We start from the raw sequence: 72,089 nt of genomic DNA on the forward strand, positions 1-72,089 counted from the left end.
TCATTTTTTTAAATGCGGGATTAATGACTTGGAAAGCCTGTACTGGGAGAATTCCAGTCGCATCGCAGCAGACATGTCCACGTCAAAATTTAGCAGTAATACATTTAATAATAATGCATATATTTGTGGAGACTGGGGTTAAGTTGTATTATAAAATTTTAATAATGTGCACAATTTCATAAGTTACTTCATGTTAAAGATTCAATAGCTCTTAATATGAAAATAAAAATGCACTGAGCTGTCATCAACGTCTTACAAATGCAATGATGCCATCTAGCGGCAGAAAAATAACTTCAACACAGATCAATATTGCACTCGTTTTTTACAGTACAGTACATCTTTTTAACTTTAACACAATTTCATGAGTTGCTATGAAATTAAGGTATAAATTACTAAAAGATGCAGCCATATTTTCTTAGTTTAAATTTTTTTCCCACTTTTATTTTAACAAGAGTATGAAAACTTGGAAACAAATATTTAATTGTACATTTAGAACAGATATAAACTGTGATTAATCTGAGTTAACTATTGATGTCATGCAATTAATTACAATTGAACATTTTTAATCACCTGACACCCCTAAAAAAAGCTTCACTGTTTTGTTTTTTTAAACAACTTGAGTTATGTGTGTGAGTGACGTGTCTTTTGTTTGATGATCTTAAACATTAAAGTTGCAAAAAACAAGAATATTAGAAGGAGGTAAATACTTTTCCATGGCGCATGTGCAGTATTTTTAAAACATGACTGGGAAAGATTCGTTGTTGTTTTTTCAGGGCCGGCGTCCTGTTCACATCCAAACTTCATGGAGACTGGTCAATCGAGGGCGGGGTCAAATGACACGTATGACGCAAAGCGTCCTTGACGTGGATGATATGGAGACCATCGATTTCGGAAAGTACTCCTGCAAGGCCAAGAACCAGCATGGCGAGACTCTGGTGATGACCAGCATCATGTCCAAATAGCACCTGTTCTGCTTACGTTGCTTGATTGGTAACACACAATTAAGCAAAATCATTCTGTTCCTTTTTTTAAGACTCACTATTAAAATGCTAAAAAGCTAAATGATTGAGTACATTATGAGTCAAATTAACAAGACAACACAGCTCCCCATCTCCTCCAACACTACAATGCACTTATAGTTATCTGCAGCGCTTCTTCATGCTAAAAGCTTGACACTGGAAAAGACGACGGCAGCATTAAGAGCTTTGCTGTGGCCTTGTAGCCAGTCACGAGCAGAAGAATCTGCTTCAAGTTGAAAACTTCGCCAGGCTGACATTCTAACGCGCTCCATATGTGGAATGTGTTACACATGCCCAGAACGTGTTTTGTTTTAGTGCTGCTTCCACCCTGACTTTCTCAACAGTGACTTTCTACAGAAAGCTCAAGACTCATTAGCAAGTAAAACAAAAACGAGTGTTTTAAAAAATGGAAATAGAAATAATAGAAGTAACCTGCTTCAACTACCAATAAACAGCAAGATATTCATGCCAAATTAAGAACAAGCATTTTTTCCCCCTATTGCTATTGCTGCTCTTTAACAAGAAACTGAATAGAAACATTTTAAAATATAATTTTTCTTTTTCTTTTCCAAGGATGTCCACCAGGGTCGAGTCTAAGGTCAGAAGCTCAATTCCATTACCACATTTATGAAAGAGAAGTTTTGGGGTCATAGGCACTCAATCAGTTAGCTAGTCAGTGGGTGGGTTTCCATCCACCTATTTTTATCCGAATTTTCAAGAATTGCGAAAAAGAAACTGAATGGAAATGCCAGAAATGCAAAAAAAGGCCCAACATTCGCAAAAAAAAAAGTTTTTACGCTTGGAGGGGGTTGTTTTTGAACCGTATTGAAAAAAGGAACGAATAAGCGACTACAAAATCGGATATACGTTGCACGTTTTGACCGATACTACGTCACACGCACGTTTGTAGTCACAATAAATGGCGGATGATAAAGTAAGATATGTTTGGGGAGACGAAGAAACACGATTCTTTTTATAATTAAAGGAAAAAAACAATGCGATTTTAGATGGCTTCATTAACATCAGCTCTCAATGTAACGACACACTTCACTTACATGCGGGAGGGAAGCCAACAGGACAAACTACTTCTGTTCAGTCCGTCAAAAACAAGATTCCCACCTGGAACTCCCCATTGTCCCAAAGTTCTGTCACTGCAACGTCATCTCGCCGCGCATAATCGCAAAAGAAGAGCGGATAGAAACGGGCATAAATCGCATGTCTGTTTTGCGCATTTTCACAAAATTCGCATAACAATTTCGAAACATTTGGATGGAAACCTGATGAGTAGCACCTTGGCTTGACAGAGGAGCCCACCTGAAATATTCCTTGCTAAAAGAAAAAATAATCAGCTAACTCCTAACAACATAAACACTCAGCTAAAATTCTATTTATTGGGGGGCTTGAGCCCATGATGTCCACCTCGTTGCTTTTGTTACCGGTTGTCTTCCCGTCTCTGTGTAACAACCCGTTGATGCAGTGGAGGTTTGTGGCATCATCTTCTTTGATGTTTTGCAATGGTGAAGTATTGTTGATCAATTCTTAAAATGTGAAACGCACGATGAAGGGAAACTGTTTAAATACCAATTTTAACTGAACCCCAAAATGTATAGGATGCATTTTGTAATACAACTTGTTAGAGGACAAGTTGCGCAAAAAGTACTGAAACATTGAACAAATAGCCAATAATAAAACCAAGTGAGTAGTATATCAGAAGAAGAAAAAATGCATTTCATATAGCAGGTTTAAAATAAAGTTTATTAATTGCATATTTCAAAGAACGTCAACACACCAATAATAGAATTTACACTCAAATTCTGTATAGGAGACATTTCCAAGACAATGTGCGGAAACAAAGCCACCTACTGCCAACAGACCCCAATTTTAAAGATGTGTTACGATTCCTCAAGGGGGCGAAGTTGGGCCCGACATACAGAACACACAGAATTGGGATTGGTCCCGTGATCAAAAAACAAAAAGAGTAAGGGTAACATATTTGAGAGGGATGCAGTACCTGCCATAGTATCAAGCTGGTGCCTTGCTAAACGGTTAGGTTTAATTTTACACTAAGACAGTTGGGGGGGGGGGGGGGGTCACACCTTAACGTAATCGTGACTAAAAGGTGCAGGAATCCACAGCCTGAATACGGCAGGGCTGTATCTGAATATGTGTTATCAAGGAACATGCAGTGTGAGTGCTGAGCTTCCAGTGGCTACAAGAACAAAAAACAAACCATAAAAAATACAAAATAAATCACAGTTCATGACATACAAGTCCTGAGATTATTTATCCCCTCCATCCCTCTATAGCCAAAGAACAACATGGCCTTGCTTATTAAGTGCTTGTGCGCATCATTTTTACAGTCTGCATCTCTGTCTATCTGAAAAATATGATAATACCCCCACAGGCTGATGATAACGTTACCACGCCAATAGCTCAACAGGGTGACCTTTAAGATAGACGACGCCAGTGAGTCTGTTTGCTTCCTGGAAGCAAGGGGCCGTCGTTATCTGGGCGAGAGCGGGAAGGCCGGGCAGGCTGCAGGGCTGAAGTGGGATGGAGACAGAGAGCTGGGGGACATCTTCTGCGGGCTGCTCGGTTCTCCGTTCTGGAGTTTCCAGAGCAGCTCTTCATTCTCCATCGACAAACGCTTGTTCACATTGGACTCCTTCTGGAGGGATTCTTGCAGCGCAGTCTGCTCTGTAGACAGTTGCCTGCGAGAGACAAACCCATCAGCTTAGACAACCAACAACACATTTCCGTTAATAAAAATAGGAAATGTATGTTTATAGACGACCATAGTGCATGTTCTGGACTTCTTCATCATGCATTAGCAAGCAGATGAAGTTCAAGTGTAGCTATTTTATCTTGGGCAGATATTAGCCTTATTATACACATTCACAAATGAGTCAACATTAAAGATGGCCTTTTTGAGCAATTTTGAAATCTTGGGTAATAATAACACTAAACAAGAACAAGTACCTAATAAAGGTGTGATCAAAAACCTTTGTGATGCTGCATTGATGAAATTAAATCCAATATATCCCATCGGGAACAATTATTCGTACCGTATACAGTACAGCCAATAATCCATATCAAACGACAGCATTGATATTTGAGTTAACAGGAGTCAACTCCTAAAGCACATCATGTGGCTGTAAACTCACTCACCTTGAGAGAGCAGCATATCTCTCCATGCGAGCTTTGAGGTCCTCGTTCTCCTGCTGGACCTTCTTAAGGCTCTCGTCTAACTTCACATTTTTCTCAAGCTGGCAGACAAAAAAAGGAAGGGAGCGAACAATGCTATATTTGACACCAGCACGCAGTCCCCTCGTCTCGGCTCTCGAGCTTACCAGTTCGTCAATTTCAATCATCATCTTCTTCTGTTGGTGAAGTTGTTTGTTTTTTATATCCAGCACCACCTTCAGGCTTTCCAGCTCTTGCTCCAGGTAAACCGTGTGAGAGTCCTTCTACAGGGAAAGAACAAGAACATTTTGGGACTCCTTAGATCATAGAAAAACGGCAACAACACTCCAGCAACAATTAATTTTTATAAATAATAGAACAACTTGAGTGCACTAATCTCAACCCCATCACATAATTAGTGATAAACTAGAATATTTGTTTTAGCTTTAACAGGGAGAGCATTTTTGAAATGTTGACTTTTTTTTTCTCCTGCTACTGTCAGCAATCCTATGGTGGGCGGGGTTTAATGAAGATCCCTTAATTACGTGGCAGAATGCTGAGTGGGTTTTGAATCAATACTGATGCAGACTCGCTTTAACACTGCACTCAGAAGAGATGAAAAATTGGAAAGGGCAGTGTTTTTAGTGAGTTGGCAAGCAGATCATGATGTCAGTCATTCAAGATGGGGTTTTTCTTGTGGATGGTTTGGTTTATGATTTTCCCACCCGTACAACAACATCGAGATACAGAGACCAGCACCTGACTTTCCGCCAGCTCTCTCCGCTTGTTCTCCTCTGCTTTAAACTTTTCGATCAGGTCAGCGTTTTCCTGAGTCAGCATTTGAATCTGTGCCTGCAGAAAAAAGGCAGACTTTAATGCATGACATGGTGACAGGTTGTTTGTCTTGGAAAAAAAACAAAAACAGTCCAACTTACAGAGAGTGCTGCTTCTGAATCCTTCAAACTTGCATCCAAACACTCCAGCTGCTGAGTGTAAATTTTCCTGAGCTCTGAAAAAGATAAGAAAGAAAAACATTCCGTTAAAATGATTGAATACATTGAGCAAGCTGAATATTTAGCATCAAGTTGTATATAGTGGAAATCCAAAATGACATGAAATGTAGCTCTCCATCACTCACCTTCCAGTGACTGTTCATGTTGTTGTTCAACACATTGCAGCTGTTCTACATGGCTGTGCTCCAATTCCAGCTTCATGGAATCATGACTGACTTCAAGTTGTTCCATCTTTTGGAGAAACATTTCAATTACTAGCTCATCCCAGAGTTGATGTGCATTCACTATTTTTATAATGAGAGCAGCAAACCTGCTTTTCCAGCAGAGCTTTGCACTTGACCGCCTCCTCCTGGTAGCTGAGGTGGACTTTGTCCCACTCGGCCTGGTAGAAGGCCTGCAGCCTCTGCTCCATCTCTTCCAGGTCCTTCTGGTGCTGCTCCTGCAGTCTCCGCATTGCACACTCCAGAGCATCCTGCAAGTCCTGCTTTTCCTTTTCCAGTCGTTCCGATGAATTGGCTGAGCACTCTGCAGAATGTAAATGTCTATTGAGCACACTTACTCTTGATATCCACGATGCCTGGGTGAGGTTATGTGGCTTTGAAATGTAAGGCATTTGCCCAAACTTGGCAAAGTTACATTTTTTTCACATTGCAAAAACTGGACCATGGGTAAAAGATTTCAGACGAGGCCCTTCGACCTTGTAATTGTTGCTCTTATGAACATTGTGAAAGCACAGACATTTGTTCTGCTTCTGTCTACTAGTCTCAATGTCTCAGCTGTTTATATTCAACATGAGCTGCTCAACCGTAGTTGCTGAGTGACTAAATCCTTAATGCAGCTTTCATTGAATTGGACCAATGATGGATCCATCCATCCCATCCATCCATATATAATTCACAATAATGTCTGAGAGTCTAATAGTTTAAACTGGTGGGTTACAGAGGAATACAAAATGACTGTGGGAGTGTGAAGCACCACCCTCGGCAGACTGGAATAATCGTAGCAGATCCAGGAGCAGAAGCAAAGCCAATACTGGGACCAGCTACCAGGCTGTGGCATGTAGAGGCCAAGAAAGTGCATTCCGCAACCATGTGCAACTGTGATCTGGTCATATGAGCCTTTAGTCCAATTCCGCCCCTTGAAACAAACACCATTTGGCTCGTATGGTGAATGTGGATCTATTTGATACCATCACTAAAGTTAGATGTTCTGGCCCACAGTTTCACATGGGATGGACCTTTGGGATTAACAGATAGAGATAGATGCAATGTCTGGCATAATTTTAAGGCAGCGTGGCACTGACTGGATAACAGTGATGGCTGAGGACATCAATGGATTTTTTTTAGGATGAATGTAAGGCCTGGAAAGGAAAGTGAACACGAACACTTTCAAACAGTTGTTGCTAGAGTACATGCAACAAGGTCAACTTGAGGTCAGGGTAGCTGACGGACCACTCGACAAAAGAATGCGTTAGATCAGTGCTCAGTATTTAATAGCGGTCATGTGTAAGTCCCGAGGGACTTGAAACAAGGTGTGTGTGTGTGTCTGCATAACAAGCTGAAAATAAGATTAATGGAAATAAATCATTTGGAAGGACTGGTTTTATCAAAAGGGTCAAGTAAGTGGACAGAAAACGGTTTGCAAATATTTGCTTTTTTTAAGGCACATAAATCTTCAAAACATTGATGGCAAAATATTAGACAAATATCAAATTAAATAATTGATTTTCAACTTTACAATGTGTATTTTGGGGGGAATATTTTATTTTACAAAATGTAAAACGGATTCCTTTTTTTTTATTATATATAGTGATAGCATTGCATCAGCCCCGAAAGACACCAGTCTAATGGGCATCTGCCCTGTACGCCAGATGGCCAGTCCAGCCCTAGGCTTCACTTATTGCCCTTTTCAAAGTACTCACAATGATTAATGGAACATGCTCCTATGGTGGGAAGTAAAAGCTTAATCAAGTATCACTTCAAAACAGTTCCTTGACCCTATGCTATGAGTCAGGGCGTTGGCACCATCTTGAAACTTTAAAAAAAGAGCACCAAACCTGTGACTGAGTTGTTTTTTTCAGTGAACCTTAGCTGAACACGGGTTCCACAGGGGGGGAAAAAATGCAAATATGCGACTTCGTGAATTGCAAAATGCAAATAAGATGGCGTTCACATCAATTTGTAAATTAACACGGCTACTGTTAACATTTTGAGACTTTTTTTTGGATAAAACAAACTAAGTGAACAAAAAGCTTACTTAATGGTTGTTGTGAGATAATTGTTTGATGCTTTGCTTGCACACATACCGCATGTTTTGCTTAAAATTGAAAACGAAGAGTGCTCAAAGCAAACAAAGCAAAAAAATTCATTGGAACAAAATAAATGGCTGACTGCTTTTAGGATGACATCGTGGCCTTACTATTAACTGTGTAACAAAAATGGATTTGAATTGGAAAATCTGTTTTGATTTAACTGAACCGACCGAATACACTATGTATCGAGATACATATTGAACCGTCTTATGAGAGATGGACAACAGGTAATCAGGGTTAATGTTGCTGATGATTTGTTTCTTTGAATTGAACTAGAATAGTTTGGGCTACGCAGAGCTCATAACATATCAACATCGAAGCTACAGCTGTACCTTATTGAATCGTAATCCCACTGAATCAAATGCTTCCGCTTGACATGTACTGTTCTTGACTTGTATCGTACCCCATGTATTGGGATAAGCATCAAGAGATGCACACCCCCCCGCTTACTCCCCATTGTTGGGTTGACAGTTATGAAACTTTTAAGCGTAAGACAAGTGCCATGTGTGTACAATCACCAAGTGCAAGTCCAGGGTCATCTTACCGAGCTCTCCTTGGAGTTTGACCAACTGCTGAGAGAGTTCTCTGCATTGACCCGTGGCTTCATCACGCTGCACACAAGTTAAAACACATCCAACACATGAAATCAAAGAGACAACGAAATTAAATCTGACACAAACATTTAACAGAGTTTAGATGGCTAAATTATTGTAACATTAAAAAAAAAAGACAATAATGCCACATATTATTAAAAAACAATATGACGAAGTCACGGATGTTCATTGGAATGTTTAATGAATTCAGTTAGCCAGGATATTAGCAAATACAAATACATGACTACAGTTGCTGACAAAAGTAAACATCATGAATAAGGGAGGAGAATAAAAGTAAAACTTGATAGACAACTCGTGTTCAGAGTTATCTAATTATTTGTGCTGGCACGGTTCCTTGATATAAAGACCAAGTCTGTGAAGCAGCACTTGCTGCGGTGCTTTTTAAGAAGATAAGAGACACGTAACCGTTGAGACACTTAATCTACTCTTCTACTGTGCCAATCCCTAATTGTGATCACAACATGCCACATAATGAATGGCCATAAATCTAAATGTTAAAAAAATAAAAGCAAACATCACTCTCCAATACAAAACATACACCAAAGCCTTTCATCTGCCATTTACAACAATGCCTATAAATGAAGCATCTATGGAAGTTACCTGCTTTGCAGCACAGGGAGCATTAAGGCACACTCTGCTGCCTGAACAGCCCATGACATCAGCCTTCGATCCCTGGATACCCCTGCCCCCCACTGGGGTTTGGACACACCAAGTAAGCCAGGACAAACAGCGGTCCAGGTGGACGCACCACCTCCATTTACATCCTCCTAGATTACAAGCTGTTGCTCCAGCTGAGCTAACTGACTGCTAAGTGTACTGCTGTATTAAAACAAATACACACACACACACACACACGAAGGGGCAGGCTTCCAAGGGAAGAACAGGCTCCACCCTACTGAGGTGAGGTCACTTTAAGACAGCACATGCAAGCAGTCCAAATGGAGCAACCAGATCATTTGTAGACATGATGGAGCAGACCTTAAGATGGGAAGTGACCTTCCCAGGGGGACATGAGGACAGCTTTCATTACTACCATCCCCCATTCTCATCCAACACAGCATTAAATCATCCGCTAAAGCTCTGCACCACTCCCTCTGTGGACCTCATGCTCACAATTCCACCGTTACACGCCCTTTTTTGTACAGTGACACATCAGATGTCCAGTTTCACTTTTTAGCAACTAATCTCAGGCAATAATGATCTGCAGCTGGTTGACCAAGGAATTAGAAGCCAGTTCTCAACTATCGCACTGGATGAGAAAATTGTTCTGTACTGTGAGAAATGCTGACAAAATTTCAAATTGCCAAATTCTGTCTGCCAAGAGTTGATTTCAGTGCATCAAGTTACACTATCTGGGACATATTTTGAATGTCAAAGTCAGTAAGAGTCAAGTTATTTGCGTGTTGCCTGCTACTTTCACAGCCAGTTGTCCACAACATTATCACACCATTCAAACAGATGATAAGAAACAATGTGCAGAGCTGGCTAAGTGGTACGGCCACAAGCTCATTTTACCATATCAAGCCAACAGCTGGGGCATTCTCACACTGTGATGGGAAGAGCCATCTATTCTTGGGCCTTTGAATGACCAGTAGTTTCCACTGTGCACTGCCGGCACACAATAACCGTCTCATTTATAAGCATCCTTAGCGTTACAATACTGCGTATAGAATTTTAATTAATTATACCATCTTATATTTTGCTAATGGAGCTGATGCATACTATGTGCTTTGTGTGCTGTAAAAGGGAGTGAGTGAGGGCTGAGGGAAATGACACTGTCTTGCGTTTGTTGATGCAATCAGTTTCACAATCCTGCCAAGCAAAAGAGGAAAATGGTGCAGGGATCAGTGATTGGGTCAAAAGTATCAGCAGGATATATGTTGACCGTTTCAACACAGGGAGCTTCAACAACCATATTGTCACATGTGCTTCAAGTGAACTCTTTGTTGAAAACCAATTTGAAGCTCCCTCGTTTTAAGGCTTAAATTGTGCATATTGTTGGCATCTGGTGGAATCCTTGTGCTTTTAGCAAAACGGCATGTTTGTTCAACCTTTACATCGAAGACCACAGCCATTTTCAACCCTTTCGAATGGTCCCAAAAAAAAAGCATGCATGTGAACTAACCAAAAGCATATATTCGTGAAAAGATATAACTGACACCAGCTATATGCAACTGCAACTATGCAAAATATTGTCACAAGGGCTCATCCTGCTATCACCTGACAAGGCAGACAAATTAATTTGACAACTAGTTAGTATTAAAAACTACATCAAATACATTCAGAGACAGTTTTTCAGTATGTTAAAAGTGTGTGCCTTCCCTATGCTTCTTATTGGTTCTTAAGTACTAGTGGTGCAGTGTCTTTGTCATGATTTCAGTTACCTCATAATTAAGTGAATCACAACTGTATATGTACAAAAGCTAAACAGCACCTTATTAACACAAGAATACAACAAATCACCAAAATTCACATGCACATCTCTACTCATGTCCACTTCAACCTCTGAAAAGATGTAAACAATTGCCACAGTATTTTGGATTTTATGGGTATTGTGCCTTTTTTCCTCACTATAGTTGCACTTTTAAGCTTACTGACCCTAAAGCAAAACTGTATATACTGTATGTATACCTATACAGTATATATACATGACTGACTGACTGAACCAATTTTCCTTCTTGCTTTTTTGATGTATTTCTTAATTAAAGCCCAAAAGGGTGTTCTTCTTTTTTTTTTAAACAAACTAAGTTTTGTGGAACAGCCATTGTTTGTCTTTTTTCTCCCAAATTTATTATTTATGATCATCGTCCAAGCGGTGATTCCATAATTTTGGCCAGGGGTTGTATTAAAGATATTTGAATGATAATTGGCCAACTGCATCAAGAAATGTATTGCTTTTCTAGTGATCATGGGGCTCTTCACATTCTTGCTTTTGTTTAGCAACTTTCCTATCCGAGTGAGAAGGCACAATATTTAAAGAAAAGGTTGTTTGAATTCTAAATTCTCTTTGAAATCTCTAGCCTTGCTGTAACCTTTGACTCACCTTTAGCATAGTGACCAGACTTTTTGAAAGGAAATGTTACCCATTCTATGTTACGGTCCAGGCTACAGACATAGTTTAATGACCAAGTCAATACGCTCATCAGCAATACTTGCTGTTGCACAATGACATTGATTAAGAAAAGTGGAATCTGAGATTGGCTGATGACCAGTTCAGGGTGTACCCTGCCTACCGCCCACTGACAGCTGGGATCGGCTCCAGCATGGCCGGTTTGGAAAATGGATGGATGAATCTGAATCATTTAAAAAAATGCTGTATTTTCCTGTTTGAAAGGAAGCACCTTTTCATCTTGCATTGACCCAATGATGCTTCCCACAAAGGTTAAGGAAAGGTGGTATAAAAGGTTAGGCCACGACTTTCCAAATATGCCCTACAGGTTGTTCACTACTTTTCAAGATTAATTGAATGGATGAAGTCCTTCATGCTTCAAATCCTTCGAAGAGTTGTTTTGACTATTATTCATATCAAAAAGACTGATGACGCACATCAGTTATCAGCTTTAAAGTGAGCCTTGTTTTTTTCTCCTAAAAAAACCTTGTAAAAAAAGATCAATCTAATTGCTGTTTTTTTATTTGTGATTAATATACCATTACCTGAATACAATACATTCTTCCTAACATTTTGCTTCAGTGATTAATACAATTTGAAAATTCATATTGATCATATCACCACCTATCACTGTTAATCAAATATTTTACTGAATTAAAAAAAAAATCTATATTTTTACTATGAGGAATTAAATTCTCTGTGCAGTCAGCAACATAATTGGGGCTTTTTACAACAATTTGTATATATATATATTTTGTAATCCCTCTTTTGTTGTCTCACACAAGTCAACACAATTACGCTCATGCATATTAAAGAAATAAAAGTAAAAACCAATATGTAACCAGGGGTAATGACTGTGTAGTTTCCCAAGACATCATTTTGTTTTGACAGTAATATAAGAAGGAAGAAAGATGATTGAAGCTGAACTGTGTCGTGATCTGTCAGGCCTATTCATAATGGATAGTGGGCAAGAATAAACCCTGGAGGCATTTGCTTCCTGGAAGTCAGTCACATGACACTGTTCGATGCATGATATTCAAATGTGTTTAAATATCCATGTTTAAAAGAAAACTGTTGAGGTGATGAATTGTCTGTATGTATAAATAGCATTTCGGTTGCATTATTGTTAGTATTATAGCATTATTATTGTATTATATATTATTTACTTACCGTATAACAGTGTAATTGGCCGTTATTCTCAAAATAATTGTGCATATATTTCTAATTAATTGTACAATAATTAAAATCCCCCCAAAATGATCATACCTCAGCCAGCGCTTGATGCAAGACAATCGTCACCGCTTCAAATCTGCAGTTAGAGGCTGCAAGCAGTCCCACAAGATTCTGGATCCTCTGGACATTTCTGTCATCCCGTTGGACATTAAGAGGCACCACATCTGGAGGTCCAATATTATCTTTTGCTTGGGATGTTGAAACTTGCTGTCGGGAACCATTTTTCAGCTTGTTCTTTTCTACTGTAAAAGAAAAAGCATCAAGAGTCGTGATAGTGTTCATCATCATCATCAATCCCCCTTCCATGAGCGTAATACGGTACTGTACATGGTCCGACGATACCCGCCTCAACTCAAAATGGTCTTAAATGATGCAGCAAGCGCCACTGCCAAAGTTGTGGATGGTTCTACAGTCAACATGTGTCCAATTAAGTGCACTGACAATTCCCAGCACTGTTTCACAGATGGCACGGCATAAAAATGGATCCTCTAAATGCAATTCGTTTTCCATTTCCTAATTCAATCCAGAGCTCTGTGGACCTAGTCACCAAGGGCAGCTTGTTTTGCTAGTGCAGTCTAGATTTACATCAGTTTTATAAATAAATTACCCCCCACCCACACACACACACACACACACACTCGGAATCCAACAAACAAGAGACCTTTGTTTATTAAGAACATTTGTGAGAATAGAAAAACACAAACTTTGCATGATCATGATATTATAACATAAACATTATGTTTAAAGTAGCATAAATAATTCACACATTTAGAAAAAAAAAATGTTTTGCAATGTCCGGTTCACCAGGAGGAACCATACACAGTGTTGCGCAACATTGCAGATAAGGCTAAACTGAGACATATCTGGAATACCAGCTTTCACTGAGTATAATTTATTGTACCAACAGGGTTGTCAGTTCACTCAATCAGTGAGTAGACAATTAGTGATTTAAAATGAACAAACAAACCATAGCTGTATACATTCTGTAGTGTGCTCTGATCTGGACACTTTAACACCAAGTTACAATAATTTGAGATTTACTGCAAATTCAAACAAATTTCATCCATATAGCATAAAGCCAACTACATTAAGTACCATTCATGTAAAAAGAAATCTAGGCATCGTGGTCTGAGTTGATTGCTCACCTAAGCACAGGAAAAATGGAGGAACGCTATTAATAACATGAACGCTTGAGTGTCAATGCTAACACCAGACCAAACAAAATGCCTATACCGTGAAAAGCAACAAGATTGTTGTTTGCAAAGCTGTCAAATAAGGCATATAATACAAATGTGAAAAATAAATACAGCATATAATAACTTATAGTAATATAAAGTAATTGTGATTGGTAGAGCAGATTAAAGCTCAATAGAATTATTTGTTTGATGGGAAATGCACATTTTAAATCTATAGACATTGGATGAACTTGATTTGACGTTTATAGTTCTTGTTGCCTGTCAGCAAATCGGTTTACTTGAATGAGATTGCCCTCTGCTGTCTGTACAAGAACCATCACTTTCAAATATCTATGTTCATATACACTGAGCTTTTGCAGTGTAATGTGATGAGGATATGGGATATGATAACATTTTCCAGAATCAAGCAACATTCAGGAATGTGCACAACTATATTCCTGGAAAATTAGCTCCTTTTAAAATAATATAAAGATTCAGAGGTAATGTTATGTTACATGCGTTTAGTTAACATTTTACTTCAGATAATAGATGGGCATTCAACAACTCCATTTAAAGCATTCAAGCTTTCAGTTGTTGGAGTAAGTGGACAAAATGCTTCGGATTGGACAAAGACAGTTACAGAATGGTACTTCTTCAGAGCATACGGAATTATTCAAACAATAATTAGTCATTTTCCACTGTATTGTAACTTTTGTGCAGCTGGTTGTCAGAGCAGCTGCATGCAGTGTAGAATTAGGGACTTTCAAGAAGAAGAAAAAAATCTGCAAGTTGTTACAGACTGCTCCGTTTGCTCTGACAATAGATATCAAAAAGGAAAAGGAGAAAAAAAACAGTTACTGTGGTGTTTTTGTTGGCATGTAAGGAGATATCACAGCATGGAACTGGTGATGAGTTGTTCTGTTCGTCACGTCATAATCACTTGCTTTGAGTTCTTTGTTAGCACAATGAAAGAAAACTCAGTTCAGTCATACTTTTACGTTACATGGGACGCTACGTTTGTTCACTACTACATCAGATTTGTGAGATTTCTAAGCTAAATTATAGTAGTAGTGTCATTTGTTTAGATAAGTTAATGCTAAGAATTATATTATATTTTCAAAAATCTAAATGGCAATTAAAGCATTCAACTTTTATGGGAAACCAACTAGTTTTCCTACAGTACTGATATACAGTCACTGTGAGGTTCAACGTAAAGCCCAAAATAACCTTGCCTCATTTTAGGCTCAAACAAGATAAGTGGGTCTTCTCCATGTGGCCAAAAATTTCCCTTTTCTCTCTCTCTCCATTTCTCTGTCTCCCCTTTTCACTCATGCACAAATGTAAAAACCATGCATGGCTATTGAAATGGTTGTACAGTGAAAGCCAACATTCTAATCTAATTTGTATCCACTGCCCTGGATGAAATTACGGTGACTTGCTGTATTTAAATGAAAGCTGAACCTCCTGCTTAAGAGACAAGTAAATAGCCATGCTAAACATAGAGGCACACAGTTTACAACACGAGTCAAGTACTGTAAATAAAACATTAGCAAATTGAGGCCATATAGCCGAGCCAAAATGAGATGACTAACCTGCTTGGAAAACCACCGTGTTTCTCCGGCATCCTGACAGCAGCTGAATGTTTCGGAGTAAGCCTTTTGCTGTCAGACGCACGTGGATGTTTGAGGGTGAGAGCTTTGGTAACCATAACATCTCTCAAAAATCAAGGTAGAATGCCACCGCATACATATACAAGTTTTTGGAGAAAAAAATAGTTAAATGTTATAAAGTTGGCTAGAACCCCCCCCCCCCCCCCCCCAAAAAAAAACTACAAGGCATGAGTCGCACCCTCGCCTCCAAAAAAACAACTATGCCATTGAGACATAACAGACAGAAAAAGGGGACAACTCCCAGGTCATCATGGTAGAGTCTCCATGTAAGGACATTCAGCAATATTTTGTATAAGGCCTTGCAAACTGCTGGTAAAGCGAGTCTTCAGTCATTGACCAAAACACTAGCAGCACTGTAGCTCAGGCAGGATGCTAGGGCAGGAAGGTGGGTGGGTGGGGGCTTCTCAAGGTTGAGAGTGGCGATGGGAGGAGCAAGCAGGAATACTGGAGCCAATGGGAATTTGATCTAGCTCTCCATGCTCTCATGTTCTACCATTTCATCCTGCTTCACTTCTATACTTAAAAGTGCAAACTTGTCACTGTTGGCTGAACTGAAAGCAGCCTTGTAGAGTCACATTTATTTCTCAATGCACTGACCTCTGTTAAAAACTGCTTACCTGGTTTACTTGGTGTTAAACCAACAAATCTAGAAGATGCGGTTCTTTTTAGAGGACCAGGAGTAGAAGTAGTAGCTTCTTTGTTGGTACTTGTAGGCGTGTTTGTTGTGGGTAGAACTGTTAGGGACACAGAAAGACGTTTTAGAGGAAAAACTGAGTCATCAAATAATAACCATATCTGTGATGCATGGGGCAAAAGTAAAGTTAGATTACACAAATTCCTGACTATATTACAGTATAGTATAGTACAGTATAATACAGTATAGTATAGTGTAGTGTAGTGTGGTGATAGGATGTAAATGATATACTTTGATTTAGGGATTCAGCTGTGAGTGTTTAAGGACAGTCAGTGAAAGTCCTCTTGTAAGGCTAGAACTGTCAAATTAATCGATTAAACGGCGAGTAATCGATTATCAAATTAATCGACAACTGTTTTAAAAATGGAGTAATCATTTAGGAGCCATTTTTTAATTTAAAATCCAAATCCTCTCGTTTCAGCATATCAATTGTTCACCGATTTCTGTAGTCAAGACTGATTATCTTCTGTGTTTAATCAAAATAAAACATTTGCGAACATCTGTTTTCACTTTGGAAAACAATGACTCAACCGGTAACATAGTAGGTACAACATCAATCCCCCCCTTTTTTTTTTTATCACTATACAAATATTAAGTACAAAATAAACACCAATCACTGGTTAGTAAACAGTAATCAGGGGGAAAATGCTTTTGTAATACACTTTAATGCAAAATTAAAACAAATCAGATTAGTCGATTAATCAATTGAATAATCGATTGAATAATCGATTGTAAAACTATTCGATAGTAACAGCACTACTAGACACATTTCAACATGCGCATGTTGATGTTTTTGTAAATAGGTGTGATCTTACTTTGTCCAGTCCACCTTCCAGGGGTTGGTATGACTCTTGCTTTCGTTTTAACAGGGGTTTGTGCAGCTACAGCAGAAACTGTGAGGCAAGGATAGGTAAGCGGTTCAAAACTGGGCATGTGGCAGTATCACAAGACACTCTTGCAATAACAGCAACTTTGCTAAGTGACATTAAATGAGAAGGATTTTCGACAAGTCTTTGCCTTTAAGTGGGTCACTATTAAGACCCTCTCCTCAACATCTTGTTCAAATTTAAAAAAAAGTATCTCATACTTGAAAACAATCAGCAAAAGCCTCATTTCATAACACACAAATCACACTTGGACCCTGACATCCCTACGTAAGACACTGACAGGCTCACCTTGTGTATTTGCTGCACCTTCATTCTGATCACTGTGAATGCTTCCTCTGTTGAGTCTGCTGGATGGCACAGAAGGCTTGCGAGGTAGTCGAGAGGTAGGAGTAGAGGGAGGACCCATGAAAGTGGGACACAGAGTTGCAGGTGGTCGGAATACACTCAGCTGGGGTTTGACATGTGCTGCCGAGGCTGGGTCTCTTGTTCCCCAATTCCTCTGACTCCCTGTTATGAAATTAAATGAGGAAACTGGTTAGGATGGACAGACTGCTTGGTGGTGCATTTCTCAGGATTGAAACACAAAATTTGCTAAAACATATCAATCACCATTTAATACTGTTTTAATTAATTAATGAAAAAGTTAACCTACTCTATTCTTAAATGACCATACTTAAATAAAACTCATCAATGTTACATACTCCAGACAAAATATAAAATTTACAACAAAAAATATTGCATTGTCAGAATGCATCCTTTTGGAGAGAAGATCGCGACGTTGCTATTAAAACATTGAGATCATATGTGAACAGCAGTGCTGAACTTTCCTGTTCCTTCCCATGTTTTTCCAAGCACGAAAATGAGTTCTACTCACAGGAAAACTATTTTTCCTTCCCTAGGACTGCTCTTAAAATGATGACCAAGGGAAAGATAGATGAAAAGAAACCAGACGTGAGATTATTCTAAAGGACCGTTTCCCTGAAATACAAACTGGTAAATGTCACCCTCTAATGGAGAAGCTACTAAACTTTCCAAAATATTGTAGCAGCAACCAAGTCAAATACTTTATAATTTATACTACACCTTTAAAATGTACCTGCAATTTGATCATTTTACCTGCAGTCATATTCTGCTTAGACTTCGGGGTGCCAACAGACTGAATAGCAGGCCTGGGACTGGCATTGGGAGGTTGCGAAAGATATGTTCCTTTTGGTTGGTTTTGGGATGGCGGTCCTTGGGTTCGGCTCTTTTCCAAAGTGGCTGCTCTTGCTCTGCCAGATTCTGTCTGCAAAGAGGTTGGTGTAAGATTCCCAGCTTTTTTAAACTTCCCGTTAAGACTAATACATCAGACTAACTTACAAACTACCTGCAAATTTTCACATCTAGGGAATTCTTTAGGTTCAAGTCTTGACCATTTGCAACTCTCAGTAACAGTTCCATTCATATCAACAGTGTATGGATCATTGATTTTGATTGTATGACCAAAATCTACTTACCACTAGGCTGATTTTATTCAGCACCCAAGGACTTTGGCTTGCAGCAGGTCTTTTAGAGGCCTCAGTCTGCAAGGCCAGTTTTCTCTGGGAAGAGTTGTTTGGGGTCGCTGGTTTATTTTGTTTCTCGTGTCTTGAACTTGTAATGCTAGATGAGGACTTTGAAATGGTTTTCCTCTCTTTCGGTGGCTGAAGTGAGGAAGGCAAAGTCTCTGATGAACAACGAGGCCTGGTCTTGACCTGACGCAAAGCTGGGCATAACTTGACCCCAGTTTTGTTTGATGTATTCTTTGGAGTTGGTTTCTGACCTTTCTGGAAACTTTTATCAGGGAATTTTTCAAGGGATAATACACAGAAGGTTTGGCTGCCCTTGGACTGAGCAGGCGAGTGTTCTACTTGGCTTAAAGCGTTTTTCTCCGTCTCTGTGCTGGCCTTTCTGCATTGCGCTACAGATGATTTCATTGCTGCATTGGATATGCTACTACTGCATGTTCCATTGCCCACAGTATTCTCAGATGGCTGTGTGATTGTTAAACCCAAGCGAGCAGCAGTTGGATTGGCTTGTCTGTTTGCTCTTTTTGCAGCAACAGGAACAAATAAATTGCCATTCCTTACTTTACTTGGACTAATTATGATAGTTCCTCTAGGATGTTCAGAGCATTTAGTGAGCACAATTGTTTGCAGTCGTTTATGTTGTGGAGATGACCCAGACATAATTTTTTTGTGCACAGTTCTTGTCGCAACTTTAGAGTTTACATTGGTCAAGGCTGACTCCATTTTTTTGATTCTTCTGACAAATGGATGTAGTCCCACAGCACAATGATTTGGAGGCATGGTAGATGCTGGCTGCGGTTCATTGGGGAATATTGTTGAACTGCTTTCAATGCAAGGGGATTCTAAAAGGGAAGGAAGCATTTGCTTTGCAATGTTTGGTACTGGTGTGGAAGTCTGATTATCTTTATATATATCCTGTATAATTGACTGAGAAGGCATAACAGTAACACATTTATCTGGTGTAAAGGCTCCGGAGTAATGTGTCAATGGCTCCGATTCAACACAAGCCAACTGTTTATGATCTGAAGATTCTTCACACACAAAGGTCCCATGAAGAACCCCCTGTTTTTCATTTGGCGTAATCATAGCAGATTTAGGCAAACTCAAATTGTCTTCCTCGGAGGTAAGCTCAAAGCTATTAGACAGTGTGAAAGTCATGCCAATGTATGGATGCCCTGAGTTCAAAGTAACTTTTTCACACACATCTGCCAGGGTAGGTCTGGGTGGCATGTTGATGTCAGGTGAGGCGCTGGCCTCTCCATCTCTGTGATCAGTGACACTACTGGAGAAGTTCGGTAGCGATGGCGTCAGGAATACGTCGTCGTACGGACTTTCAGCAGGAGGACACAGATGAATGTCTTTGTGTGGTGCAACACATTCATTGTAAGATAAGTTAATCGTTGAATTAGACATTGAGAGGTTGTGGCAAGGTAACAGAATCAAGTTCTGAAAATACATCAGTTGAGCAGCACTAATCCAATCAAATGTGCTGATCCTCCATGAACATCTGTAGATGAGAAAAAAATATATTGTTACTTGACATTCTAAATCACCATGAATGCAAAGTCCTACAATGTTCAAAGACTTTTGACTCCTTTTACTTTATTTATACAATAATTCACAACCCAATTCCAATGAAGCCGGGACGTTACCCATCCATCAATTTTAACCGCTTATGTTAAACAAATAAAAACAGAATACAAATATTTGCAAATCATGTATATTTAAATGAATACATTACCAATACTAGACTAAGTGCAGTTTCTGTAGAAATTGCGTGGGAATGCTGAAAACTGAATGCTAATAGCTGAATGCTTATGAAGTAAATTGAAAGATAAATTATGTGGGGAAAAAACAAAGTATTAATTGTAGTTGAAAGATAAATTAATAAAAAAAACACTTGAACCCGGGAGGCGTGAATCTTTGAAGCAAGCATTTATATGGAAAAGTATTATCTGAAAGTGCCTTCCATTCATTTAGATGGAAAAAGTGGAATAAATGATATCCAATGAAAAAATTAAATAAAATCACTCTCGTGCCACCTAGAAATGCAGTACCCTCCATTCATTTAGATGGAAAAGTGGAACTATTGATATCCAATAGAAAAATACAAAATAGTAATAATAAGTCACTCAATAGCGCCACCTAGGCATGCAGTACCCTCGATTCATTTAGATGAAAAAGTGGAACTATGATAGCCAGCCCGCTACCTCCTGGTTACTGGACAATGCACTTTACCAACTGCACCACTGAGCAGTATCAGAGAGCTGGTAATGATAAGAAGTTGTATGCATTAAAGTGGGCGTGGGAGTTAGAAAAATTAAAATGTCACTCCAACTGAAAATTAATGGGGAAAAGTTTATATTTAACGTTAAATTGTGCCAATACTGTAAGTAATGTGGAATAGACAATAATTACCCCGGAAGGTGTGATTTTTTGAAGCAGAGTTGATATTCGAACGGTGTCAATCGGAAATATTATGTGTCATGTTTACCACCGTGTTAACCTCACTTTTCTTTTAACAACATTCAATAAACGTTTGGGAACTGAGGACGCTAATCGTTGAATTGTAGGTGGAATTCTTTCCCATTCTTGCTTGATGTACAGCTTCAGTTGTTTAACAGTCTGAGGTCTTCTTTGTATTTTACGCTTCATATTGCGCCACACATTTTCAATGCGAGACAGGTCTGGACTGCAGGCAGGCCAGTCTAGTATGGAGGACAAAAAGTGCCAAAATTAAATAAATGAATACACCAATAATTAAAAAAAAAAAGTGTCATGAAATAATTTAATGTGTCATTAACTAAATTACCTATATAAATATATATATATATATATATATATATATATATATATATATATATATATATATAAAATTTCATGAATTTATTTTATCTGTCAAACTTGCCCGTCAAAGTTAGTGGGCGGGGCTGATTCACTCAAATCTTTTCTAATCGACTGCTTCGGTTTGAAGAGGTTAGAAACATGGCAGCTTAAGTGATGGATTTTTTTTGCTGATATAGATTGATCGAGGCTTGTTATTGTGCAAAACCAACATGAAAATAAAGGCGATATTTCTACTATTTCCCTAAAGTACAGTTTTGACTTGTAGGCATTTCCATTGAAGAGTGATTTGCTTCTGAGGCATAGTTCTAGTAATGTCCCGCCTCAATTCTCGCGAGATCTCGCTCCTCATGAACGGCACGAGAATAAATAGAATGCGTGTATGGAGCCGCCCGCGGCAGCCTTGGCTCAATAAGACTTGTAGTCCCTTCAGGAAGCAATTCCGACACAAAAGCGAGTGGCCCTGTACTTCCAACTTCCTTTTCTCCCTTTTACCGGGCGGGGTCACATGACTAAAGTAAATGCGAAAAAAGTGACTTCCATTTCAACACGTCTCAAACAGCACCTCATGAGAGCGTAAATCTGAGTCTAATGGTAACGCACCTATTGAGGTGATTAGCGCCACCCAGCCTATCCAATTGTGTTTACTAGCTACTCACTCTGCATCAATTCATTATTCTGAAATGGATTTGCCTTGACTTGGTGAGCAGGATGACCAATCAGGTGTTAGGACCCGCCCACCAAACTTTGATGGATGAGTTAAAATAAAATAAATTCATTAAATGCCACAACACAGTGACCATGAAATAATTAATTAAATTGAGAATTATTTTTTTAATATATTTATACACACACACACACACACACACACACACACACACACACACACACACACACACACACACACACACACACACACACACACACACACACACACACACACACACACACATAATCATAGGTAATTTCATTAATTAATGACATATTTAATAACACATTGATTTATTTAATTCCATGTTTAATTATTTAATGGTGTATTCATTTATTTAATTTTGGCACTTTTGGTCCTCCATAGTCTAGTAGCCACACTCTTTTTACTAAGCCATGCTGTTCTAACACGTGTACAATGTGGTTTGGCACTGCCTTGCTGAAATAAGCACGGGCGTCCATGAAAAAAAAAAGTGTTTGGATGGCAACATGTTTCTCCAAAACCTTTCAGCATTAATAGGTACCTTCACAGATGTGAAAGTTACCCATGCCAGCCATTCCCAAATCATGTTAATACTTGGGCAAGCCGCCCAAGTAAACTGGCCGCTCCCCAAGAAGTTTTCTAGAAAATTTACCGTGTTTCAAGACTTTAAGGCACACTTAAAAGTCTTAAAAGAGTTCCGGAGGGGTTTTCCTTCAAGACAACATTGGGGGCAAATTTTGCTGTGCCAATGCCTGTTTCTGATTGGTGGGCTGGTTCATGCTTGTTGCTAGTATTGCTTGTATTAACGGTACAGCGGCGGACAGAGGGGAGAAGGCAGAAGAGAGTTGCAGCTGTATGTACTCAAATGTGGAGATGCAATGAGAAAGTGAATAAAAAGAGACAATAAAACACCAAATTGCAGTGACCTCCTGTCTCCTGTACTTCATTTCGTCTACCGCGTTTGGACGCCACCTTTTTGGCGACGTGCAGTCCCCGGGAGCTATCCGCAGAGTCGACTGAACACCGGCCGAGACCGAGCAGGAACGGATAACAGAATACTGCCGGTATTTGCATTGTGCAAAGCAACATCGGTTAAGAAACTCCGGAAAATTGGCATCAGCTAAGAGACGAGCTTACTCGGCATAATTTAAACTGCAAGCTATCAGTTAGGCGGTTGTGCATGGGAATAGAGCAGTCGCAAGATAATTCCACATCAATGAATCCATGATTTGGAAGGGGAAGAAGCAAGAAAACAAAGTTGGGGCTTGCCATCATTCCGGGAGGATTAACGAAGGAACTCCAACTGGTCATTGAAACTGGGCGTTGAAAGTAAAGTTGCGAGAAGCATGGGAGCGATCAATGAGAGAAGGCGAACACACTCCACCAAAACAAACTGGGGGGCAGCGCCGGCTGAACAAGGTACGCCACGGTATTTGAATGGATTGTGGACGTCTGGGTTAAAAGTGTCTGATGTTTTTCATTGTTTTGCTTTCTTTTCTGTAAAGTATGCATTATTAATTTCGGCTAGAATTATCCCATAATATTTTCTCTTTAACCCCCGCAAAGTAATTGTGCCCTTTATGCTCGCAGTTTGTGCTTTGGGATTGTGTATTCACATCCGATCTGTCCCGATCCAGGTTTCCCCCCCCCCACTTATAATCCGATATAACAGCCTTATTTTATTTGTATAATTATTTTAAATATAAAATAAGGGCAAAAAATATGGAGTCACTGAGTAATGTTACAACAACATTTTTACTCTGAAAATTCACTAGAATGCCCGATGAGTGCAAAAATGGCAAAAAAAAATCCTGAAATTGAAAAACTTTTATTTATTTTTTTATCTAGTAGTACAGTAGCTTTGTACAATTCAGCTGAATTTATCATGCAAGTACAATACATTTGCACTTTATCTTTCAGAAATGTTTGTTCTCCAAAAGTTTATTTAGCTCAAAGTTGTATTTCTTCTTTTCTAAGCACAGTGTTAATGTTTAAACTGTGCAGGTTGCTTACAATAATATTAAATATACTTTTTAGGAGTAAAATATCCCATTTTTGATTAACACATAGGCCAACTATACTACTGTACTATATTGTACATTCTGGTCATGCTTGGGAAGCCAACTACTTTTTTTTAGGTGGTACTTGGTGTCGAAAGTTTGAGAACCACTTGCTTAGATGGAAAAGGATGACACGCTGTAATGACCCCGAAAGACAAAGGCTGATGGTTGTAAAATGATGCTTGCAGTCTCAAAAGAGCATCTGCTTGCGCTCATCATAGTCCACCGTTGTAACAGTATATGGGTGAACAAATTATTCATGATTTTTTTGGCCCAAAGAAAGTGCTTTGTTTCAGTCACGAGCAACACAACCCTTTACTATAAGCGGTTTCTAAAATGAGTCTACTGAAATTCAGTAAGTTGCAATTAGTGAACTCTCATTTTTAAGACCAGTCTTGTAAGACAACAAAAGCACCATTGTGATTCATACCACAGGAGAGCATCATATCACCCCCAGTTCGAGCATGCAGACTGACTGACATCCTTGATTAAGCGTCAACTACACTTTAAGTGAAGTGATATTTAAAAAGTTCTTGCTATAGCATGTTTTGCTTAGATTTTACTTTGTTTCATTTGTGAATTCAGGCATAGGGAAGCAGCAAACAACATAAAGATGCAACTTCATCTGACCTTTTGATTATTCTCTGTTTTAGATTATTCAAGTTAAAAATTCCATAGAAAACACAAACACAACAACCCAAATCTGATTGAATGGTAACAGGCAAAAACGAAGCATTATAATTCAAATCCTGCTTTGGCTATAGTTTGTACACACACAACCATTGCAGGGCCTGCACTTCTGAGATCAATGGACTTCACCCATGCATTCGGAAACAAAAGGACAGGGCACACATTCTGCTTATTTGATCCAGTAATCTTATGTATAAGTGTAAAAAAAAAGCCCTGACGACATCATTTATGGCAACATTTTATCATGATACACGGCACCTTGAAAAATAAACAAATGAAAGAAAATATCACTATACGATTAATTAAAGGGAATTACTGCTTTTGCAAATAAATAAATAAATAAATAAAAAGTCCTAAATCTGACCAACTGAGCAAGCAGTAGTTATGAGACTCACTTATCAGCAATCGCGCAGACGCAGCTCCCTCCTTGCGTTCAGTCAACTGTGCAAACATAATGTTACATTTTGGGTTAAGGTGCCCTGTGTGCTTAGCTTTTCTCTCTTCGAGGGCCTTTCATCAAGTGAAATTTCCTACAACTCTTGGTAGCAGTGCAAGGGTCAAAGTCTATGCCCAGACCGAAGTTAGCCAAGAAATGAACATGTTAACTCATCCCTGCTGAGCCCAGTGTAGGGGCGTGCAGGGGGAGTGGCCGCAGGCTGCCAGGCTTAAATGGTATTCACTGTTGCTAAGCAGCCAAAGTCTCTCTTATGAGGGGAAGGATCAGGCAGCCTTTTAGAAACGGATAAGTAAAAAGAGGATCGGAATGCAGTGTCACATAGGAATACTGCACAATCCTAAATTCTAGACAGAAAGCAGTTTACAAGTAATCCTGCCGGTACTCCCTGTAAAATACAATGATCTTACACTGAAAACGTCACTGTCTGATGACTAGCCTAATGTCAAACACACAACTTGACACTTGATCCCAATACTACAGCAGCAGCATGACACCAAAGGCCAAGACCCCTAAGACACTTGCTATTTATGCTTAATCTATACGAGGGCCTTGACAGCCAGGTACTATCGTCTAATCTGGAGAGGAGAGGCATTTAACTCATGGCGCAGAATGCTAAAGAGTCTAGGAAACTGGAGGATTTATTAATAGGATTGTAATTCATGCATTTTACTAATTATTTTCCAACTGCAGTTGTTGTGACGAGTAATCTAGTAGTAAAACAAGTTTTGCGTTTTAAACACAGAACGAGAGCAAACCCCAGCCACCTAAAAAACATTTACTTCTACTTTTCTAAGAGTTTCACAAATTGTCATAAAACAGATTAAGTTGCTTTGATCTGTTCTATTTTTCTTTTCTTTTTTAGCCCCTCAGCTACCGTGCAAACAAGCTACAATAGGTTCCCCTTGTCTTTGTATGGGTGACTGCAAAGATCAGTATCAGACAGAAAGCCGTTAAAATAGTCCTATATAATCATCCAAACCCAAAATGCAGGGTGACGTGTTTTTAGTCAGGGGATTTTAGTCAGTAAAAGGGACAAAGGTGTCCTCTGTAGGGAAAAAACACCTGACCACCACCGCAGACGCCAAACCCAGAAGTTAACTATGAGCAGAACCAAACAAGCACTGATAGGGAAATATAAGAAGGGCCTGGTGCTCAGAGCTGCTACCATGAATCACCAATCGTACTAACCAAACCGTCCGTCTCTGGCCATGACAACATTGCCCTGCAGAGTGGACAAATGGTGATGCTACAATCCGACAACATTCAGGTAAGATATAGATTTTGTTCTTACATTTTACACTAAGGGGTGGGCAAACACTCCAGGTACCCAGCTATTTGTAAACATCAACTCACTTTTCCATCAGATACAGTAGCTTTTCATCATGTATTATGTGCCATGTTTAAGGTTCAGATCAGGAGGATAAGCTAGACTTGAAATAGAAAGACTAGTAGACCAACACGTGTCCATTTTTCATCATTTTTTTCTGTTTAACCCTAATCAAGTCATACCAGCTCGGCTCCAAATTAATTCCTGTCTTAAGTTAAGATGTGCTACAATGAGGGTTAAAATGTTGTACAAGGTCTGGATTTAATAGCAAAGACATGATGGCAAAGTGGCCATCATGAACAACTACAACCCGGCTATGCAATTCAAACATTTCTGGAAATCAAACTGATTATTTCACTTAATTACCTAGTTGTCAGATGCTTACTTTAGCTAAAACAGCACTGAAGTTCCCCAACATTAGCCTCTAGGCTAGGTAGCAGTTAGCATGGTAGAAATCAGCTGCAATTCTAATAATCAAAGAATCTTACATTTCTGGGGTGTATGTATTTCATACAATACCTCTGTAACAATATATTTTATAAAACTGTTCTAAGAGTACTAAACTAAAATGTTAAAATTAGTTTAATATTGTGTGTACAGCATGATTTTTTAAATATTGCTTCGTGATAAAGCTTACCTTAAATGAAGTGCTCAGAACACAGGTTTTGACTTGGTAACTGGTCGCAGTAATCTCATTTTTGCTGATTTGTGAATGGCGCAGTCTCTGTCTTTACCTTTTAACTCCACCTGTACAGTAATTCACCATTTCATGGCACTGGCTATCAACTCACTCAATAAGCACCGAATCAAAACACTGTATCAGCCTCCAACATGGCGGCCGCAGGTACATGTTCTAGCAGGTAACCAGTGAGTGCCTGGACAATCATCACGGCCCCTTCTGACCTGAGAGTTTTAAGCGACTCATTAATTGATGTAAGAGGCACTTTTATTTGAATATCTCACTGCTCACAGTCAAAACAAATGTGATGATTTCTGATGTAATCGGGGGAGTTGAAATCACGATGGAATTAATTGGTGTACAGTACTTTACTTTTTGTGCAGACACTGGCACTAGTATATGACATTGAGTGAGCATGGGTGACTCCTGTTGTGGTCATTTGCAGTAACGTTAATTTAAAATCACCTGCTTCCACACACAAGATTGCCAACATACATTACGGACGGATTATCCTCCAACAAGCGGTTTCTATGTATAGATAAGCCAACAAATATTTGCTAAATGCTATTGCTACTATAGTCCATAAATCATGCTTTGAGCAAAGGCTACATGACAGGTACGGCTAATTTTAACCTCATTCATAAAGCTATAAATGGCAACGACTGACGATTCACAACGTAGAAAAAAATTGTAATTACACAAGTGCCACAATTAACACGCCAGAGGGAGGAATTAGTTCGCCGTCACAAACACGACATCATTGGGTCAATTATCTCAACAGCCTCTAAATAAACAGAGGAACAAAACTGGCGTCGTAACACCGTTAGCTTTCAGTCACGAAATGTTCGTGTTGGTGAATTTATTATCATTTAAACTACGGACACAGGTAGAATGAGTGACAAGAGCACTCTATCGTCTGTTGATTAAATGAGTCAATAATTGAGTGCTTTGAAATAAACGTCTTGAAACAAAGCGTACAAAGTGTGTACCTGTCACCGTAGCTTCGAGGCAAAAGGATTCCCTCAATTCTTCAACAATCCTGTTTTAGAGTTTTAGAAAAGTTGATCTCTAATTCCCGAATCACGTTCACACTTCTTGCACACGTGTGACTCGCTCACTTTTTAGTTGCATGAACTTTGACCCTTCTCCATTTAGTTACGTCGATTAAAATACATAATCCTTTCATGACTTTTTATTGATTTAGTCCTAATTTTGTTTTAGTGTGTTTTGAAAATTATTGCTTGCATATTGGTTAATAGTTTCCAATGTCCGTTTTAATTCATATAAACCTGATGATAAAAATTGTGGTTTTGGAATCAATCAGTCTGTGACATAATCTCGTTTTTATGCAAATTCATTACTCTTCTCATATACTAACATATTTATACTTTTATGAACAACCTGCCCAGGGGCTACAGGTGGAAATTAGCATTCATGCTATAACCTGGTACCATAAACATCTCTTCTAACTTTTGTCTTGGTGAATGTGTTGTGTGCTGTCCCTGGTCAAATAAATGCATACAATACTATACCATGTTTGTGTAAGGCAAAACATAATCATGTTGTCAATGGCAAAATTGTCGATAAATGAAAATAAATATTTAGTACAATTTCCAGTATTTTAATATGCAACTCTGGCTTTGTTTTACTGCTACAGACATCAACCCCATAATAGCATCAGGTTTTTATTTCAAATCAGAATGTACAGTTATTAAATACTTCCATAATTATAAACAATATAAACACACAAAGACCACACTATAAGCAAAAGGGGACATTGTTATGAGAGACCTTCAAAAATAGAAGTCAACACGACTTTGCCAAAGGAAAAAACAAACAAACATCCATCCAACATTATCCATGCCGCTTTTCTTCATCACATTTTGAATTAGTATATAATTAACATCAATCATCAGTCACATGCCAAATATTTAATATTACATACATGATCACTCAGATGTACAATATTTTTTGTATATTATTCTGTATATTTGTTTAGTATTCTGATTTACAGCATTTACTGCATGGTATACTATGTGATTAAGAGGGGGAAAACACACACAGATTTACAACATATGTGTTTGATATTTATAGGACCCCAGCACTGGTTTATTTGTTACATGTATTTTTGTCCAATATTAGTATTCAGTAAAGGGACCAGGGACAGTGTCTGGTAGATCTTGTAACACATTGCTGAAGCTTGTAGTTTCCATACGTCAAGGCTCATCAGTGCACATTAATGAACAAACATGTGAATAAAGTCATCTTTTGGTGCATTGTGTTTTTAGTTTGAATGGAAGAAACACACAGATGCAGTCCAAGTGCTACAAATCGGACAAAGTGCTACAAATCAAACAAAGACAAAAGAGTTGAAGACAAGACTATTGTGCCGCAATCAGTTGTAGGCCAGTTTGCTGCTGTCCATTTGGGTGGGATGAGTGCATGGGGGACTTCCTCTCCTGAAGGCAAGTGTACACTATCAAAGCAGCAGTGGGAGCGAGTGTCTTTCAGGCGAACTGAGGCTTAAGTAAAGCAAGGATAATGTCCTTTTTCTATCCATTGGCAACCACGACTGAACAGGCGCTTCACTCCTTTTCCAAATCAGCCCTATTACGCCCATTGTCTCCTCATTTGACACAAGAGGGCCAGGAGAGGCCGCCACAGGAAGCAGACACAATAATGTAAATGACCACCTGAAATAGACAGAGAGAAAGAAGTTAATTTCCTATAGTCACCTCGTTTGTACATCACAATAGCAATGTCTTTACAGAAACAATAGCTCATCTAATGTTGTTTAAATCTATGCTCCTGCAGCAGTGCACAGTAAAAGCAGTATCACTGATCCCGTTACATTAACCTTCATTTGATCTAAATGTATCTTATAAAAAACAACAACTCATCAACTAATGCATGTGCATGCATTACAGCTGACCACATTTTGCACTGATATTGATCATGTGTCGATTGTGATACATAATGTTATTGAATTATCACCCAGCCTAGTGCAGGTACTACTTTGATGGTGCCGCAGTGTTAGTTAACATCTCCTAGACAAACATAGTGCAAAGTCCTTAAATCAAACACAAATAAATATCATAAACAACCATATGAGCTACAGTTACTCACCAGGCACACCAAGACAACAACCAAGGTCAATTTGAGGTTTTTCATACACATGGCTCTGGCCAAATTACGACTTGTGGTCTTGAACGTGACAGACTAAATTAAAAACAGGAAAGGAATGTCAGTCACTTTAATTAAACAGCTAGCTCTTATTAAGTATACACGGCAAAAAAAAGAAAGACAAAATACTTACAGAATCAACCAGATTTTCTGTCTTGTCAATCAACAACTCCAGTTTCTCACCTCTCCGAGCAACCAAATCTGCAAAACATATAAGGAGATAATAAAGATAAAATATTTAACTTCACAAGTAAGCACACAACCAACAATACAATAATTTTGACATGTCATTGTTTTATGTTAGGCATAATTCAAGCTGAATAAACTGGAACAGCACTTTGTAGAACTCAACCTTCCGCCAAGGCCTAATAATTTGTGTCAGCCTCTGAAAACAAAAAACAACTTTTAATTCATTTTTGGGGCATACGACAACAAATGGAATCAAAATATTTCCCTTTTTTTTTTTTATCACACTTTGGTTTAGCTAGCCCTCTAAACAAAAATAACACTTAAAAGGTTACAAGATCTAAGTGTCCTTGCTTTTTGTGAATTTGCAACACATTTTCCATGTATTACTTTTACACGACCCCCGCACACCTGACAACTTGGTGGCCGAAATGTAGACTAAATGTTATGCCCGAAAGCAGGTCTAGTCACACTGGCCAACTTTACATCGTCTTCAAGTGGAGATCTTCTTGCAATTCCTTAAAAACGTACATTACGTACGTCTATCACTTAGTATATGACTCTCCAGCCATGTAGGCCATGCGCCCCTCCTGCGCTGAATTTAAAGAGAATGTGAGGAGCCACTTCGATTGGCCGGGAAGCAAGTCGTCTGTGTTCACACCCACAATAGAGCAAACACATGTCCACAAAAATAGAAAGAAAACTCCAACTGTGCACACAGACCACGAGTTGTGCTAGACTTGTACCGGGTACAAAAATAGGGCCCCTGTGTCATGATAAGAAGACTGTGCGGTGAATAATAATAACATACCGGTACACGTAAAGTTACGTGAAGAAAGAAAACTTTTATTAATTCATCAATGGGCAGGTTACCTGGGACCGGTGCTGGGCTCGAGGCTGCGCTGTACCAACCCCGTAGAGGTGCTCTTTGCCTGGCCTGCTTTTACACAGGCACCCCTTCTAAGCGCGAACGTTTCCAAGTTTTTGAGAACCGACCGAGCGAAAGCCATGCAGGAGATAGGGTTGATTTGGCAAGTATGGACTCTGTTCTGAGTCTTCAGGTATAAAGTTATGGTCGTACCAGCGCGTCAGTGTTTTATTTTTTGGCCACACATGCCAGTAGAGATACGAAATGTAATTTCCTCCATTAAGCATCTTTCATTTGTTATTTTACAAAGATGTTTTCAGTTTAATTGATAATGTTGGGCAATATCTGAAGTTGCACATTTGTGTATGTTTTTTCATAATTTATGCTGTGATTAAAAACCAAAACAAAACAGAAGTTACTCACCAAGTTACTTAGTACTTGAAGTTTGTTTCACTGAGTACTTGCTCTTGTTCAACCAATTATTGGAAGACTACTTTTTATTTGTACTCTAGTTATATTAATCTTAGGTATCAATATTCTTCCTTGAGCACACTTTTTACATACTCTGCCAATCTCTGACTGCTAGGGAAATAAATCCTTTGGCACTGCTATGCACAATACTTTTTATTTTTTCGTAAACAGTAACGGATTTTACATTACATTAGAAGTCAACTTCTAAACTCCGCCTGGCCAGGTAAAGACGTTATTATAAAAATGACAGTTTAACCATGGAATTAATTTTTCTGATTTATATCATTAATTAAAAACAAATCAGAGATTGACTAACATGACAGATCGGATTGCGTTTGGTCTTGGAGGTGCCACAGTACATACAAACATAAGTAAAAAACACAACCCTCTACATTGATGAGACACACACCTATGTTGCGGACCATAATGCCCTTCAGGTCATCCACTTGCATCTGTGTTTCAGTAAGCCGATCTGATCCCCGGGGATCTGAATGGTGTTTCTGCACAGAAAAGTGCAAATAAAATGAGAACACATACTGTAATTTGACTAATTTCTTGAGAACTTGCGGCAACATATGTCGCTTGGAAGCATTTCATATTTGTCTAGCCTAACAAAATGAATAGCATGCACATTCAGAACTGCTGAAATTACATCAGTGGTATTATAAATGAGATATGAAAGCTACACAAGTTGAGGTAAGATTTCCTTAACAAACAAAAAAAGACAGCAAAAAATAACTAAAGATACTCAGAATATTGTTGTCATATTCACCATCTGGGCAGCCAGTGTCGCTGAAAATTCGCTGTTCATGGCGTACGGCAGAGCTGTTTGTGCTCGTGATCCATATGTGGTCTGGAAGCGCCTCTTGACTTCACTGAGGAAGCTGAATGCACGGGACCTTTCAAAGTCCTTTTGCACACACACAATGCATACGAATAAACCACACATTACAGTAACTGCATGTCTTTTTTGCAAAGTGGCTGAGATCCCAAGCAGGTTAAACAGAATATTAAATGATGACATGAACCAATACTTACATCATCGGTGATACACAGGTATATGATTCTGTCATGGCAGATGTAATGGAAGAGATAACTGAAAGATAAGAGGGGTTTAAAGAATATTATTTCATATTCTATCACATACCCTGTGTTAAGAATACACAGCTGAAAACAAAAGTGACTCTTTTTCTTTCCAATGAAAGAAACAAAAAAAATGTTTTCCTTTCTCAAAGTATTTGTTAGAGGGCACATAGTTTATATATCCCATGCTCTTAAAAGTGATTCAGTAACTGATTTGGTCACAAGTGAGAAAATACATTAAATTGTTGATCATTGTTTTCCAAAGTAAAAGTAGACGAAATGTCTCATTTTGATTAAACACAACGATAATCCATCTGCTTTCAACAAAAATCAAGTGTTGAGAGGGGGAAATTACAAGGGTTTGAAATTAAACGAGGTCTTGAAACAATCACTTCTTATTTCTAATCAGTTAGCTGTCAATGTTGCACCTCTTGTTCAATTAAAAAGATCAAAGTTTAGTTTGACAACAGACAGGTGTTATTTTAAATTCTATTGACATACCGAGTGGTTGTGTGGGGAAAAAAATACTAAACACAATAGAATAAACTATGTCCATCTGGTAAATAAACTACCTAAGTGTAAACTAATTATTTTCTTTGTATACAAGATGAATTGTAACTGAACTTTATAAACAATCGATACAAAATAGATTACAATGGATAATTTACATTTCACAAACGATAGTAACACTAATCTGCAGGTATTCCCTAACATTGTCTGTACCTGCGTGAAACTAGTAGTAAATTGTGTAATTTCTACCCAATTCTTGTAAATGTCGATGCATAACTCAATCACTTGTAATGATTTTTACTTTTTCGGCGACACACACGCTAATGTGATACTTTAATGACAAGAGCCCCATGTGGAGTTACTGGGTAAGGAGGATGCACCGTTTATGCGTGTGCAGCAAATGCACACCTACCTGCCATGGCTGTATGTCAATTTGTTATTCTCGGATGGAATTTTGGCTAAGATCTGTTCAGTCACTTCGAGAAAGTTCCCGCCACACCATGCATGCTTGGCTAGGACGGTTGTTCCTCGAGCCACCACGGCAAATAGAATTGCCATGGTTGTAATTAGCCACGGATCTGTCAACACAAGAACATGAAAAGATCAGAGGAGACGAACCTGAAACATCCGTGTAGTGTATAGAACTTTTTTATTTTCTTTTTTAAATCAAGGATAACTGGCAATGTAAATGTCTGCCTTAACATTCGCATCAGATTGTGAATATTCCAAACAGCAGGAGGTGAGTTGGCTGGCAGGAGGTACGCTACCACAAAGACAACACTAGGCATTACGCATTTAATGCTGATCCAAATATGCGCTAATAGCAATAGAATGTCATAATCAACACTTACTCCAAAACCTTGATTATAAGCGGCGTTCAATTAAGCACATTTACACGAAAGTCCAACATCTCACAAGACTTCCGCACCTAGCAAATCCCTTTCGAGTGACTTCTGCTTTGTAACTAGCAGAAACTATTTCACGGGTTTAAATGGGTAATGTAGTCCACTGTACGTGTCATAAATGTAAACTCCGTATAATTGGTTAAATGTTTGACTACATTCATTAACTTCCTGTTTTGTTGGCGTTCTAGTTACGTCATTGTATTGCGACAGTTTAAGCTGTGCTAAGCTTTTCCCTATTTTTCTTTTAACAGGATATTTGGAGATAATTTGTGCTTTAATATAATTTATTAAACTTTTAAATATTAACAGAATAAGACGATAACACAACTTTAGTTAATCAAAATGTGTTTTTTTCCTGCGTTTCCCATACAGTAAACAATTTACCCGACCGTTGCCTGTCAGACAAAATGCCGGGTTGAGTTGAATTGTTTATCTACAGTAGCAGTGTAAACGTACAAGCATGGCTGCAGAAGGCGAGGAGAAACAAATTCTTGAAATGGTAAGATGATTTGACCATAACAAGCGGGGGGATTATTACATTTGTAAACCAATTTTGAAAACAACTATGCCTCTCCCTCGGCAACCGCTTTAACTATAAATTACGCACCAAGATACAGTAGTAGCAACTGTGCCGGTTAGCAAAAGTTGCTAGTATGCTATTACACGTGAAACATTCGTCATCAAAATCAAAACTACTTTTAATCAACATTTAAGCTTTTCACATCCCTGGTGATCTTAAATCTCCGTAACTCTGTCATGTCACGCAAACGACGTTTGTTTTTCTCTTTCTCGCTCTCTTTTATTCATTTACATTGTAGTCCAAAACGCGATGTGCTTTCCACTAGAGAGCGCTATTGTTAGACTTATAAAAACTGAATTATTTCCCCCAATGTGTTGTAGGTCCAAGCCGATGGTTCCGATGAGGGCAGTGTGACATTCGTGATGCATGATGAAGACCATACCCTGGGGAACTCTCTTCGATATATGATCATGAAAGAGTCAGTGTTTTTGACCAATTTTGTCTAAATTAGTGTTTCATTAGTTTAAATAAAAAATTCACAATAATCTCACGTTTGCTTTTACCAGCGAGTCTGTTGAATTTTGTGGCTACACCATCACCCATCCATCAGAGAGCAAGATCAACTTTCGCATTCAGACACGAGGTAAAGGACACCCGATGGCAATCATGGTTTATTATAATTATTATTTAAAAAATATATTTTTGTTTATTTAACCAGACATGTGCAAATTGTAATATAGCAAGAGCGTATTTTTATTTGCATGTGCTACAAAACTCTACAATTTTTCAGATACACATATATTTTATTTTTATGAAAGAGCATAATGGTCTTTTTTTTCTAACCTTGATAATACGTTTCAAAAGTTCCATGAAATGGCTTTCATTTTTGTTTCGTACAGACGAGTGGAATTCAGTTGACAAAACACTGGCCCACAATAACATCACTTTGTTTCAATATCCTAACTATAATAAATAAAAAATCTCATTAAGATCCATAAAGAGAAATATAATTTTTCACTGTACATGGTTGGTTGGTTAGTTCATCGTTGGTTTATCGTTAGAGACCAGACACACATGCATGCCTACAAAGAGAGATGTGAGGAGTTTTTGTTTGTTTTTTGGGAGGACTGAGTTGAGATTGGCGATAACTTGCATCACTAGTTAAATTTATTTTGCCTTTAGTGGAGCTTGAGCCATTTCGAAAACCCAATGAGCTGTAACCCCAGGATGTCTATATAAATGTGTTTTATTGCTTCATCCTTGCTTACAAGCATGTGGTAGAATATAAATTTTACTTTTTTCTACGTTGTATGCAAAATAAAGGATAACAGAAACCTTTACACTTTACAGACATTAGGCTAGCGCAAATGCTAATCCATAGTTTTGTCAAATAGATATTTTTTATGGATTGTGACTTGATCAAGAAGAAAATTTCCCGTTGCTTTTTATACCCCACACATTCCACTTTCATGAAAGAGAGCAATGACTGCGCTTACAGAACAAAAAATGTATTTGTTCAACTGTGGTTTGATCACATGAATGATCTACGCAAAACTGTCTTGTAGTCTTTGGCATAAGGAAGGGATTCTTGAGGAATCCTTGGCCTCACCCTCAAGCTTTTGACCTTGTTAACAGTGACCTTTCCAGGAGCAGGAAGAATTTACCTAGTTTATTGCACTTTTTAACTTTTTAATCATTTGCATTGTTATACACTTACTTTTTCCATAAACAAGCACATGCTCATTTTTGTAAGTTACTTTGACATCTCCAATGTTCACATTGGCTATACTGTATTGCTTTATTACTATTTTGCTTCAATTAGTTGAATGTTGTATTTTGTGTGCATCACAAAATGGCAAAGCAGAAACGTTTGACTTAATATGATAAGAGGATTTCAACTGATACCAAGTTACAAGGGCTGCGAGGTATCTTATATCAATGCGTTAGACTTCTTAGGATTAGAGAATTTACGGGTTCTAGGGTTAGTCACCATGATAAAACCTGTCATAACGACACAGGTACAATTGGATAAACATTGCAACAGACATTCAAGTGTGAAAATAAATTACCCGGGGTAATTTACCCATTTAATACTAACATGTTAAATCTGTAAAACACATGGTGGGGCTGTCAGCAATTCGAGGGTATGCAGTAATATCACTCTAGATTTTTCTAATGAAATCCTCCACTTAAAGGCGGAGGATTTTTGCTCTGTTCCCCTCCCGTCCTTATCGTCTCTGTTAGCTGACTTGTTCTTGAACAGTCTTCTTTGTCTAAAGCAGTGATTCTCAACCAGAGTGCCATGAGAGATAATCAGTTATGCCATGGGAAATGATCCAATGTCAATTTCATAGTTCAGAACACGTGGGCAGCTTCATTAGAAATAGGCAAGCTGCCGATCATATTTGATGGTTTGTGAAGGTTGGGCAACACAAGAGTGAACTCTATCGTAGTTTGTATGAGATTTGGAACACTACGCAAATTGGATACCAACATGGAGAAGTAGACGGCTCGCCTTGAAGAATTGATTTGCCAGTTTGGCCAATTGATGCTTATTGGGAGGCCATTTCCTCACTGGTATCTGCTGTTGTTTACCCCAGACGGAACTCCAGCCGTAGAGCCTCTGAGAAGGGGCCTGACTGAGCTCCGGGATGTTTGTCAACATGTTCTCAACACTTTTGAGGTAAGCCTTCATATACTTAAAGCGACTGAACGTAGAACATTCAATGTCGAATCGCTACTGCCACATACCCTTCTTCACATACACACCGCAAGGGCGCGGTAAATTCAAACTCGAATCCAAAAATCTGTTTCACCTAACCTTGTCGGCAGTATACACCGCACATATGATCCCCATGCCTTGCTTCACAAAGTGCAGCTTGTAATCGAATCTGCTCAACTCCACAGCTGGTCATGACAGGCTCTTTCTTTTGGAACATTCATTTCTGAGTGTGATCCAAAATGTGTCCAAATCTTCAGATCAGAAAGAGACTTGTTGGCGGCTTGGCGGGAATGTCGCATCACATGTCCAATGTATGCAAAGACGAGCTTTGAAGTTGTTCGGTTTATCGTCCGATCAGAGTACTTTGATGAAGCAGAAATAGTCCCGAAACGAAAGTGCATGATTTTCAATGCGTGACCTCAAAAATGAATAATTTTCTTGGGAAAACAAGTAGCGCCTTTGTTAAACTGAGGTCAGCTAAGACAGCCAATAAGACATAAAGCACATGTGTTTATAAGCGTCTACATTTGAGCATTTTCCTAAAGCAACAGTCATACATATGTTTTTTATTTTTTTTATTGAACATTTAAATATAAAGAAAACAAAACACATTACAAGTATAAAATAAAAGTTGAAGTAAAAAAAAGAAAAACAAGAATAGGAAGAAAGAAAATAGTTTATATGTTCATATGTTTATAAGCAATGAAATCAAGTGGAAACTCGGCAGTTAAACACCCCCAAAGTGTTGTAATTTGTTTGTCAACCAATATTTTCTGGAAAAATAGAGTCCAAGTCACAAGCATCACACTGAACTTTAAGGAGATCAACTTGTAGATATTTGTAGAGACACTTGTTGTTTTTATGCCTTTATTTGTTTACATTTAGCTGATTATGGCAGAAAGACACAAAAATAAAAATCCAGTGTTCCGTTAGAATATTGTGAACACAGCTCAACATTGTAGGATTTGGCACCTGCCCACAGAGCCAATACCTGCTTTAATAGCCATGGAATAACAGCACTTGGTTGGCTGACTTAAACCCTATTGAAAATTTATATTGTATTGTCAAGAGGAAGACGAGGGAACAGGAACCCTGAAATTCAAACTACCTAAAGGCCGATATCAAAGCAGTAAATGCCTGAACTGTGGCGGCCTAACAAAGTACTGAGGGCATATGACTTCTGTTTGAGATCCTTTTTTGTTTGTCACATGAAATATTCTAATTTTGTGAAACACTGATTTGATTAGATTTTTTACTTTTGTGTCTTTCTGCCATAACCATTAAAATTGAAACAAATAAAGGCTTGAAATATTTCACTTTATGTGTGGTGAACGAATGTGACATGTAAGTTTCACTTTTTTAAACAAATTATTGAAAGACTGCGATTGGCTGGCAACCAGTTCAGGGTGTACCCCGCCTACTGCCCGAAGCCAGCTGGGATAGGCTCCAGCGACCCTTGTAAGGTCAAACGGTTAAGATGGATGGATGGATTATTGAAAGAAATGGACTTTGATCCTCGATATTCAAATTTTCTGTCCAACACCCACAAGCTTCATCATGCAGTTCAATTCCTGTCCTGTAGGTGGCATTAACGCACATTACAGTAACCCCCCACTTTCTGTGGAGAATAGGGACCGCCTGATGTGAGGGGGAGAGGGACATGAGTATCCCCCCCACCAAACATTTTGTAGTTAAAACCATAAATACACTATAACTAAACGCTGAAATATCAACTCATTTAACTCATACCCATAAAACTAACAATTTTTTTTAAAAATGGGGGGGGGGGACTCTCTGTAACACTCAGGCTAAACTTAGTTCCTCCCTAACATCTGATAATACTAACCAACAATTATTATATCTTGTTCTATATTTGTTTTGGGTTTAAGTTGGTTATATGAACTCATTCACTGCAATTGACGGCTATAGACGTCAAAAATCCATTTTAACTATTTCTATTAGTTTAATTTTTTCCCCACTTTTAAAAAGAGTATGAAAACCTAGAAAAAAATGTTTATTGTACATTTAGAACAGATATAAAATTTGCGATTAATTGTGAGTTAACTAGTGAAGTCATTTTAATCGCCTGACACCCCTAGTTTTTAATTATCTTTTTAAAATATATAATAATAATAAAGTAATAGTAAGCCATTTTTCAAAATGTAAAACTGTCCAAATCCTCAGATTTCAGCATATCAACTGTGACTGATTTCTGTAGTCCTTCATTTATTAAAAAAAAAAAGAAGAAGAAATGATTATTGAAAATTAGGGTGTCAGGCAATTAAAAGTTTTAATCTTAATTAATCGAATGACTTCTCTAGTTAACGCACGATTAATCACAAATGTTATATCTGTTCTAAATGTACAATGAAAAAAAATGTAGGTTTTCATACTCTTGTTAACAAAAGTGGAAAAAAAATTAAACTAATAGAAATAGTTCAAATGGATTTTTGACATCTATAGCCGCCAATGGCAGTGAATGAGTTAATTATATATGGGGGCGGTGTGAATCAGTGGTAGAGTGGTTGTCTCACAACCCAGAGGTTCGATCCTATGCCGTTGTGACCAGTATCATTGAGCAAGATACTGACCTCCCCCAGTTGCGCCTGATGCTGCGCCATCAGAAGGTGAATGAGTCAAATCAATGTCAAGCGCTTTTCAGGGCCTTATAAGGTGGAAAAGCACCATATAAATGAAGTACCGTTTACCATATTGCTACTAAGCCTTTGTGGCGTGACTGCCTCGTGTTCGATTCAGGAATCACTGTCATCTTCCTTTAGAGTCAGGCTGTCAGCGAACACTGCGCTCAGCTTGCGCTGTTTGAACCCATGACAGAGCCTCTCAGCAAGAGGCTCTTGTGTCCGTGTCCCAACTCAAGCTGAATGTTCTGTTCTGCTGTTCCAGGCAAGAGTAAAAGGGTTCAAAGAGAAGCAGGAGCAACCCATGGAATGAAGACCATCAAGCAAAATGCAATAACATCATATCTTCCTGTGTATATACAGTATTTCTTGTTTATATATTAAGTATAGTTTTAAGTATTTACAGTCCCTGTTTTGTGAGCAAAAGCTACTTTTTTTTTTTATTGACCCCATTTCCTGATTTGTTGGCTTGAGGAGTGAAAACATTAAACTTCAGAAGACAAATGTTCAGTGTCAACTCATTTTTTCCTTTTTGTTTTCATTGTTCAACAACTACAAGACTACAAGTATACATCTTCTGTGATATGTGCTCTCATAACTCCTCGTGTATCACCCTTTGTAAAGATTTTCCAAAGCACGTAGTCCCCGGAACACAAAATTGTTTGCATCTGTCCGTTTGAAGAGGTGTTTGACATCTGAAGGAAACTTTGGATCTTAAGCTTACATAATTGGCTAAAGAATGTGGCTTGAGTTGTTTTGCCAAGACAGAGGCAGAAAAAAATGAGGGTATTGAAGGATAGCATGTAAGTTTTGGGGGGTTAATCATATCCGTCTGTCTTTCACATATAAAAGCATGGCTGCGTGTGTGGTTGGCAACTTTGGGAACAATCGTCAACACATTTTATGTTTTTCCAGAAAGGAATTTATATGCTGTAACAATTATCTTGTGTTTCATTTTAGCCATGCTCAGGAAACATTTAAATGTACAAGTCGTATTATTGATGGATATCTGCGGTGGTGTTAGAACAGGACAAACTGCCTGCATGTTGCTTGCAAACACAGTAGTTATTCTGTGCTAACAAAAAAATAATTTTGTCAATACACATATTTCGTCAACACGTTTCACCGGACTAAAACTAGACTAGACTAAAACCCTCATTAATAAACAATAAGCGGGACTAAATCATTGTGCTTTTTTGTCGGCTAATGAACATGAAACGAAAATGTCCTTCACTTAATAAAACCTGGACTAAATTCTATGGACATATAGTTTATGAACAACAACGAGACGAAAATTATATGATTTTGTAAAAATCTTGTCTCTGCTAATCTGTCACACAGGAGGATGATTCGTGGTGAAAGGTTAAAAGAGAATTATAGTTACAATGTAACATTAATCCAACGACTATAACGTTTCAACAATAATGTTAATCTGACCGCTAACAAATGCTAGCTAACCAAACTAGCTCATAACATGGAGTAATAGTAGCCACTTGTTGATATACTGTAATTGTTTGTGAAGTTGTTTTTCATCAAAAAGATGAGAACATTTTATGTGAAAAAGTTTTAGATTCAAAACATAATCTGCTGTCACAAAAATATAGATAATATATACAGGGGTTAAAGGATTGTCCTGACTACAACTAGACAAAAATATTGACATTTTTTGTTAACTAAAACTAGACGAATAAAATTATGTTTTCTTGGACTAAAGTAAAGACTAAAGTGCTAGATAGTCGACTAAAAATGGACTAGGTTTAAGGAGGGGTCTTAAGTTTTCACTCAGAAATAAACACTGGAAGTATACACATGAAATTCTTCTCAATCAACACTTAGGGGCTTCTGTTATTGTGTGGTGGTGATTTGGTCATTTTTGTTGCGTTTTGCCATAAGAGGGACGTTTCTGGGAGGAAAGTCAATGTTTACCCCTCCAGCCAATCACAGAGCAGCGGGCGTTGTTGCTGAAAGCAGGTGCAATGTTGACAAGAAGAGTGGGGGGTTGAGCCATGGGAGGAGTCAAACAGAAACGGTCAAAACTTAAGACCCCACCTTTAACTATGATAAAAAGTAACAAGCGGGATTGAAACTGGACTAAAACTGAGACTACATTTTAAAATGGCAGATACAATTAACACTATTCTACACTAATAGCTAGCTCAACTAGTAGTTGGAAAAGCTCAAACGAAGCATAATATGACTTAGTGAAAAATGTTGTTAATGCAGCGTATGTATGGAGGCCTACAAGTGAAAGTTGAAAAGAATGGTTTATCTCTGCAATTATGGTTTATCTCTGCAACTGGTTTTCTTCAGAAAACACAAAAATATAACAACTGAGGAAAATTCAAAAATATTTCAAAGTTCAAGTGTAGAATAAAACCAAAGACTATCAATTGAACACAATATGCATTACAAGAGCTGTATCCAACGTAATGCTTTTATTTACAACGGTCACAATGCTCAGCTTTGATTGACACCTTAACAATATTGTGCCTGTACATTGCAGGAGTGTGTACCACATCATGAGAGCTATGCATGTCTAATCTTCTGATTAAATAATCGACTTTTTCAATCAAACCAAACGCTGTCTTTGTTATTCTTCCCAGTTAAAACTTGGAACGCGTCTCTTAGAAGTGTCCAACAACAGATGAGGTTCGTCTCATTGGATCCAAAAGTACAAATTGAATTTGGCATTTGCAGAATTACATTTGCAAAAATTTTGTTTGATGCTAATAGTGACTATTTCCAGTCCAAGCTAACAATCTTCAGGCTTGAATTGTCTTGAACAGACAAATTGTAGTCATCCTCACAGCTAATGCTTGGCCTGAAAGTCAACCAAGCTGCATGTAATACAATGTATGATGTTTATTTAAAAAAGAAAAGAAAAATGTCACCAGATAGTAATGTATATTCCAGTATGATTTTTTTTTTAAACTTATCTCAATGTACAGGTACAAGGAAAATAATCAGTTATCAAAAAGACATACCTTGGAGGCTGCAACATTAAGTTGACAAGAGAGCCTTTTAACAAACAATAGTTTTACTTGTGCTACATATTTGATGTTTGCGATATCAACACTAAAATGCAGGACACTAAGCAATAACAATGGGACTTCTGTACTGTAAGTAAGATGAATTCTGAGCTGTATAAAGCTATTCTTGACTCACATTTAGTCAAATACTAAATACTTATATCCATTTGTACTGAACTTCAAGCACTCATATTCAGCAAAAGATTTTCATCCAAAAGATTTTCCGTGGGCCGACATCTTATCATGTTAGAGCGGTTTGTGTGTCCAAATCATCCGAGTATCCACACTTTTTAAAATCGGATTAAATGAGAAAATAGCCAAAAGAAAAACATCTAAATACGATCTTTATTTTGGAAGGAGATTATTGTTCAATAGAGGAGCTGTTGTCCTCTTAATACATAATTAAATATAGAGGTGGACAATTTACAAAACTTTGCTGGTCTTTCATCAGCGCCCTGGGCACACTTCCGTCATTGTCAGTTCTTTAAAAAATGTTTTTTTAGATGAACCTAACTGTAACCGTCAGTCCGTCGTATTTTAACCAAACTTCTGTCATCACTTCATCACCACTATTTTAGGCCTAACAGACAATCGTCAACAAAACAGGCGTTTATCAGTGACAAACACCGTCTGTACTTTACCCGATTAGAGACGATTGCAGTGATGGACGAAAACTAACTTCCGTCAGAAGTTTCTCGTCATTCATCAGCAAACTAGGTGTCCGTCAGTGACGGACTGGCAGACAGTCCATTAATACTGACGGCATGCCCACTTCTGATAAATATAATTTGGGTGCTGGAACACATTTATTGCATTTCCATTCATTTCAATGGGAAAATTTGCCTCAGTTTACATTTGTTTTGAGCTACAAATGGGGTCGCGGAACGAATAACTGCGTATGTAGATGTATCAATATATTAGCGGTTATTTGCCCATACCTAAATGAGACTGACACGCGGCTGTTGTGATTTCAGGCTATGGATCTTGGAAATAAATTATTAAAGGTTGTCACTCCCTGCAATGTTTTCACAGACCGGGTACGGTAGCCCTAGTTCACAAAACAAGGTCCGTCAAGGCATGTTTGGATGAGAGTCGAAGAAACTCGACCTTAACCCATCAAACATTGGACAGCAATGAGTAATAACCTCTGACCTTAAAAAAAATAAAATAAAAATTATACTCCAATATCTTGCAGACAGTTTTGTCACTTTTATTCCATTCACAGTTCCTGTTGGTATAATAGTCAGGTGTCCCAACATTCGTGTCCAGACAGTGAGACAGTGTACTGTATAATGGCACAAAAAGTTCAGTCACAATTGCTGAGCGCTTTCTAGGTACTCTTGCTACATCTCTTTAAAAATATACTGTCGTTCACATTGTAAGGTCTCACCTTTAGAAATGCAGAAGATTTCAAAAGTTGACTTCAGTCCACGTAATATATTTAATAGAATGATAATGTATAAAAAAACCATGCTTCATAAAGACTTATAAACATGAGCAAAAAGTGCTTCTTAAAAACAGCACAGTCCGTCACAACTAATTGAACAGATTTCAAATGAGTCTCTTTGAAGTGGTTTCCTGTTGTGACTGGTGGGCCGAGCCAAAAGTCGTAACAACGGCAACCACACAGCAACGGAGGTGAAAATAATAACTGCTAGCACGAGGATCATCCTAACTCATTTTGTTTTGAAACAGTAGCCGTCATAAGACAAGACGTCATACACATTTGGATTAAGCAATAACAAGCAGGAATAATGAAATAATAGCAGCCATTATGACCACCTCAGAGTCACAAATTGTCAATGATCTGGTACTTAATATATTTTCGAAGCAGCTGCCCTTCACTTGACGTTCGACAACGTGACATCGCCACAATTTCTCTGGCATGATGTTCACTCCTTAGTTTTACAGACTGATTCTATTCATATGCAGAAGTATGATTTGCCATTTTAAAGCAATGCCATCTGGGTCATCTTTTCCCACTTTGCCTTCTTCTCTCTGAGCTTATGAAAGCCTCCGTGCTGTTATGCGATAGAGTACTAATCTCTCTCTAGATAAATATACAGTATAAATACAGTATAGCCTATGTATGTACATGTACGTAGCATATGTATAGATGTAGATATACATACATATAGATAAAACGTAGAGAGATGTAGATATACATATAGTATATATTTTCATACATATGTCTGTGCTTTTCTGCAATTTTGCATGGAATTAATAGTCATGTACAGACATTCACATAGACTTGATAAATGCATTTAGCTTCCTCTGAGCAACATTCAGCCTAAGGAGCTTACGTGTGGAATGTGAATGTAACGCCTTGGTGTCGTCCCACTGCGGGTACAGTCCACTCTGGGCTGACCCTTTGATATCTTTCAGTCCACTTCGGAATTCGAGTCTAGAAGACTTCAACATTGCGCTGATATCACGTCCATTGGCATGGGGTTTGTAAGATAAGAAGCGCAGGTTAAGCTTGTGTGTATATTTATGAGGAGCTTGAGTATTTCTGACTGGAACGGGAGCTGGAGCGATCTAGTCCATTCCCGTGGCAGGAGCCCTTCCACCCTGGGACGGAACCTCGATCGTCCAGTATAGATGTTCCATAGCACCAACAGCACAGGCAAGACTGCAAGGACAAAATGGTTATTATTAATCATGTTTTATGCAGGAAAGGTCTTATCCGCAGGGAGCCAATTAGTCTGCCCTTTGGGACTTTCCCATGGATGAACACATGCATTGGCACACAATGGGGATGTGTTGCATAATTAATGTGCTCATTTCTCTTGACATTTATGAATGATTACCACTACCTTGCGAGATAGAAATACAGCTAATGAATGGACAATTACTGTAAATAAGACGCACTGTAAAGTAAAGTTACAGTAATACAGTCTTGTATTAAAGAGTGATGGCTAAATCTTGTCGCGTTGTGATACTTTAGCTAATGCTAAATGCTAGCTTGGTTGACAGTTCAACAGTGCTAAACAAGCCTATGCACTGGCTGGATGTGCCGTTTACTTGACGGCAGTCACGCATTGTAACAAAATATGGCACTAAAAAGCTCAACTTGCGGTATTATGATAGTTACTTAGCAAATTTTCAATGATTCGATTTTTTAAATGACGATGTATCGAATTCATTCGATTTATTACCCAGCCCTATACTATTTATTTTACATTGCACTAAATTATAATGTACACAACAACAGTTAACATAGAAAATTAGATTTCTACCAGATATTTTGAATGGTATTTGTCCTCTAGATATTTTTATTTTATTTAGGGGTGCCATCATTAGTGCGTTAATTTTTTGTTAATTTAAAGTTCCTTTAACGCTGCGATTAATAACTGTCCCTTACTTGGAAAGCCTGTACTGGGGGAATTACATTTGCTACGCAGCAGACACATCCATGTCAAAATTGAGCAGTAATACATTTAATAATAATAATGAAATTTAATAATAATAAAATAATATTTGTGGAAACTGGAGTCAAGTTGTATTTTAACATTTTAAAAGTTACTTCATGTTAAAGATGAGATAGCTCTTAATATGAAAAGAAAAATGCGCTGAGCTGTCACCAACATCTTACAAATGCAATTATGCCATCTAGTGGCGTAAAAATAGCCACAACACAAATCTATATTACACTTTTTTTCTTTTCTTTTTTACAGTATAGTACATCTTTTTAATTTTAACTCACTTTTATTATTATTATTATTAAATTACTGTATCAATGACAGTAAACAGTAACAATAAAAGATGCAGCCATATTTCTATTAGTTTAACATTTTTTCAGTTTTATTTTAACAAGAGTATGAAAACTTAGAAAAAAATATTTCATTGTACATTTTGAACAGATAAAAAAAAAATAATCGCCTGACACCCTTATTTTATTTTATCCTTGATTCATTTAATACTTATTCTTAGGTAAAAGCCATGTTTAGCCCGGACACCTCTTTGTATTTGGTATATTCCATTTCCCTCACTCCCTGCACGAGCAAACCGCTCTGTTTTGGAGAGAGCTGTCAATCAAACAATGAATTTGTAAGTGGCTAGTTAAACTCTGAAACAAGCAACAAAGAAAAAAAGAGGACACATGCTCACTGAACATGCATGCTTTAGTCACAATTGGCAGAGCAAACACATGGGGGTGAGGCAGGGGGCGAGGGAGAGGTGGGGCTGGAGAACTTACTACCAAGTTGACTCTTTCATGCTCTCATGTCTGGCCTCAGTCAAGTCCGCCTTTCTTGTATATGTGTACGGAAAGTTTTCTCTCACAGTCAGATTTTGGACCTTGTCCACACACAAGGCGCACTGACGATTTTTGAGAAAATATAAGACTTTAAAGTGCGCCTTATAGTCGTGAAAATACGGTACTTTCTGCTTTCGTGTCAAAATGGAGTGGCTAAGTAACTATCATAATACAGCGGTTTACTGGTGTTCGACTTACCGCAAATTGAGCTTTTTAGTGCCATATTTTGTTACAATGCGTGACTGCCGTCAAGTAAACGGCACAGAGAGCCAGTGCATAGGCTTGTTTAGCACTGTTGAACTGTCAACCAAGCTAGCATTTAGCATTAGCTAAAGTATCACAACGCGACAAGATTTAGCCATCACCCCTTAATACAAGACTGTATTACTGTAACTTTACTTTACATATGGTTAAGTAAAATTAATAAAAAAATAAATGCATTATTGTATTACCGGTATATATTTTTATACTGTATTGTATCATCCAGCTCTATTGGTGGCACACACAAACATGCTGAATTGCACGTAAGTGCAGCACAGTGTGTGTGCGTATGTGTATGTATGTGTGTACTGTCCTTCCATCCATTTTCTATTTATATGATTTCTCTTGCTATTTCTATACTGCTTCTGTTTCTCCAAAAGGATACTACATTGTATAGTAGTAACCATGCAGTCGACGCTTATCAACACCAACAACAATTTGTACTCACATTCAACCACCAAAGTCAACCACCCAAACCATCATGTATGTGCGCCATTGTTCTGCATTTTACTTTGATAAATGTAACTGTGAATTTAAGTATTGGCTTTAAAACGGGTTTGCCAGAAACAAACCTCATCCTTTCTGTTGATTTACATCTAGCTTAACAACTATCTTCCTTTTGAATTGTGTCTCACCTGGAAGCAGTTTTTGAACTTCTGACTGACAAAGTAGAGGGCAATGGGGTTAATGCAGGAGTTCAGTGAAGCCATGTTGATGCCGATGTAATCCATCACTAAAAGGAAACTGAAAAGAGGGAGTGGGAAGTGATGACAGGGCTTTACGGTGAATTCAACAGGAAGTCACAAGACGGAGAACAATGGGTTCTCATGACATGTGCAGCGTATTTGCCTACCTGAGGAGTTCACAGCGGTTGGGGTCATTTTGGTCGTAGACTGTTTTCTTGAGAATACGGCTGAGGTGAAGTGGCAGCCAGCAGAGAGCGAAAATCAACACAAGGCAGAATACCGTCTTGGCCACTTCCCTCCTCTAGACAAAGACAAAATGATGTTCAACTTGGGGGCTTTTAAAGCCTGGCACGCACGTAAGGATTTTTCAAAGATTTGTTATCTTTGTCAGATCCCGCACATAAAAAAAAAAAATAATCGGGCATTTAACAGTTTTGGTCGTATTGTGTGTGGGGTGCTCAGATAATCTATCACAGCTCCGCACACACACACACAAAGATTGTCTTCCACCACTGGTCAAGAATTCAGTCCTTTGAGGGAAAGCTCTCGCGTGATCACATGTGACTTCACCAACACTTTTTTTTTCATATAACTTTATAGAACAATTCTAAACAATACACAAATAAATTATGAATACAACACAAACGTTATTAATACAGAAAAAGAAACAAACCAACAAAAAAACATGTTTAAAAAAAGAGCATAAAGCCACAGTTCTCATCGCTTTCTTGTTGATAGTGACTTCACAAACACGAAGACCAGGCACTTCGGGGTATGCGCCGATGTTTGCCGAATGTTTCTGAAGGTAACAGGAGACGGCAGCAATATAAAATGTTTATGTTTGCAAGGAAATAATTGCTTTGGAAATGATATCTGGTACCTGGGCAACCCACATTTATACAAAAATGACATTGTGTAGGCATATAGGCTGTTGTTAAAAAAATAAAAAATAAATACACATAGATAACGGGGCTCGAACCCGTGACTATGCACCTATGGGGTAAAAACACTAACCTTTACACCACACATGTCTACACATCAAATAGGGTAATAGTGCTACCGGTAGTTATCACAAAATTCACGGTAACGGTCTTTGTAACTGCTAAGAATTCATAAAATGGGTGGATGAACTTCAGGTAGGTGACATTAATGTGTTTAATGTACGGGCACTCGTTTGTCATGTCAGAGAGCTTCTTTGTATGGGTACATTCCGTACACGTCACAGTCTGCATTTGAAAAGGGTATTGTGGATGGTATAATATGGCGTCGTTCCATTACTCTCGTATGTGCACTGCACTTCCCACTTTTTTTTTATTTCCACCAGCATGATGTTATTTAATAACTGATTAAGTTATTTGACATTGCAATGCATAGAATAATAAAAAAAAAATTCTACCATGTGCGCCACACTGCTTGCAGTCATACCTGTTTCATGTGGTCGTTGAGTGCAATTCGCATGCCTTTCTTGCGACTCAGCATCTCGCAGGACATGAGGGTGTAGAAGATTCCTGTGCAGGCAAGTGGTAGGCAAAAGTAGAAGCCGAACAGCCACCAGTCTTTAGCATCCTGGTAAAACTGGAAAGATGCAAACACACTCAAAGGAAGTGCATTTTCAAACTCTTTAACTAGTTTACTGCCATTGACGGCTATAGACTTAAAAATTCATTTTAACTATTTCTATTAGTTTAAATTTTTTTTCCACTTTTGTTAACACGAGTATAAAAACCTAGAATTTTTTTTTGTATTTTACATTTAGAACAGACATACAATTTGTGATTAATCGTGAGTTAACTAGTGAAATCATGCTTTTATTACAATTATAAATTTTAATCGCCCCTAATTTTTTATAATCTTTTTTGTAATCTTTTCTTAAAAAAATATTTTCTTTAAAAAAAAAGTTTTTTTTTTTTAAAATTAAAAAAAATTTAATAAAAAGATAATTAAAAATTAGAGGCTTTAGGCGATTAAATTTTTTAATTGTAATTAATCACATGATTTCACTAGTTAGTTTTTTTTAAAAGGAAAAAAAATATAATAATAAATAAACTATTAAAAATTACGGGCGTCAGGCGGGTAAAATGTTTAATTGTAATTAATTGCATGACTAATTAACTCACGATTAATCACAAATGTTATATCTGTTCTAAATGTATAACAAAATTTTTTCCTAGGTTTTCATACTCTTGTTAACAAAAGTGGAAAAAATGTTAAACTAATAGAAATAGTTCAAATGAATTTATGGCAGTGAATGAGTTAAAATCCAGTCCCTAAACATTAATAGCTGTATCCCCTTTTTTATTCTGTCAAGGAACCATATTTGGTCACATAAAACCGAACCTACAACAATTTATAAATGTGATACAATACTTTGTATATCAAAATAGCTGCTTCAGTTTATTTAACTTGAAACATTAGGGCAATACTTTGGTGCCCATAGCCGACTCCTGGCCAATTGAAGCGGTAACCCCTGATCGACAGTACTGCCTACCTTGATAAAGTTGGAGTTCTGCTCTGGATGCAGCAGACACACACGCAACTTGTTGCCTCTGTACGGCATCTCCAGCATGTCAAACGCGAGCGCCTCAGGGACTGCCAGCAGCAAAGCAATCACCCAAATCAGTGTCACTTCCATTGCTTTCCACACTGGGATGCCTATGCCCTTCACCCTGCTCCATGATGTTACGGCGTGGTAGCTGCACATGCAATGCAGAATGCACACTCATTTGTTTTCAGCCACTTGCTCACACTAAAGTTGTTTGTGGATTACGAAAATACGCACCGGTCCACACTTAGAGCACACAGGCTGAGAACAGTGATACCCACGGAAGCTTTTTGGATGAACGGTATCATCTTGCAGACATATACTCCAAATGGCCAGTCTTCTGCTATTAGCTGCAGACAATGATAAAAACAGGCACATTTGTGGTTAGGGAATGGTTTATTGCATCTTAGTTCAATTGTATTCCTCTGTTATTCTCTAATACGGTAGTCCAGGCCAAAAATAACAGCGCAGTGTGTCTCCTTTCAGATAAATAATTTCTCCCAGAGGCTGATAAAATCAGTTCAGCATCAGGGCAGTGTCTCAAATTATTGTGTCTTTGACCTTCTAAACCTCAATGGTCTTTTTAACATGTGCTGATAGTTTATTATTAAAATGTCATCTTACATTCCAGCGTTACAGATTGAGCTGGACTACACCAAAGTACCAGAAATACTAAATATTCAGACTAAATTTGCTTACAACTAGGGATGTAGCAATATCCAAACACCATGATACGATAGTATCACGATATAAGGTCGCTATATGATAATTATCACAATATTGTGGGGAGGTTGGCGATAATTTTTTTTTTTAACAATATTGTACAAAATGAGCTCTTACTAAAAAAGCTTGGATTTTCAACATAGAAGGGTCAAAACATGCCGTATGAAAATTTAACTGCACAAAAAAAAACTAGCCAGCAGAGGGTGCTAGATGTGCACCAATGGAAATCAACCTGAGTTAAAAAATAAATGAATACAATTATCAGATGTGCTGCTTTTAATATCGTGACATGAGGACGACTAGATTGTGGCACATTTAATATCGCAATATCACGATATTGCCGTTATCGTTACATCCCTACTTATAACATCGATCAAGGTTATTTCTGTTCATCCAATTTGATTCAGGAAATTAAACTATTCATGCTCAGAGTTTTTTGCGATTAGCATATAATATCTGGGTTAAGTGCAAGAACCCCCCCCCCCCAAAAAAAAACAACCTGATAAACTGATAAACCTTCAAGACATATTTTCACAAGGAAAAGGGTTTTACGCCACCAAAAACTCTAAAGCAAACAAAAAAAAATATTGAAAGAAAAATCTGCGAATGGTGTCGAGCCATGTTTATTTGGAGCTGCAATAGAGGAAACATTTAATTTCCTCCTTCTTTGATTGCCACTAAACCACTGTTAAGCACAAATCTATAACTTATGTAAGCGCATGCAGGAACACTGAATTACTTGTGGAATAAGTCCATAATGAATTAAACACTGGCCAGAGGATGATGAATTGGATGTGACGTGTTGGTGCAATGAATACAGAAGCTAGAATTTTGAAGAAGGCTTTACGCTTTCCATTGTATAATAATGCTGCATTCATACTGTCAAACAAAGAGATGGATTAATTTCTGAATGTACAATAAAATCCTCCTGTTAACATAGAAGTGGAAAAAATGTTAAACTAATAAAGATATGGCTGCATGTTTTAGTCAATGATACAGTAATTTCATGATAATTAATACAAATTTAGTTAAAATTATATATATATATATATATATATATATATATAATGTCAAAAGGAAAATGTCAAAAATTATAGGATGCTCTCTAAAACTAAGGATGTCCTGAATAAGAAATCATTATACACATTATATTGTTCATTATTATTACCATATCTGACCTATTGTGTGGAAATCTGGGGAAACGCATATAAAACAAATACCGATCCTGTTTTCAAACTGCAAAAAAGAGCCATAAGAATTATTAATCGATCAAAATATACAGAACCAACTCATTCTCTATTTATTAAATCATATACAATGACATTTTATGACTTAGTTGAATTTAAATTAGAACAAATAATGTATAAAGTACACAACAATCTACTCTGCCACAGTACTCAGAAGCTGTTTGAAATTAGAGAGAGTCCTCATAACATAAGCGGTACAAGTGTCTACAAAAAAAATCAAACAAGAACAAATATTAAGCAAAGGTGTGTTTCTGTAAAAGGTGTTAATTTGTGAAATGGTTTTGGAACTGACTTGAAAAGATGTCAGTCACTTGCTGAATTTAAAAACTTGTTTAAAAGCAAAGTTTAAAACATTTACTTACATTAGACATGAGCTGTTAAAAATATATATAGGCTGTAATTTCTTTGGATGTATCGGTATGAGTCTAATGAAAATTGTATATAAATGTATTATGCTATATGTCTATTAATTTCATGTGCATGTGTCGCTGGCAAATGTGCATATGTTAAAGTGCACTTGTATATATGATTAGGTTTATACATTTCCTTTTGTTGAAATACACGACCTTCTTATTTTATTAACATAAAACGAATAAGGGGTAGGACTAGATACGTTTTTAACTTCCTCCTACCCCTTTTGAACTTTTTGAATCTTTTTGACTTCAATTTATATTTTATGCTTGTAATGTGTTTTCTTTGTGTTTATATGTTCAATAAAGAACCAAATCAAAATCAAAAATCAAATGGCAGATTGTGTTCCTAAACCCGCAATGTTGGCTGTCTCCAGGGCAACATAATAAGATGCAAAGCCACACACAGCAATCCAAATGAGCGCACTTTCTTTACCTTATACACATTGATGGGGATGGCGATGATGATATAAAGTAGGTCCCCCAGTGCCAGGCTGCCAATCAGAATGTTGGGTCCATTCCTCATACACTTGTTCTTGTATATAATTCTCAGCAACGTGGAGTTGCCAATGATCCCCACCACAAAGATCAGGCAGGACACAATGGTGTTGACATACTTGAAGGCGTGCTTAATCTCTGTGGGCCTTATGCACATGGGAGGGAAGGAGCCCCTTGGCCGGGCCGGCGGAGGGGGTTGTCGTGAGATGGAAGAATTATTCTTGAAGACTTCAGAAGTGTCAGGCACAGTCGGGGAGTCGCGGATGAAGCGGGAGGCCTCGACCTCCACAACCATCAGGAAACAGAGCAAAGCGATGGCCTTCATTGTGAAGAAAGGGAGGTTCTTTCACAGGGAGGCGTTTCCTCAGTCAAAGGCACGCAGCAGTCTCAACGTACACAATCTCACATACCCATTTTACACACTTATTTGCTTTTGGCTTGGATCCTTTTTGCAAGATGTATGTCCTGAGGAGAAAATAGACAAATCATCATGCATTACAAGTCAAAAAAAAACTATATTTGTTTAGAGGTGAGCTTTCAAACAGGCTCGCAAGTTTATTGCATTCATGCTCGAAAATATGAGTACATTCTGAATTTATTAGCCAATTAAAGTTAAGTATTCAAGTATCACACATATCATAATTTGGCTGTGCACAAGAACAAAACATTTATTTCTTATTATCCATCTTGTTCAGGTTCATGTAAGGTTGAGTAAGGCCCCAAATCCCTCAACTGTATCTCAGCTAAATGGCAAAGCAAGGCAACTTTATTTATAAAGCACATTTATGTTAACACAATGTGCTTCACGCAACCAAAAGCACAACATTTAAAAACATGAGCAAACAGAACAAGTGAAGACATTCACAGAGCAAAGAGAAAACAAAGAGATTATTAGAATGACTAAAAGATCAAATATTGGCAAATTTAAGAACATTTGCAACCAAAAGATTTGGACATTAAATGTAACTCTTCAGTAGTCACCAATACGGCATGTACCGATACCATTAGCACGTTTGATACACAAAATCCTCCCTCTTCCAAAAAAACAAAACAAAACACCCAGATAATTTTAAATCAAAACCTATATATCCCAATATAGCATTTATGAAAATAATGACAATTTTCTATTCTTCTAATTTCTAGTTGCTGATTGCAAAACGTCCAGAAGAGGGCAGCCGAACGTACCAATACCTTGAAATAAGTCCCGGTACCTGGTATTGGTACTTGCCCATCCCATGGATTTAAAATAATTTAGACTTGTGGTTTATTCTGAGTGCGGCATAACTGCCAAATGTCGCTTCACCATGTTTACTTTAAAACCTGAGCTCCACTAATTGACCTGAGTCTGTAGACCTCAAAGCCCTGAAAAGGTCACAAAAGAAGAAAAACTTGGCATTTAAAGGCGGTCTACTGCCTGTGCCCGCCCACACGTGTAGGGCAATAGTGAAGCGCACATTGTTGCAGAATTCCTCCTATGCCAGCTATGTTAACCACTCTACGACTAAATCCCTTGTAACAATATAAAGTTATTTTCTCTGACTCTGGGGATACATTTTGCTAGGTTTTGTAGCTAGAACCTTTGGCATTACATTTTTTGTCTTGAACACATGTCTTCCAGAAGAAGAAAAAACCCCTAATGCAAACATTTTTTTACAATGATGTGAACAGAGAGTCTTGTCATGTGTTAAGCAGAACCAACTGTCAAACAATTGGAATGGTGATAATGGATAATACCAATTTACGAGTTGGATGGGAAACTAGTCTTCAGGGAACCTCATGTGTAAACCATTAGAAGACTTTGCCAAGGGCATCTCTCAGGGTAATAAAAAAATCTGTTTACAATTACCCATATAAGTACGATATCCATCCATTCATTTTCCGAGCCGCTTAACCTCTCGAGGGTTGCAGGTGCGCTGGAGTCGATCGCAGCTGTCTTTGGCAGGGCACACCCTCAACTGGTTGCCAGCCAATCCACACACAAACAACCATTTACACTCACGTTCTCTTAGCGTGTTCAATCAACCTGCCATGTATGTTTTTGGAATGTGGGAGGAAAGCGGAGAATCTCAAATCATACACGCACAAACTGCCTTGAAATAAAATGCTTGTGGACCAACGCAGTAGATCACCAACTGATTTGAATACTGTTTTACACTATAATGTTGCTGAATGCACATGAAGTACTTTCATGCATATGCACAGTCTGCCGGTCACAGCGAGCATTGATAGTTGTGCTTAAGTCCCAAACACAGAGGCTTGTTGTATTTGTACACACAGACAAAATCACATGGATGAACTCACAGACATAACACAACCCCCCCCCCCCCCCGAAAAAAAACTTAAAGACTTCCACCCAATCTTCTCTTCAGCTGATTTGTGCTGGCCCATTTTAGTCAAGCGACAAGGTCATTAGGCACTGAGCGTGCAAGCGAGAACAATGTGGTCGGATGTAAATCTGGATTGGAAACAAATACTCACCCTAAAAACTGTTGGGTTAAAACTAACCCAATTATGGATAAAAAAAAAAGATTTAAAAAAGGACCGATCCACTTTATTGGTCAATTTGACCTAACTTTCTAGTTTTTATTTTATTTTTTTATTTTTGACCCAAGTAAAGGATCAGACCAATATTTATGAGTTGTTACAGTAAAAGACCCATTTCTGGACCCAAAGTTGGGTCAAATGGACCCAAGTAGAAAATCGGTCCATTGTTGACCCATCGTTGGGTTATTTTTGACCCAACTGTTTTTAGAGAGCTTAATCCAAAATATTTTACATCTGACCTTTAGCTGTGACAACTCCAAAATTAAAGGGAGATGGTCTGTAAAAATGGAAAGCTCAACAACAAATGAAGTAGAGAGCCAGGAAATGAAGGAGTCGTGTATTGAAATTGAAATGAACAGAAATGGCAATTTGATTAACACGAGTAATGACTGCAGAGGGATGATGAAAGTGTGAAAAGGTGCCAAAGCGCACAGGATGGCCTGGAAATAAGGACACAGGCTAAAGGCCAGTGGATATAAATTAAACAACAGTCCTGATCAGCAAGTATTTAAATTCAGACAGGGTAGCAGAAATGTATGAAATCACCACATTTGCGCTGAACTCCAGCACTCTCTTTGTTTGTTAGCTCTAAAATGGAAACACGATTACAACACTGCACAGATTGTTTCTGGAACTTTCCTCAGTAACAACAAGATTCAAGACAATAAACTGTGAAATAAATCCCAGTCATACATCATTGCTGGTGTTTTTCTAGTGACATTGGTGGGAGTTATTTGTTTTAAAGATTTTATTTTTATTATTACTTTTTTCTTTTTACAATGCTTTAGATTTGGACTGAATGTTCCTGTTGATTTTGTAATTCACTTTTCAGAGACAAACACCGATGGACTATTAAAAGAAAACAGACATGCTGAGATCCAGAGCTGAGGAATAACGATGAATCACCACAAACAAAAAACTTACCATGAAATGTGTAGTTTGCTATACAAAACTACAAACCATGTTTGGATGAAGCATGTAATAATTGGTCTAATTAATTTAATTAAATGTTTTATCATAAAATGAAAAATACGGATTACCAAATGACCAGATCATTAAAACTGTTTGTCTCAGAGGCCATCTGGTATTAGGAACTGCTTTAATGCGGAGTCTTTCAATTTCAGTGAGCTATCAACATTTTTACCGTTTTGAATTTCCAAATTGAATAAATGTTTTATAAGCCTACCTAAATTTTTGTCATCTCAAGTAGCTTCTCCGAGAAGTCAAGAATTAATCAAGAATTAACCAAGACCCCCTCCCCCCTTTTCAGGATTGTGAAAATAACTACATTTCAAATTAACCATGAATGAATACGTATTAATCAACGTTTATTAATGTGTTTTACATTTTTTTTTTCAAAACTTATTTTAAACAAACAAACTTACATTTCATTGGGAAAACACTCAAATTGAGCTCCAACATAATATTTCAGTTAATCATAACAGAACTATATAGTAGATAGGCTATACATAAATTGATAAATATATTAAAAATATATAGGTCAGCATTCCGTGGTCTACTAAATTTGTTAAGCACTGTAACTTCCAAAACACATGAAGCGTCTGTGAACTTTTAACATGACATTTTCTTGCCAGGGTTTAAGCATGCACTTAAATATAAACAATAAAGCCTGTCGAGAGGTGGTGTTACTTATTCATCCAACTTATTAACAATTATAACGATCAGTTATTTCATCCAAACCAGCCAAATGACTTACCACAGAACAAAAATGCAGCGACTTGTCCTTTAGGTTAAAATTTCCTCATCAACATTCCATCAGTTCCAGTAATTGTCTTGATGGACGAATTAATGTCACCAGTTTCTTTTGCGTCGTGTCCAGTACGTCCTCGTGCTGTTTGGCTCTCTTCCACTCTTCCTTGTGTGAGCTCCTCTGATGCGCTCCAGCACAATGCGCGGCTTTATATGCCAAACACACAGCCAATCACGTGACAGCATAGACTACCGAAGTGCGCCTTCACTATGATTCGTGTAATATATTTATTATTATTATTAATTAATTAATGTATTCATTTACAAAAGTATCCGGGCTTCAGCCTCTCTTAATGTCCAACATTTCCTGGATGTTCACTTAATTTGCCACACAATGCTGTCGTACGTAATACGAGCTGTTTAAAAAACTTTTTTTTTTATAATAAAATAAAAAATAAAACTCAAGAATTACTTTTTAATATTAAAAATACAATTTTGTATAGTGGTTGTAGTTTCGTGTAGAAATTCAATGCAACACACTTGCTGCTTCTGATATTATATTCCTCTCCCATAGTAACTAGAATGTGAAATATCTTTGTATAATGCAATAAAATACACCCAAATCATGTAGCAAAACCATTAGTAGATTGCCAATATACAAATTGTGGTTTTAAGGACTTTGACTAGAATGTGCAGCTGTGCCTACTGTTGCGTGTTCATAATCTTCCTTGAAATGATCTACTTTCCCTTTACAATGATAGCTTGTTTATTTCTTGTGGCTTTATGGCAAGCCCCATTGCTTTGGGGATTAAAGAAGAGTTCCGACTGTTGTGTTTGAAAAAATTCTGTCACGGGAGCAGCAGCCTCTTGGGTATTTGCCGGAATAGTTAGCATTTCAAACAAAGTCATTTGCACCATCTCTGAATAAATATGCCTGTTGTACTTGCAAAATGAGGGCCTTTTTTTTGGCATTGTGAGTTTGCAGATCAAACAAAGAGTCATGAGCATTTTTTGAGTCAGGAAGTCATAAAAAAAATATTCTCAATTCATAGCTTGTAGCATAAAATATATCAGGAATTCTTCCCCCCCCCAAAAATCTTGCCATGTCCTTATATTGTGTACCGAATATTTATTCTATATGCATACCACATTGAAAAAAAGAAGGTGTTACATGTATTATGTGTAAACTCTTGAGGTCACACAATCCCCCCCAAAAAGCACTTGTGCAAACAGCTACATCAAACATACGTCACACTGGTCATGACAGCCTTCTTATCAACAGTGGGCACAGATTTAACCACGCTACACAAAAGCCCCATTTGTGCGCTCTATTTAACCTAACAATCTTAGGATGCATCTTTTTCTGGACAATTATTTTTGCTATTAGCACATACTTGTGCTTTTATAAATAAATGCAAGACTAATTTAAAAAAATCCCCTAGTTGCATGGGGTGGGTGGGGGTCAGACATAATTGACATGTTGTATCACTTCGTCATGTGACGCTGGCAGAAGCATATCGTTGAAGAATTGCTATATAGTAAGTAGTAAGTCTTTACTTTTCCAAAACGGGTGTTCTTCATCCCCCTCGCACAGGAAACTTGCTTGCTCTGAACCTGACATTGTGCACAGTTCTAAGAGACACTTTGTTCTTCACCAAAATAGTGTCTGATGACAGAACCAAACAAACACAGGAGGAAACCAGCAGTAAGACATGGATTACAGCTCACGTGTTTGTAGCTGATCAGCAGCAGACAAGAGCATGATTTCTAGAGAAACAAACAAGAACAGGGGATGGCTACAGACAAGTTGGTTCTGGAGTGGTTTACTCCTTAACTCATTCACTGCCATTGACGGCTAGAGACGTAAAAAATTCATTCAATTCAAATTAATTTGAACTGTTTTATTTTTTTCTTCCACTTTTGTTAACAAGAGTATGAAAACCTAGGAAAACAATTATTGTACTTTTAGAGCAGATATAAAATTTGTGATTAATCGTCAGTTAACTATTAAAGTCATGCAATTAATTACAATTAAAAAATGTAATTGCCCGATGCCCCTAATTTTTAACAATCTTTTCTTCTTTTTTTTTTAAATTAGGGAAATCAGGCGATTACATTTTTTAATTGTAATTATTCACATGACCTTACTAGTTAACTCACGATTAATCACACATTTTATATCTGTTCTAAATGTACAATACATTTTTTCATACTCTTGTTAACAAAAGTGGAAAAAAATTTGAAACTAATGGAAATAGTTCAAATTAATTTTTGACGTCTATAGCCGTCAATGGCAGTGAATGAGATAATAAAGACCTGCTTGTTGGGATAATGTGAAAACGTACAATAAAAAACTTATTCAAGATTATTATTATTTTCGTGCATGTGTAAGTGTAATTTTTCAGACTTTGTTTTTTTTTTTTACACATTTTTAGACTTTTCCAGCTTTCTGTCAAGTTTCTGACATTTTGGGCAATTACATGGACACATTCTTCCTTTTTTGGGACATTTTATGGACATTTTATGGATATTATTTTTATTTTATTTATTTATTTACATTTTTCTGTTTTTTTTGTGTTATTTTCGGCTTTTTGAAAATTTTCTTTCCTGCCCTTTAAAAAAAGAATGTTTCGAACTTTTTGGGCAATTTTGCTGTAATTTTATGCCTTTTTTTCTTTTTGTTTTTCTTTTTGGTCATATTATAGTTACTTTTTAAACACTTTATTTTCTGCTTTTATATATATATATATATATATTCTAACTTTTGGGCAAATCCCAAAACATTTTATGGTAATTTTCTGCCCTTTTTTGCTTGTTTTTGGACATTTTATGGTTTCATGTACATTTAGAACAGATATACAATTTATGATTAAATCGCGAGTTAACTATTGAAGTCATGCAATTAATTACAAATAAAAAATGTAATTCTTTAATAATCTTCTTTTTTATTAGGGGCATCGGGCGATTAACATTTTTAATTGTAATTAATCACTTGACTTCAATAGTTAACTCGCGATTAATCAAAAATGTTATATCTGTTGTACAATAAACCTTGTCTGTACCTTATTATATACATTTTCATCTTTTTATTATTGTTTTTATTACTTTTTCATCACTTTATGAAGTACCTTGATCTGGAAACAACAAACGTACACTACGTGCAAATGTAAAAAGTCTGACTTCCGTCACACCTGCGCTTCCCGGTTGTTGTTTTTTGCGGTTACATCTGCATTACATGTTGAGCTGTGTGCCTGAACACTCTTCAAAGGTTTACAAAGTCAGTGACCCTCTTGAGAAGGTCAATAGACTGTAAATCATACCAAGGCTCCAACTGATGTAAAGTGTGTGTGTGTGTGTGGGGGGGGGGGGGGGGGGTACTGTCCAATGAATATTTCACTTCAACCCTTAACATAAGACAACTGAGCTCTAAAATGCACCACAGGTTCTTCTACATACAGTGTGGAAGTCGCAATGTTTGTCTTGGCCTTAAATATTCCCACTACCGCTGAAAAGTAAATATTTGGGTGTCAAGCATGAAATATGAAAATCTTTTCACAGATATTCTCTAAGAGATTGTAATGGTAAAAGCGCTACAGCCACAGATTGTTGTTTGCATAGAATTTTTGTTGCTCAGCAAGCAGATATCTAGAATTAATCCACAGCATATTTATATTTTGCACAACTATCACTCTGTCCTGTGTGTGTAATCAGTGCAAGTCGACTAGTGACCTTTAAAAAAAAAGATAACTATTTGTCATGTTTTATTAAAGCTGTCATTATGATCTGACAGTTATACATGATATATATGATGTGTAAAAATATGCCCATTTTGTGCCTCCAAGAAGCCAAGTAAGAAACGACTACATCCGAAGAAAAACAACCAATCACAGACAGATGGCATGACAGACTGGGAAATTCGGCCCAGGAAAATAGGAAAATAGGAATTACTATTCATTGACGGGGGGCACCCGGCCCAATATTGGACCGTCCATTCGGGAAACTCTAGAAATTCCTGTAATTCCCGAATTCCTGATGGCTGTAGTTGTACAATCACAGACAGTTGAGCGGCATAAGTAGATTTAGTTCCAAACCGTAATGTCACAGCAGCATTGTGGGAAATTTTTAATTCAAACTAGATAAAGCCTGAGAAGCCACTGGGATTTAATATCCGATATGTTTCATCTATATGATGAAAGTTGCAACACAAAAGGGAAATTAACCCAAAAATGTCTTAACAATAATAATAATGTGTTGTATACACCCCCATTAGTCTAAATGTGGCGTTCTAATTAATATTGTGTTTATGGAATATAAATTAAGCTTCTTCTCATCCATCTCAGGGGGTGACCATTTTGCCATTTGTTGTCGACTGAAAATGACATCACAGTTGCTGAAGACTCAGGTAATGACCAATCGCGGCTCAACTGATTTCTGTATTTGGTCATGTGATGTTCGCAAGCTGAGCCATGATTGGTCGTTACCTGAGCCCTGAGCAACTGTGATGTCATTTTCAGTTGACAGCAAGTGGAAAAATGGCCGCCCCCTGAGACGGACAAACAGGTGGACTCATATTCCACAAACGCAATATTAATCAGAATTTTTGAGTTTAAACTAGTGGGACTGCATAGAACATATACATGAACAGAAGACGTTCTGATGGAGATAAAAAAAATCTAATGGTTAGGGTTAGGGTTCTGCCACTACAGATAGGTTGTTGTATGTGTTATGTGGCCTTATTGTGAACAGAGGCTGAGTCTGTTTTACTTATATATATTTTTTTTTAGTTATCTAAGATATTTTATTTAGTGTTCAGTATTCTTGAAAATAAAACTCTTTGATAGCATATGAGTGGCATGTGGGATGCGCTTGCTGAGTGTGCCCGTGAGCGCAGTTTAACATCAGAGACTCACCCCATGCAAACGAACAAACCCATTTACCATTACATACTATGTTTATCATGTTGATCAGCAAGCACAATCATGACCCCTTGTACAAGAAATAATCAGCTCTCCACATCTACAGGTTTAGCAACAATGTAGCTGCAGATTAGGTTGTGGCAATTTAGGGAATGAATGGGCAATGATGACATTAGGACAAAGATGAAAAAGCAATGCTACACAATGAAAGAAAATATGTCAAATGAGAATGTAATCACAGAAGATTTTGTAGTTATCAAAGTGAGTACAAAAAAAAACATGCCTGGTGAGTCACCTTAACTGTGTTGTTATCGTAGACTCAAAAGTAGAGAAGTTTGGCCTGGGTGATATAATGTACCATTAACTCCATTTTAGTTCCCATAGCTACTGTATATGAATGTGTATGTTTTCAATGCCATCAGGGAGTTCAAGGATTTCCTCATTCAAGCCTCAATCTTTGCTGCAAAGTGGACTTTAGCATTAGCTTTAGCATATATAGGTCCGATAATACAGTACTCGATGAAAAAAAATTCCTGTATGTCACAAGAATATTGTTTTTCTCAATGTCACATTACGTTTTGGTACTTAAGCCATGAGTCATACTTGGTGAACTCATTTTGCTCACGTGATAATTGTGATGTGCGAAAAAAGTTAAATAATTATATTATTTCTCTCTCTTATGTCATCCATTACAATTATATGCTGATTGCTAATTGTGTAAATTAGGTGATGACAGACAGCTAAATAGTTACTTTCCTTACTGGGAAGTCGAATGTGATATTTTACAATTGGCCGTTAGATGTCAATGTGGGGGAAGGATGTTTCGATTATTTTTATAAAAAATAATCTAGTTGTAGTTTTTTAATTAGTGACCCTATACAATTCACAGTCTTTATAAAATCTCAGTCTGAGACTCGGCTAAAGACTAAAAACTCTATGACTAGCCTTTAGATGTGAGCTAATGTGAGATGGTAGTCTTCCAAGAGTCTTTTCTGAATCTTCTCAAAGTTTTCTGGTGTAAGCCCAGCATAAGTATTTTAAACCCTTGTTATTTTGGACTTTTGTTTGTTTAGTATAATGAGCAACCCAATTTTGGTTTCTGAGTTTTGTTCAAAACTCGGTTACATCTTCAACCACTGGTTAAGTAGATTTAACCGACCATTAACTTTAACGGCACTGTTATCTTGTTGTTTAAAACTCTGTTAACTTTGATTGGATGTTAACTTGCTGTTAGAGTACACCTAAGGACCACCGCTAACTCTTTAACAGTGTGGTTAACTCAGTCTAGATGGCGTTCGTGGCTAATGCTGCCTTCATGATGCCTGTTGAGCGCAAGAAAAAGAGAGTCTATCGAGGGCTTGACTTTGACATTGGTGATTAATCTGATGAAGAGTTACGCACACTCTGCCGCTTAGCAGTAATACAATTGCAAGTCTCATGCTCAGTCAAAAGAGAAAGAATGAAATCGTTTTTTAAGACGAGTTCTAAAAATGGACAGAGAGGGGACTTGCCCAACATTTAATGGGAGATTACACTGTGAATAGCAGCTAATTACTCAATTTCAATTAATTTAATAATAACAGTAATAACAACAACAATAATAATAACAATTATTATTATTATTATTATTGTTATTGTTATTTTATTAATTTTGATTCAAAGCAGTAATTACAAATATTTGTAATATTTACAAATATTAGATGAAAAATACACACACAGAAGTATGCTAATACAAAAACAAGACAAATAATATAAAACTATTATATCAAAAATAGTACACAAAAAATACAACTAAGTCAAAATTACAAAAACAGACAAAAATATGAGAAACAAAATCAGACAAAAACATGCAATATTATATGCTGCAAAACATATTGGCAAAAATACATAAATATTACACTATATATTTACCGAAAGTAGTGACTAAAAAAAATAACCCACACAAAAACTCCCAAATTGCTTGAACCATTGATTGAATAATGTTTTCTTTGTCAGCAGAAAAGTTCCTGCAGGGGTTGTTCAGACCGTATCAATTTCTTTCGCCAACCCGGAAATAAACAGAAAGAGGAATTGTGGGGTATATTGGTGCTAACCAATGACGTAAATGAAGGATAGGCAAGTTCGGTCCCAGAGAGCCGCAATCTTGCATGTTTTCGAAGTCTCGTACCTGCAACCCAGGTGTTTCAAACCATCAGCTGATAATTATATGACATCAAAAACATGCAGGACTCTCTAGGACCAAACTTGCCTACCCCTGGGTTAAACAGTGGTTAAAATAACCGAGAATTGCTTCTCTTCATGTGGGTTTACCACCATAACAAAACCTAACAGGAGTAGTAGCTTACTCATTGCCACTCAATGGCACAGTATTCAGTGAACAATTTGTTTATTAATATACTGTACACAGTTGTGATTTGCAGTTGCATTTTGGAGTTTGGGGGCATTACATACATTATGGATACGTTTGGCTACAGGAAAATGGCAACACACTAGTTGAAACACCTCTCACCAAGTTGTGCAGTTCCCCACTATTCCAACAATGGGGGGTGGTGCAGCTTTAGCATTCCTTCCATGGGTGAATGAATTGACCTTTATAATTACGGTACCCAAGATTGGACTTGGATCAGACTAACAACAATGGTTAAATCAGCACATTCGGTATGCCACACCCTATTGGACGGTTGACCATTCTGCATTAATCATTTACGGGTCTGCCCTGGCAAATGTCGTGCATGTCTCACTTTGAATTTAAATTGATGTGCAATATGATATATCTCAAATTCTAGCTGTACACATACAACACAGTTTTGGAATTTTCTAGATCTTCCAATGCTGACTTTTTTTTTTATAATGGTGGAATTCCTACTTTGCTCTTCAATCTTTGGGGCTTTTGGCTGAATGACTACAATAAAAGGTCAGAGAATAAGCACTGTCCACATATTGTAAAGTGTGGTCATAAATGTAGCTGATAATAGTTGTGTCTTGAAGGATTGTTGGTTGCTAAGCTTATACTTTGCAGCTGGGTTGGCTGGAAGTTGGTGTGCCTCTCACAACCCAGGGATTACAGTGTTCTGCTCTTTGACTGCTAAGGCAGGATGTCCAATTATTCTGCTTCCTGCTGCGCTCAACCCTCATGGCTTCAGAAAATCATAAATTTTGACATTTTTCTTCATCTATTCATAAATTAACTTCTAGTATTGCAGAGGTTAGTCAGCGATGACAGAACAACAGCAGGGAAGTATTTGAAAGAAAACATATGAACCTTTGGCATTTCAAATTTGGTGGCTGCACGCATAACATGGCATCAATTGATGATTCTTGTGTTACACACTGTAAATCTAATGCACATGTAAATGAGAACTGTTTACATTAGCCTGGCCCAGGGCTTTCCCTATATAATATGACCGGTGCAGGTAATATTTTTAAAAATGCTGAAATATTTTTATTAAGAGATACAGTACTGTATTATAGTATATATTACATATCCGTTTCCTGTTTCATTCTGCTTATTGTATAGAATAGGCACATACCATCAATATGCATGTTTCTGTGCTAAAAAAGAAGAAGAAAAAAAGTAGAACCTTTCTTGATGACATGTGAGCTGCCCCTCCCTACTCTTTCAGCATAGAACTGGGGTATTTCGTGAAAATAATTGTTTGATGGATGTCCAAAAAGCATCAGTGAGATGCAAAGGAAGACCCATCAAATTCATTCAGGACAAATCCTGAATATCATTACTGGAGTGTTGTGCTAACGAACACACTGTCTGAGAACAGAACTCACCAAGACAAAAAAAAAAAGGCCAAAAGTTAGACCATAAAAATCGAATTTAAAAATCATTACATGGTTGATCAGTTATTCAGTTCCCTCTTTAATTTAACCCTATAAAGCCTGAACCATGAAATATATGAGAATACATTCAGATTCTTTGTAAATACAGTACTACAAAAAAACAAAAAAAACAAAAAACAAAATGAAAATGAAAATCAACTTCCACATATAACTTTTGATTTGTGTCATATTTGATACATCTGGCCACACTACTTTAAATTCGTACATTTATAACTGTCAAAAATATAATAATAAACAGGCATATCAAACATATTAGTATATCCAAAATTCATAAAGAACATTTCCCACTATTAATAAATATCGGTGTCTCTCCTTTCTCAATTGAAGCGATCGTGCAAGGTTGTTGGAAAAGCCATCAGCTGGGTGATACTGCCCTCTAAAGGATTATCCGTGCAATGGGTGTGTCAGATCATATACGTCAGTTTTTTAATGGGGGGAAAAACATTCGACTCATGAAATAGAGGGCTAAAAATGTCATGTATTTTAATATGATAGGTTTGGCGTTAGGCCGATAGGGCTAATAACACATAACAGTGTCTCCAATCTTTTGAGCAGAATATGCAAACATCTCAAATCTTAATGATTTAAAACGACATTCTCGATAAAGAACATAATCGCTGTATGTAAATCACAGCACTGCGAATGTTGCAGTCATAACGGGGGTGGTGAGAGGTTAGCAACACATAAATTGAAGCTTGTTGTTGTTTTACTAAGTGCTTCTCCTTATTGTCATATAACGTTAATGAAGTTGAGGAATAGCAGCTCAGTGCTCATCTTGATTGATCGAACGGATCAAACGGAAAATCCTGAGTCCTGCCAGTCCAAGACCAAGACAAGCCCAAGTCCTTAAAAATGTGGTCTACCACACTCGTAAAAACTAATCACTGACTTAACCACTGTGGCGGCTGTGTTGTCGAGAGAGAACATGAATGTTGACTTTCAAATAAAGAAATAGGAGACATGCTGAATGCATCTGGTTTATTACTGGCCAGCATATGTTTAGACAGAGAACAATTGGTTAGTTAGTGTCTGTGGCCTGTTTAGTCAGGATATTTAGGTACTTCCTCTCTACATTGTCAGGGGGAAACTGCTGATACACAACGATAGCAGCAGAAGATAAATTCACATCTGAAAGGTGTTTCTCGTTCGCATTCAATTTGGGAAATCCAGAAAAACCCAACCCCAAATCAAAACAAACTATAAAATCATTTTGAGCATGTGCATTCACATGGTGAAAGTCACATGCTGATGCTTTTTCTGCCCATCTCACATCAAACTCGAATTCTCCTATTTCCCTTCCCCTTTTCACTTCACTGTTAAGTGAACGCTTATACAAATATATTATCTGCTAGCTAATCTCTCAAGTTTTCAGCATCTACCCTGGAGGTCACAGTTCAACAGACCCTGACAAGAGGAAGAGGTTTAAGACATGGCCAATATCTTGATAAGACCAGTGTTGGCCAGCACTGTGTGAGTAGCCACTGCTGCCAGTATTGCAAGCATGGCCGTCTGTATTTGTGTGTGCTGCTGGTTTGACGGAAGACTGCAAATTGGCACGAAACACCTTTGAGGAGAATGGTGGGAACTCAGCCACACAAAAAAACTACAAACATGCAGACTGTTTTATGGCACACGTCACGTCCTCCTTTCCCTATTCGTTCCAAAGATGGAAGTCGAATCGAACGTCTATACGCGATTACTGTTGTCATGGAGAAGCTGCAAAACAACCCAAGAAATTAATATTTTTGTTTGAGGAGACAAAAAAATAATAATAAAAAGGGAGCCTACCTAGATAAAAGCACAATACAGCCCGGCTTTTACTCGCTGGCGTGAGGTCAAAGGTGAGGGGTGATTTCCAACCGAAGCTGCATTTGCGGGACTCAGCTCTTTTCCTGTTGGTAGCTTTCCGTGCTCAAATACAAATGATTATGCTAATGTTAGCTATCGGAAATTTGTGTGGTAGCAATAAATAACCATCAGCTTGCAGTAATTACTAATATATGACATATTGTTGTGGCGGACCTTCGGAAGCTGACATGTATCGCCACCATCTTTCTGCTATGGATGCCAGAAGGAGAAAAAAGATGCATGAATCAATATAAAAAATAAATTCTCTTACGCCCGTATCTCACTAAGCCGTGCAGGCTTGCGAAGGTACACGCACCTAGCGAGTGTTGCTTTTTTGTCCGGCTTCGATCATTGTTGCAAAACGTTGCAAACCCTCTTTATGCTCTCAAACCCTTTTTCTTGTCGCAATCAAATTTTGAACATGTCAAAATTTTGACATGTTCAAAATTTACAGTATTGGGTTGCCTTTCTGAGGCATCATAGTGCGCATGCTCCAAAATTATTGCATTTTATTACTTCACCACAATCACTGTCGCTTTAAGAGCACTAAGTGCAGCCTCTGACCAAACAAATAATCCTCCAAAAAATCCCCACACCAATAATTTGTATTCTTCCCAGAAGAGCGGAATTGCTCATTGCAAGGAGTGACAGACTAAAAATCCTTACTCAGATTTCGTCAGTTGACTCTGAAAACCACATTAGAAACACACTACAAATGATTTTGAATTCCTTTTGATATCATAATCTTATTTTGTCAGACTTTAGACACAAATTAAAATTGACGTCCGTGCAAAAGAAACACTACAAAAACAACAGGACTGCCAATGTTTTCAAGTTCTAGTTAAGCAAGTTAAGTTAGAGGAAAGGCACGAGTAAAAACCCCTCCTCCCTTAGAAGGTTAGAGCACGAGATTTGTTATCTGACGTGGGGTCAGTTTGAGTCACATTACGTTTTTCAAGGTCATTTTCTGCACATACTCACAGACAACAATGTTGTCCATCCACTTGAGAGATAGTGTCTTTGAATGGTGGTCTACCACGGTGGGAGTATATCAGTATGTGTGTGGCCCCCCCGTCAGGAATGTTGAGTATTTGTTTTGAAAGGCTGAATTTGTCCACTTCTGTTTGCTTGCAGTGTGTTTGTGCGCACTAAATCCTTGGGTCATTTAGAAGAAGAAGATCACCGCGGACCTCCTATAATGAAGGTCTCATGTTCCATGTTACTGGGAGACATACAGTGTAATTGAAGACGCAATGCTGCTCATTGTTTTTATCCTCTGATCAGCATACTTTGTACATCTGTGGCCGTTACATTTGGCTGTGGTTTATTATTTTGGGCTACGATTAAGTTACGGGAGGGTTTGGCTTTTCAACATACTAAACCTAAATCCTGTTTGAACGCTTGTCATATTTCATCCAGTGGCGATAAAATAATTGTTTTTGATATATCAAATTGACAATATAGCATTCCTATTTGAAAGATGGATTTCAAGCTTTGAACTCTTAACTTTGAATTGAAGCGTTCCTCATTTGAGATTCCACCAAAGAGTCTGCTCAACAGAGCCAGTTAAAAGCCTTGAGCTCATCCTGGCCATGACTGCAGGATCCCATCAGAAGTGACGTAGCCCCAAAATTCTATGACGGCTGCACATCTGCTTTATATTGCTCATTTCTCCGCTGTGTAAAGTGTAGAGTTGCCATTGCCACGGTCAAAGTGAAGTGAAGAAGGGCCTACATTTGTGCAGAATTTGTGAGCTCAGATAATGTTCTATTTTCGTTGTAATAAAACATGCTGTAAATAAAATGAGTAAAACCAAGAATTGTTTTTCTCTGTGCTGCAGACGACAGGAAGGAGAATAATAATTGTTCAGATTCTGCTTCTTTACCGCTTATCATTACAACGAGGGACGGGCGAGCACCGATACTTGGTGTTGGTATCGGGCCGATAACCCGGCCTAATCTCAAGGTTTCAGTCCCCACAAACTTGCGGCTGTTTTTAGATCAGGAACTAGAAATTAGAGGAATATGAAATTGCCATTAATTTCATGCAATTTTAATATATTGAGATATATATGTCTTTCTTTAAAATTATCTGTCGTTTTTTAGGGAAATTTTATGTATCAAAAGAACTAGTGGTCTCAGTAGTGGTGACTACTCAAGAGTTGAATACTCGTACTGGTATCAGTCTGAAAATAAGTGGTATAGAACACAGCTAATTAAAATATTTAATCATTTCTCTAGAAAATCAGGCAAAAATCAAGAGGCTCAAAATGTCAGTTGATTTGGTGCGTACGTGCTAGAATGAAATACATAAATGGGAGCTGAGCCCCGGCTCTTCTTAAGGCAGTGAAATTGTTGAAATTTCTAATGCATAACCAACAATATTTAAATTGCATTTTGTGTAAAAAGCAAAAATGTATAGTAAATTAATAAGATGGGATAGGCTCCAGCATCCCCATGACCCTGTAGTGGTGGTTACCATTTGTTGGAGGTGTTGAACCCCACCAGTTTTTTATGCACATTCAACAAACCCTTTATTGAAAAAAAAATAAAATAAAACATTACTGGTGAACAAAATAAGCAGAATGTAGCCTTTTCATCGAATGCGGCTCTCTTCACTTTGAATTCAGAAAGTGTTGTGTTCTTGTATTCCCATCTCCATGCAGTTTAAGGAAGTGTTCCATTAGTTTTGCTTGATAGCTAGTTGTGCTGGACAATAATTGCTCATCTTGGCATTTCCATCACCCTGCAGATGCAATAAAAACAGCAGAGGTCACACAATTGAACCCTGTGGAACACCATATGTTACGTTATACATGTGAGTTGATATTGCACATATTCATTCAACCACAAGTTTTTTTTGCTCAACTTAGCATGAAGGGATTGTGATAATAAAGAAATCACAGCATGTACCATCACAACAGCCACAAGTCGAGTACTGAGCACACCAAATCCCCGCAGCACAGATTGGCCAAGCAATGTAGCGTAATCCCCTGCAGCCAATGCTGGCCGAGCGGAGCGTATCATCATCATTATTTGAGTCGGGTGTATGTCTTGACCTCCGCCAAACTCTTGGGACTGACTCATCGAACCCCTGGGGTTCAGTCAAGTTCAGGTTAAGAATCACTGCTTTATAGTGAGGATAAGCGGCACTGATAGTGAATGAATGAATATAATAATAATAATCATCATCATTATTAAGTCAAATGAGAAAATAATCATGCATTTTTTTCCCCTCTCAACTTGTGTTAACATTGTGTGCCTCTAAGAAAATAA

General features: G+C 37.7%; 5 protein-coding genes across 7 annotated transcripts in view; 2 read left to right on the top strand and 3 right to left on the bottom strand.

Moving 5' to 3' along the window:
• Nucleotides 1-1,062, top strand: part of pdgfrl (platelet-derived growth factor receptor-like) — a 5,976-nt gene extending 4,914 nt beyond the window's left edge. Inside the window, exon 6 of the mRNA XM_086084211.1 lies at nt 774-1,062. Within this exon, the coding sequence (XP_085940337.1) occupies nt 774-962 (189 nt within the window). The 3' untranslated portion in view covers nt 963-1,062. The remainder of the gene's footprint in view (nt 1-773) is intronic.
• Nucleotides 1,063-2,753: 1,691 nt separating this feature from the next.
• On the bottom strand, nt 2,754-28,313 carry mtus1a (microtubule associated tumor suppressor 1a). Of its 3 annotated transcripts, XM_086084206.1 has the most exons (16): nt 28,193-28,292; nt 27,162-27,271; nt 18,405-19,962; nt 18,025-18,193; nt 17,197-17,415; nt 16,837-16,914; nt 15,945-16,061; nt 12,516-12,724; nt 8,071-8,137; nt 5,526-5,740; nt 5,341-5,446; nt 5,138-5,211; nt 4,962-5,054; nt 4,370-4,486; nt 4,188-4,285; nt 2,754-3,730 (listed from the first exon to the last, which is right to left on the bottom strand). In XM_086084206.1, exons 3-16 carry the CDS (start codon nt 19,911-19,913, stop codon nt 3,523-3,525), a joined length of 3,279 nt encoding a protein of 1,092 aa, XP_085940332.1. In that variant the 5' UTR covers nt 19,914-19,962; nt 27,162-27,271; nt 28,193-28,292; the 3' UTR covers nt 2,754-3,522. The 3 variants fall into 3 exon arrangements, with proteins under 3 accessions (XP_085940332.1, XP_085940331.1, XP_085940333.1); XM_086084205.1 differs by lacking the exon at nt 27,162-27,271 and having other exon boundaries at nt 28,193-28,313; XM_086084207.1 differs by lacking the exons at nt 27,162-27,271; nt 28,193-28,292 and adding an exon at nt 25,136-25,332.
• A 559-nt stretch (nt 28,314-28,872) lies between these two features.
• Nucleotides 28,873-34,513, bottom strand: vamp7 (vesicle associated membrane protein 7). Its single transcript, XM_086084132.1, has 8 exons — nt 34,356-34,513; nt 33,917-34,082; nt 32,950-33,007; nt 32,684-32,821; nt 32,321-32,411; nt 30,520-30,587; nt 30,330-30,422; nt 28,873-29,896 (listed from the first exon to the last, which is right to left on the bottom strand). The coding sequence occupies exons 2-8, from the start codon at nt 34,060-34,062 to the stop codon at nt 29,831-29,833; spliced, it is 660 nt and encodes a 219-aa protein (XP_085940258.1). The 5' UTR covers nt 34,063-34,082; nt 34,356-34,513; the 3' UTR covers nt 28,873-29,830.
• A 297-nt stretch (nt 34,514-34,810) lies between these two features.
• Nucleotides 34,811-40,794, top strand: polr1d (RNA polymerase I and III subunit D). Its single transcript, XM_086085044.1, has 5 exons — nt 34,811-34,908; nt 35,310-35,407; nt 35,496-35,572; nt 37,530-37,612; nt 40,556-40,794. Exons 1-5 carry the CDS (start codon nt 34,870-34,872, stop codon nt 40,601-40,603), a joined length of 345 nt encoding a protein of 114 aa, XP_085941170.1. The 5' UTR covers nt 34,811-34,869; the 3' UTR covers nt 40,604-40,794.
• Nucleotides 40,795-44,504: 3,710 nt separating this feature from the next.
• LOC147168223 (endothelin receptor type B-like) lies at nt 44,505-58,383 on the bottom strand. Its single transcript, XM_086085043.1, has 8 exons — nt 58,206-58,383; nt 53,883-54,409; nt 51,304-51,416; nt 51,013-51,217; nt 49,950-50,099; nt 48,692-48,825; nt 48,474-48,582; nt 44,505-45,951 (listed from the first exon to the last, which is right to left on the bottom strand). The coding sequence occupies exons 2-8, from the start codon at nt 54,267-54,269 to the stop codon at nt 45,811-45,813; spliced, it is 1,239 nt and encodes a 412-aa protein (XP_085941169.1). The 5' UTR covers nt 54,270-54,409; nt 58,206-58,383; the 3' UTR covers nt 44,505-45,810.
• Between the last annotated feature and the right edge of the window lie 13,706 nt (nt 58,384-72,089).

Source organism: Leptonotus elevatus, chromosome 9 (assembly GCF_054856555.1).
Source record: "Leptonotus elevatus isolate MCC_2025b chromosome 9, RoL_Lele_1.0, whole genome shotgun sequence".
NCBI lineage: Eukaryota > Metazoa > Chordata > Actinopteri > Syngnathiformes > Syngnathidae > Leptonotus > Leptonotus elevatus.

Bases quoted from the DNA above. Each gene is read 5' to 3' on its own strand.
- mtus1a (XM_086084205.1), bottom strand. From the start codon at position 19,913: ATGTATTTTCAGAACTTGATTCTGTTACCTTGCCACAACCTCTCAATG. The intron at 5,741-8,070 runs GTAAGATGACCC...TACATTCTGCAG, and splicing joins CAAACTCCAAGGAGAGCTCG to AGTGCTCAGCCAATTCATCG. The intron at 4,487-4,961 runs GTGCTGGTCTCT...CTTTCCCTGTAG, and splicing joins GAGAGCTGGCGGAAAGTCAG to AAGGACTCTCACACGGTTTA.
- vamp7 (XM_086084132.1), bottom strand. From the start codon at position 34,062: ATGGCAATTCTATTTGCCGTGGTGGCTCGAGGAACAACCGTCCTAGCC. The intron at 32,822-32,949 runs GTAAGTATTGGT...TGTGTGCAAAAG, and splicing joins ACCTGTGTATCACCGATGAT to GACTTTGAAAGGTCCCGTGC. The intron at 30,588-32,320 runs GTGTGTGTCTCA...TATGTTTTGCAG, and splicing joins CATTATGGTCCGCAACATAG to ATTTGGTTGCTCGGAGAGGT.
- polr1d (XM_086085044.1), top strand. From the start codon at position 34,870: ATGGCTGCAGAAGGCGAGGAGAAACAAATTCTTGAAATG. The intron at 35,408-35,495 runs GTCAGTGTTTTT...TGCTTTTACCAG, and splicing joins CGATATATGATCATGAAAGA to CGAGTCTGTTGAATTTTGTG. The intron at 37,613-40,555 runs GTAAGCCTTCAT...CTGCTGTTCCAG, and splicing joins ATGTTCTCAACACTTTTGAG to GCAAGAGTAAAAGGGTTCAA.
- LOC147168223 (XM_086085043.1), bottom strand. From the start codon at position 54,269: ATGAAGGCCATCGCTTTGCTCTGTTTCCTGATGGTTGTGGAGGTCGAG. The intron at 51,417-53,882 runs GTAAAGAAAGTG...CATTGTCTGCAG, and splicing joins TCCCCATCAATGTGTATAAG to CTAATAGCAGAAGACTGGCC. The intron at 45,952-48,473 runs GTGAGACACAAT...TTGTCCTTGCAG, and splicing joins AGTTCAAAAACTGCTTCCAG to TCTTGCCTGTGCTGTTGGTG.